This window comes from Suillus fuscotomentosus, assembly GCF_016647785.1.
Source record: "Suillus fuscotomentosus strain FC203 chromosome Unknown F5891scaffold_189, whole genome shotgun sequence".
NCBI classification, from domain to species: Eukaryota; Fungi; Basidiomycota; class Agaricomycetes; order Boletales; family Suillaceae; genus Suillus; species Suillus fuscotomentosus.
In genome coordinates, this window is record NW_024539701.1 from 2,287 (window position 1) to 74,355 (window position 72,069).

The following is a 72,069-nucleotide window of genomic DNA, read 5'->3' on the forward strand; positions in this document are numbered from 1 at the left end:
GGACAATATCTCTATTGTCGCCAAGAATTGAACCCACCACAGTCCAGAAGCGTAACACGCGATCATAAGAGCTATAGGATGCTATTAGATCGATCTCGGCATCGATGTGGGACCACTTACATGACATCAAAAAAATGATAGAAAGCGTGAGAGATATAGCCGGCCAGGCGATAAACAGGAGTGTACAGCACAGCCGAAAGCGTGTGGCCGTCAGGACCTACAAGTTTGTGAATACGCATAAGTGCAGTCAGGTCTGCTACAAACTTCGTTAGTCCATATCCGATCACAGGCTTCGTATATGTTGACCACAGCTAGACCAGTAAGCAGGCCACCGAGGGCATGCGCAAAAGATCCGAAGGCTAAAATATAGCAAGTGTGTATGGTGTACGGAAGAAATGATGCCAGAGGCGGCTGTGTTGAAAGAAAGACCGCCGAAGTAGTGAGTACCTGCAATCCAGTATTAGATTTCTTTCTTTGACCCTAAGAAGTACTACATGCCAAGCCCGCCTGCAATTTCATAAATCAGTACATGGTTAGGTCATATCGATGTTCCCTACCGCTATGTTGGTATTACTCAGTCTGTCAATAAAACTCTTCCTATGTTTCTCCCATTCATCATCGTTGATCTTGGACTTCCAGTGATGTTCGAGAGACGGTCTTGACATCGAGATCAGACAGAGTATACGAAATAATGTGGACAATATAGGATGTTTGTTAAAATCTGGAACCGCCCAAAAATCTGGTAGCGAAGGCTCAGGTGACCTATAAAACTTGATTAATCAATAATCCGAGAGCAGTGGGGTTACTGGCTGATTGGTTTCGTTCTCCATTCGACGCAGTGAGTAAGAACAGTCTTGCGGTCCTTAAGTTGAGGTTTCGTCCTCTTCGGTGAAAGCGGAGGCAGTCTTATATAGTTCGCTGTGAAAGATACCATAGGTAAGCATGTCGTGTTGGAGCTAGCCCACACGACCAAATATTACCAGGTGGGGGCGGCGATCTGCATGGACTGCATGATCACTAGTAGCACGGCATCGATTGGCTTGAGAAACATAAACATTATTCACGAACTTCGCGAACCACAGATTCTCGATAACCCTGAAGTATATCAAATTCATAGACAGGTGAGTCCTCAGAATCCATGACATCCAACTTGCATGATTTTGACATTATGTCAATTAGTCAAGAGCGTCGAATCCACATGACGTGCTTTCGTAGGAAAGTGCCAGAGTTAGGGAAACGACAACTGACAGAATTGGATAACAAGGGCCTCTAGACGAAATGGGTGGTGCCCGAGACTTGTAAGGGCAAGTAATGACGAAGTTTGAAACGCCTGTGCTGTACCCGGACAGGCTGGACGCGGCGTTCGCACTACATGATGGTAGCGTGTTGTTGTAGTATGTGGTGCACATTGCTTGATAGCACCCACAAAACAGCTCGTTCCCTGTTACAATGGAGTAATAATATCAATTGAAACCAAGCAAGAATGAACAACCCACCGGTGATTAACGGCGGCCAGTGGTATACCGCCTACTAGGTCAAACAATGCAAATTAGCTAGAACCAGCTGCCAGTCGTTAGAGGTGGTTGGATGTTGTTGTCCTTGATCCACAGAACTGTAATTAACTTACTTGCAAGTTTGAACAGCCAGCCTGACTCTTAAAGCACTAGTTCGGACGGACACCATTGAAGAGAACTACTAGACTAGTAGGTCGTTGTGACACGTATGATGATGTAACTCGGACAAATCTAGTGCCTTCGAAACCAACTCCGACGAGCTAAGTTCAAGTCCTTCCGACTTCTGATGCAGAATGCATTGCATTCGACTTGCCAGTGACTCAGGCTAGTGGAGACTATCGGGTTGGCCAATTTACTTATCAGCAACACTACTAATAGCCCGAGGGCCTTCGGGGTGTTGAAGGAATAACGAACTCAGGCTGGCACCTAGTATCACGCTGACCATACGTACAAGATAACAGTTGCAGCAGATTCCCGCTACACTCTCGGCAGTACGACCCCGGCGGGCCTGTGTCAGGTGCATCTTCCTGACCTTTTCCCAAAAGAGCAAGACCAAGGGCAACTTTGACCGCGGTACAATTGGTCTTCTCCAAAGGAGCTTTCCTCAGTAGTCATGTTGGCCGTATACAGTCTTTCTCCTACCAACGACACATACCTGGAAGATCAGAAGATTACCAGGTCAAGCCGCTGACCCTTGAGGTACATTTCATCAGACCGGTGAGCATCTAAATATCTGCTGAGCAGTATTCACCATCTAAATCCATCTCAGCTGCGCGAGCCGCAAGTCCAGGCTTCAGAGAATACGTACTGGGTCTTTCGTCAAGTTCCTTTTGATGGGCGACCACGGTAAGGCCGTCGAGCAACCTGTATGTCCAAAAATATCCTCTTCAGGCTTCTCTTACGAAGCGAGTAGCAAAGTTGTCAAATTGCAAGTGTTACACTACTCACTTACGCATCCTGCCATGACTACATATAAAAAGCGTTTCCCCGACCACGATCATGTTATCTCACCCCCCACTAACTGACATGATGTGGGTTGCATTGCTCATCCTTTCAGGCCTTGCCCGAGCAGCTATCCCTAATGCCATGCTTCGTGGCATGCAGTCTCTCCCCAAGCTCTCAGCACCTCAACGTTCTATCATTTCACCAAATGGCACAGCACTCGATATTACGACTGTTTATCACTTCGACCAGCTCATCGACCACGATAATCCAGGCCTCGGAACCTTCAAGCAACGATATTGGATGAACTGGGAGTGTTATGAACCTGGTATGTCGCGAGGATGATCAAGTGTGCTTCAAGTGATATTGACGTGTGCGCTCAAGGCGGTCCCATTATATTGATGACGCCTGGAGAAGTGGATGCAGATGGTTGGTTTTACTATAACCAATATGTTACCTTTCTCTCAAAATACTTTATTTCAGGATACGAAGGCTACACTACCAATGACACGCTCAATGGTCTCATCACCCAACAACAAAATGGTGCAGCCATCCTCATCGAGCACCGTTTCTTTGGTTATTCCAATCCATACGACAACCTTACGCCAAAATCCCTAGCTCTCCTCACCATCCAGCAGGCTATCGATGATCTCGTATATTTTGCCACCACGGCCGACCTTCCTATGCCTGGTGGTGATGCTGTGAAACCAGGTCAGGCTCCGTGGATATTGATCGGAGGGAGCTACTCGGGAGGCCTCACAAGTTGGACGATGGTCAAGTGAGAATTTGAAACAAAATTTGATGTTTCAGCGTAATGATTGACGTAAAGCAAACCGGGAATTTTCTGGGCTGCATATGCATCTTCTGCCGTCGTAGAAGCCATCACGTATGTTACATCACTGCGCATCTCCAATTAATCTGATTGCTTCTCGTTATAATTAACTGAATGCATCCGCATGCGACGTGTCCGTTCGTTGAAATTGGCCTTGGATCGCTGTTCTCTGACCCAAACAGCGACTTTTATGGTTATTTCACACCTATTCGCGAGTACATGCCACAGAACTGTTCATCTGATGTACAGGCAGTGGTTGCATATCTGGATGAGATGTTCACGGTTAATGACACCGCTGGAATTCAGACGCTCAAGGAAACATTTGGCCTCGGCGATGTTGTACACGTAGACGATTTCGCCAGTGCACGTGAGTCATTCTTGTCTTTTCAGTTTTACATATGTGGTTGTGTAGAACGAAGCATGGTTGGCATGCCTTCTGATCCATGCAACATCTGTAGTTTATATTGACCTCACCAGCGCGCACAGTTCCTCCTTTTCCATATGCTTACCTCCAATATTCCTTTTGTGACATTCTTTTTCTGCTGCCTTCTTGACTCGACTGACTCTGCTTGGGTCAACAGTCCTATACACCTTGTACGAGTGGCAATCTCTGCAGCCTGACGTTGGCCCAGGGGCAATGTTCTTCCAGTTCTGTGATGCACTCGAGGTTAAGAACGGTGTCAGTGCCGGACCTGAGGGATGGGGACTTGAAAACGCCATCTACTCTTGGGGAAACTTTTGGAATACTACATACTACGACGATGGTAGGCAGTCTTGTTGATTTCTGGTTGCCATGGCTAAACTCGATAGTGAAGTCTGTGGATCCGAGGATGCTGAGTGCGTATCCTTGGGACCTGGTCGTCCGGACTGGCTGACTGTGAAACTAGAACTTGTCTTGGGACGTATAACACGAGCCAGTCCTGGTGGACTGATGTTACCGTGAACAATCCAGGCAGGTCGTGGTTTTGGATGGTGTATGTATGCTCATTAGCTCGAAGATCCACTCTGACAATTATTCTAGGTGCAATCAAGTCGGATGGTACCAGGTTGGCCCCCCTGAAGGCCAGCCCGCAATTGTGAGCCGCATCCTGCAACCCATTTACGACGAGGTACGTATATTGATTGTATCCGAAACATGAACATTCTTCAACATAATCTTTCAGCGCCAATGCGTGAACATGTTTCCTGAAGCGTTTACCTATCCACCTCAGCCGACCACTACACAGACCGACACGATGTATGCCGGTTGGAACGTGAATGTTCCACGTCTCTTCTTCGCCAACGGCCTGCGCGATCCTTGGCGTGAAGCAACTGTCTCTGCTGATGGACTGAATAAGCCTAGCAATCCCAACATGCCGATCTATGAGGGCGATGGATTCCACTGCTCAGATCTAATCACGGAGAATGGTTATGTAGACCCGACCATTGCAGCCGTGCAGGAAGCAGCATTGATGTACATGAAGGAGTGGCTTGCTGAGTGGAAGCCTAATGCTTGATGATTTATATAGATATATTTCTGGGACCAACCCGGTTCATAATGACTCATGCTGTTTTATGTTTCAGACTTTCAGTGGAAGAATTTTAATGGTGCGTTCCGAGCCGCGGGAATTGGCGCCCGCCACATTCAGTCATATATGCCAGCGCCCCAAGAATCAGCTCGTAGACGTGGACACTGAATAGCTATAGGTTGGTCCCTCATTTCTATTTCCAATTTGGCCTTGAAATGTCGTGGAGGCTCTCGACCTGGAGAAGATGCCGATGATTGATTAAATTTGGGACCATCAACTTTCGACTACTTGGGATATTATTTTAGAAGGCGGCGCCTGGCCTGGGAAAGGTAAATTTCATGGTACAGCTTGGGCAGCTCAACTTCGACTGCGCTCGTTGCAGATTCTTCCTCTATTCTTCTACCTACCTGGTTCGTCGTCGCGATCTCTGTTATCCCAGGTTACATATCAAGTCCTTCACTCGGATCACATCGAAGCATCTGCTCGTGGTCCACGCAGTCGATATCAGATTGCCTGAGACCGCGATAACCGCTTAGGCCCCCTCCGACTATCAGCAACTGAAACGTTGTAGCCGATATTCCGACATTCGTGAACGTCAAAGTACAGATCCGGACTGTGAGCACACCAGTCTTGACATAAAAGCCTCGGATAACATGCCAAGCTTTTGGGCCTCTGAGACGGTACCCATTTGATGCCACGGCGCTCCGATAGGTTGATATTGACCCTCCCAGCTACATCTTCGGAGCGGTACGCGTTTAGCTCGTGTATATGACAGTCCTATTTCAAGTTAATCGACAGTACATACAAACTCACCTCATCTCATAGGATGGCACGTCTCAAACGGCAGGGTGCCCAGAATGGCAGACTGATGGGTCACGTCAGGGTATTCGTATACCCACAGATGCGACCGAGACACCAGACTAGATAGATAGAGCGTATCTCTCGAAAGGACAGAAATCGGAATAGATTAAAAATCTTCGGAGTGTGACAGCCTGAGTATACGCATGGAGGAGACGGAAAATTGCCCGCAAGTTTGAGGCGACATGAGTCAAATGCTCTTCGTAATGGCATCAAAGTTGCTTCCACAACCGTTCTGTGATACTAGGTCGCGCCACTGAGTATAGTAGAGCTCCAAAACTGCTCGAATGCGTTTCGCGAAGGAGAAGGCTAGTTAGGCTACACGTGAAAGTTTTTTTTCCAGTCAAGACAAAAATAAAGTGACCTGTATACCAGTCGGACGAGCAACAACTCGGTCCAAGGGAACTTAATCCTTGATCTGGGCAGAGTGGCACATCTAGCACAAGTCAATGACAGGGACATTTGGTGCCTTGGCACATGTTAGGCTGCCTCTTGAGTGCAAGGACAGCAGGTGACAAGCAGACATAACCAAGGATGCGCTCGTATGTTGATACGCAAAAACATGCAGCGAGCTGGATGATAATTCAACCATTTGGCAGTCACGAACTTGTGCTCACCCTGAGGCCTGAGACTGTCGCGTCGGTTAAATTGTCTCTACGGCGTAACTGTGGACCACGACCGAAGGAATAAGCCAAAACTGGAGAGCCAACGTTCTATGGGAAAGGCCTACGGCTCCCGAGCATCCGAGTGATATATATGTTTGAGAGACCGGTCGAACTGCAGGGGTGTGGTCAAAAATACTATGTGATTGCTGAATAAACAGAAATAGAGGCTGAGACAACAGAACGCGGACTCTAGGGAGTAGGGTAGGCCAACCAGCCGAAACGCTGTATAAACGATGAGTATATAAGGATTAGAAAATGCACACCGACCACCATCAATGACCAGCGATCTACACTATGAGGCGACATAGATATAATATACGCAAAACAAAGCATCATAAAGGACAAGAACAGGGGTGCTCGTAGAAAAGTGTTTTAAACAGATCATAGTACTGGGCAATACGCATAGCGAAGATATCAAAAAGCGACAAGACAAACCTAATATTGACATGGAAGACGTGCAAAGCATGAACTGGGGTAACCAAGATATGAAGAGATAGAGGAATAGATAGTTCACAAACGTGTTGAGCTGATGGATAAAAGTGCTCAACAACTAGTCCCAGACCGATCGTCGGTCAAACATATAGAAAGCAAAATGATCACAGGGGTGACCTGTCGTGAAGGTGATGCGAGTGGGGTTATGGACAAAACGGGACGAAATGATTTTGCAGAGCTAATGACAGCGATGACATTGAAGTCATTTTTGGAGGGACGATGGTCATAGGAGAGTCGGGTCATTCGCGAGGGGGCTGCTCGGGTGACACGGGCCAAACAGGTTCTCTATTTCTGTCCTTGTCGCCAGAACGAGTCAAAGGCACCGCGGTGGATGAGACTGTAGTCTGCTGTGCAGGCTGTTCAGGGGAGGGATGAGAATGTTGAGGAGAATGCTGTTGCTGCTGATGTTGCTGCTGGGAAATGTTCGCCATGTCGTCAAGACCTCGCTTGACACCAGCCATCAGAGCATCCGTTTTTGAGATCATATCCTCAAGCCGTTTCCGCTGCTCGTGCAGTTCAAGGTAATGTTGCCTCAACTCACTCGCGGTTGGAACACCTGGGGTCAAGACACCGTTCAAAACATCATGAGGCGGGGGCGAATGACCGAGGGGTCCGTAGTATCCATGACCCATGCCATGAGGCGGCGGTAAGACGTACCCTGTACCAGGAGCAGTAAGACCAGGGTTTAACGGTGAATGCGTCCTGCTTGGCGCATTGGAACCAGAGCGCATATAGCTAGATGGCGTTCCTCCGAAATCACGATTACTCAAGAGGCTAGGAGGACCGTAGCCGCCAAACCGTTCACCGAGAGCGGCATTGAGAGGAGGGAGATCGAATCCAGCATGTGGCGCTGCCATGAATGCGCCATGGCCCGATCCAGTGCGTGCAAGATGGTGAGCATGTGCGAAGCGTTCCATATCGGAACTGCGCGGTAACGAATGGGCACGATCACCGGTGACGCCACTCAGAGCCTCTGCAATCTGCTGTATGCTCGTGCCTTCTGCCCATGCGGAACCATGTGAGTCGCGGGACGCTTTCCGCGTAGTCCGCTCATTCTTCCGCCGACTAACAGGTTCTGGTTCCTCTTCTGCCTCCCCCATATCTTCATCGTCATCCTTTTCGCGCAAGCGGCCCTTCTCCCGATCGCTCTTTCCACGTCGTGCTCGCTTACGGCGAGGTTGAGGCTCTTCTATCTCACCATCACTCTCCTCGGTGTTCGCGTGTTGGCTACCAAGACGGCCGACTGAGACGAGTGCCTCGGCCGCAGCCTGATCTGACATGCGCCCCGACGACATCCCTGCGGCCGCTGGGACGCGTTTCCGTCGCTTGATGACAGTCTTTTTCATGGAGTTGGGACGATGTGTGCCATGAAGCTTGAAGTAAAGACCTGGACAGCAATCCAATGGTCAGCGCTGAAACCGACCAAACGATGATAAGGCAAAAAAAAAACAATGATGTGTCAAATCAAAATGGTCCGGCAGATGCCAAGAACATTCATCAACCAATCCAATATGGCAATACGCATCCCCACAAATCGTGAGAAGGAAGATAAACCAAAAGGATAAGTTGAATTCCCATTACGCGAATGATAAATTGGGCTGGCGGGCACCCTGATTCTAGAAACGAGGTATAGACACGCGCGACAATCGCGAGATGAACGTGCGTTCCGCAAGAAATTTTACGAAGTGAATGGAGTTTGCGGAGATAAAGCCAATGGGCGCGCCAGATACGAAGTATGGCAAGGGCATGTAAACTGAAACGAAAGCTGAAACGCACCACAAGCATTGCAGATATTGTTACCAACATCATCTCTTCTCCACAACGGGGTTGTACTCGTACCACAGTTGGCACAACTGAGCGCTCCGACAGTAGATTTGACCTTCTTCGCAGGCCCTGACGCTGGGCTTTCAGTATCGACACCGGGTGATGGTGCATCACCGGTGGGGGTGACACCTCGCGCGGGCGCGGACGGTGATGGTTCGTCTGCAGGAGCCGTCATCTCTAATCTTCCTGATATGGCGAGTGCGTTATTGAGTGTGGGACACCCTGCACAAGCACTAGATCCTCCAGTGCCATCACATCGTCCGTCACCTGGACACGTGCCTCCAATCGAAACATTGTGTGCACCTGAGGCAGATATAGACTTGGCGGGAGTCGAACTTTTCGAAGAGGGTTTTGCCTGAGGCTGCCCAGAGCTCTCAGTTTGAGATGATGATAATGCTTCCTGATTTTTCGACGATTGGGGTTGGCTAGGCGATGTCGCTGGTACAGCCAAAGATGCCTGATTTAGGTTGGACATATCTGTTTCCCCAGTTCCGTTTGGGGGTTGGCGAGCGGGAGCTGCAGCTGTCGCAGTGGGCGTTGGCGTGCGAGCCAGGGATGGGGGACGTGCGACTTTGCGTGATTTGAGGTAAAGGCCTACATGGAATAAAGAGCAAAAACCCAAGCGATGCGCACACGAGTTGCACACATTTCAATCAGCACACTGTTACTGCACTACCAAGCGGTAGGTAGGGAAAGAGACGTAGGAAATGACAATGGCCAATCAGCATGTTGACCGGCAGAAGCATGCACGGAACACGTTTCAGATGCAACGGAATGCTGCGAATGTGATATGGAGTGCACGGGGTGTGTTTTGGAAACGGACGCCCACGAACCCACCAACCACGGGTTGACACGTGACGGCGTAGGACGGGAAATGAAAGAGATGAGATGAAGAGAGATCACTCACCACAAGCATTGCAGATGGTTTTGCCCTCGGTGTCGCGTCGCCACAGGGGCGTGTCAACGACTCCGCAATTAGTGCAACCAGTACGTTGCTGTTGCTGTTGCGCCTGCTGCTGCGCCTGCTGCTGCTGCTGCTGCTGCTGCTGTTGGGGCGCGTTCGGTGTCGACGTTGGCTGGTCTTCTACGACAGGTTGGAGGCGCTCTTTTGACTGTAAAAGCTGCTCAAAAGTAAAGTCGCTTGGGTTTATCTTCTGCTGAAGGGAGCCGGCAAGGACCGGCGAGGTGGACAAAGAGTCGCGTTGTACTGCAGCGTGTTCTGAGGCTGTGCTGGGCGAGAACTGCTGCTGTATCCGGGAGAGGGTAGAAAGCGCAGGATGATGCATGTTCAACGCAGGGGGTTCCATTACGATTGGCGACATTTTTTTTTATCAGACAGTAGTAAGATAGACAATATGTTGACTGTAACACGTTGAAACGTCAGCTGTTGTGTCAAGACCGCGGAAGCATGAGATCTCACTGATGCAGTACAGGTCGATGATGAATGATGCGTGGTCGACGTGGACGACGGTGAGGAGAAGGGTATTGTTGTGAGCGAAACACGTAGGGGGGGAGAGAAATAAACGGACAGAGGAGAGTCGGGCACCGCAGTGTTTATGATTTTTGGTATTGGCGGGAACCGATAAACCCAAAAGATAACGACCAAAAACTAAATCCAGCCAATCAGATTACACCTGTTTCAAAGATAACAAACATATTTCCTAATCATCCCTGCCCCCTCTCCGCAACCCTGACTATGTTTTTTACTGAAATTTTTACCATTCATCCCCTCAGAGAAAGAAAAATATAGCAACAGGGCAGCAAGAGTTGCAAGTATTCTGTAGAATAATAAAATTTTATCGTTTGGGCGTCTATCATAAAAGATCAAATATTATTGCATTGTACGTATACTTTGTTCATGTTGACCTTGTGGCACCGATGCTCCCAGGGTCTTCCCTAATCTTATCTTAATTCCCATTCACTATTATTACCGTTTCCCAATTACAGATCATTCAAAGGAAGTACCTGGTCAATTTTCAGCGCCCGCGTCGTCACGATAGCCATGATTCTCACCTATTGCGTTGTCTCGCGCCATATACGCGAAGAGAAAAAAAACGTGGCGAAGCGTGTGGTCACGACACCGCCTACCCTATTATCACGACACCGGCGAAATTGTAGGTCGCGTCCGGACTGCTAAGAGTTACACTATGTGGCAGCATGCGTACGTCAAACGCATAAGTGTATACGTCAATTCCTAATAACCTTCCGGCGTTACAGATAAGATTCGCTGACTTTACAGAATTGAAAATTTACCTCCGTTCTGATCAAGAGTCCGCTCACCGGAAGAGCAGCGCTTCCTCGAGAATCTCGCCTTATCAGATAACGCGCATGCAACGTTTCGAACTATTCAAGTTCAGCACGCTGGCAAATAAAACATCCGTTACCTACAGCCTGAACCAAACCTTGTCTATGCATGGCCAATCACATCAGATGAAGCCTCAAATCAATCACGACGCATCCCTACGCCCAACACGAGGTTCCGCGCTTTCTCCAAATTCTTCCGCGGATTTCAAACGTAGCCTTCAGGGGGTTCCGGTGTCTTGGAATATCCTCGGCAACACTTGCCTTGTGTTCGCAAGCTCATCATCAGCCCTAGCACTAGGCTCTGGCAGCAGTTAATCTACTGGCTGCAGCTCTTGATAATTGACGCAAGATGAGTGGTGGAGGACGCAACATCGCGAGGCTAATTAGATCCATCATGCAAAGATGCATGCTGCACACCACCACAGATCTGGGACGGTGTCCTGGCTATGATCATGGAAAAATTAGTAAGGCGATGACGGGCTACAGATGTGCAGGCAGGACACAGCTATCCGATCGTGGCTGGTGCGCTCTAATCTGCTCACCTGTGAGGCTTTCGTGTTGCGTCGATTATGCTATGAGACAGTGTAAGTTTACGGAAACGGGGACTATCAAACTTCTCCTACCCTTTATCATTGAACTTTGGATGCAATGTTTTATCTCGACTCGTTTCAAACTTAGCTTGATCCTGGTGATTCGGATAGAGTCGAAGGCGGTGCATGAAGGTTCCGCAGTGCGACATACTCCATTCATCTTTGCAAATCGAAATTGTCCAATCGAGCGACGCAATCATTAGAACGCATGAACATTGCAGTTCGTCATAACGAACAAAGCCAGAATCTCTATGACCATATTTCCGAATGTCACAGCGTACACCACGCCCTCAGAAGCAGTCTCGAGATACCACCCCTGTCGGCGCTATGAGAACCCACGCATGAATAGCACCAGTCTGTCGAACCCTCCGCAGCAACGTCATACTACGATAACGGAACGGCAGCCGATAGTGTAGCGATAAGTGAGGGGCTAAGTGCGAAGCTGTTCTCGAAGCAAGGTGGATGCGTCATCACACCCTGAGCACGTGGATCGCGGGGTGATGCAGTGATCCTGATCTCGTCAGTGAAGGGAGGCTTCAATGAAGCAGCACAAATGATCAAACATACTTAATCACATCGCTCTGTGGCACAACTGCGTGAGGATATCGCCAGAAATCGGAACGTCGGAAATGGTTATGGTTCGTGGATTACATATTGATGGTGGCCCATCTGGAACCTTAGACGAATGATATTGCACCTGCCTAGCTTGGATGGACATCGATGAATTGGACCTTTATGGGTGATTATGGCGACGAATCGATTAACGCCAAGTGATGTCCAGACCACAGTGTTGAGGATGTTCAAAGTGGGGAATTGTAATACAGCCTGGTGGTTTCGATTTCTATGGTAAGTGACTGCGAGTATTTACATAACTAAATTCAACCGACCCCGCTGCAGAAGAGCGGGGTCAAAAAATGTCTCACGGTCCTACTTGCTCTAGTTGTCACAGGTCAATTCAGAGTAGTGCGGTAGCATTGTTTCAAGTTTCCGCGACTATATGACTACGAAGCACTTCGTTCGTCTCTTCACGCGCAATGCACTGCATTAGCATCGAGGAACGCATTTTAAAGAATATTCGCCTACATGCACGATAATTAGTTGAGATTTTCAATGGGAAAAAAATATTGAGCGCACTTGCTGCACCTTAATGATTAAGAAGAAGTAGTATCCACCGTTATAGAGCAAGAAGGACATCTGTGTCGCATTAATACCGTCGATGCTACCCGAGGATGCAGACAGTGACTATGATAGCCCTGAAAATTCCTGAATTTTGCTGTCTATACCCGAGTGCTGGACGTCGTATCTGCATATACATTTCTAGCGCCGGCGCTCGGGCCAATTTTGAAATTGCATGTGGATTGTGCACTGGCAGATATGTTGATCACTGCGAGTTGTGTACTGGTGAGGGCCGACAGAGCGCTCAGTCCTTTTGAGTTCAGCGTCGCCAAAGTCTTCGTAACCATGCGGCCGGTGAGCGCTGTTGGGATGAGAAAGTTCTGGACCGACGAGAAAGAACCCTAGGGCAATACCGACGTCTCATCGATACTGTGCCTGCATATCCCACCATCAGGTCGACAGGAAAATAATTCCCCACAATATGGAATTAATTATTAATTGAACATTTAATAGGCGAGTCGCTTGAACGGTGGGAGATAGATCGCTCGGATAAGATGGGGAGATGGGGGGATACGAGAGTACGCGGCAACCCTGTCTTGCACACCATAGTGAACAACTCTGAGGGAATGGTAATGCAGCCGACATGTTTTTGTGGAAGTAGATTTTACGTCCTACTGCGAATCATCGCGCTTGGCCACATGCATATGATCTGACCTCACGTATGAACGGTCATTTGTATGCGGCTTTAACAGGGTCGCCTGTGTGAATGCATTGCACAAGATACAGAGTGACAGCCGTGAGAGGATGAAGAGTGCGATCTTCTACTGCCGGTAGTGGGATGCGCCTAGGAGTAGCTTGACCTGTACAAAGTGATGATGCTACAGAGAGCTGCGAAAAGGTTGGGAAACCCAATGGACCGCTGATGTCTGTTGAACCATCGTTCCAGCTGGCTGTGGGGCAACTGCGCTTCGCTGGAGGAAACAACAGTGCACATCGTAAAGCCATGCAGCAGTGCCCTACTCGCAAGACATGCCACGAGGCTGAAGGCAAAGATGCGATGAACAAGTACCGATCGCCCGGGTGTATAGGGGTTGCAAGGCAATGCCAAATCTGAGGGGCAGCCATAATCTTGGGCTTGGACGTAAACTCGCAGAGTCGCAAGAGCTCAGATGATGTTGATGATAGATGGCCAGATCCTGCCAGTACTGGTTGAGATTGCATAGCAACAGACGAAAAAAAGGGTCCACTTACGCCAGAAGCCCCACCAGGCTCTGGATCACAGCCCATACGAACGGGACCCAGCTTGATGAATTTGATCAGTATTTGTATGATGCGGGCGCAGGGACAACAAACGCACGTGGACATGTAAAAGCCGCCTGCCTTGTATACACCTGCAAGTACGAAGCCAACCACAGCTGCTCCCATGACAGCACCGGTGAGACTAAGGAACAGAAACGCAAGAATAACGAGGAGGGCAAAAGCGAGTCGAGAACGGCGAACGTTAGGTCGTGGAGGCTTGATCCATTGTTCAGTTTGGTTGGAGTCGGGAGAGAAGGGAATGCGGGGAGAGGGTTCAAGCGGGAATGTCGTTATTGATCGACGCGAAGGCGGAAATGCGAAATTGAGGAAGGCATAAATGCCACAGATGGCATAGAAAGGAAGGTGAAAAATAAGCGTCCAATAAAGAGTGAAGCGAAAGATGTCTGTAGAGTTCCATAAGCTTTCTGCAGCAGGAAGTAACAGAAAACGGCCTACCGTCTGGATTGACGAGATAAGAACCACCTGGCTGCATGGGACGCAGGGGACCATAATCGACGGAGAGCTCGATAGCTGGGTTGTAGAGAGATGGCCAGCTCACGGAGGTGATGTTGAGTTCCATTGCCATGACGGACAATTCGAGTAAAAGCACATCAAGAAAGACAAGTTGAAGGTGAGTCTGCTGGTCAGCTGAGCCAACGTTAAGCTCATAGTAAAGTGCTTGTTTAGGAATGCCCGTAAACATCGGTAAACACGGAACACTAACTACTAAGGCTTGCAACGAACTCCCGGCTCCCAGTCAACCGAAATCCATGTTGTAGCTCGATGTTTCTAATTCAATGATGTCCACTATGCGTGCACAAACACTGCTGCTCCTGTGAAGATCGCCGGCACTATCTGCGTATCCTCATTTGTATGCATACACCTGTTACGGTCAGCGTTCAAATGAATTGCCTACGAAAGAATCCTTGACAATTTCAAGACCACGACAGACCCTGCTCTCAGACTCTTCGTCCAGCACACTTCCTTATTCTCAGTGCGGACAATAGTGAGCACCTTTGAACTTGGCCCTCGCCGGAAAAGACCCTGATATACATACTACAGGATCGATGGAGGGCTGCTTAGCTTGAGCGCGACATCACAATGACTGCATGACGCCCATCCCAGACTCAACGTCCACTCCATAATGTTAGGCTGACTAGTACTGACACCGTGTTAGTATTACGTAATGCATATCTTGCTCACCACTTATGCTGATTTCGCTCGTCATGCTTAGCCGTCTATTTGTTTTGTACCGAGGCATTGGAATCAAAAGCACATCCGGATATGCTATTCCCGATCGCCGACCCATTTCCTGAAGAACCACTGGCCTTATCTGGGGAAGAGGAGTTCGGATTCTTTACTGCCAGCCTTGGGACGCAACTCAACAATTCTCGCTGTAATATTCTGAGAAAGCTGAGGAGGAGCCCCTTGGTTTTCCTCTACTTGCTTGGCTTCAGATTCTCTGTAAGTCTAGTTGCCCATATTAAGTCATCCTTACTCATCGTTCAACGTTCATTCCCTCAGAGCGGCTAAGAAGCTAAGATATTGATCATACTGTACCACAAAAACTCTGGCTGTTCATGCTAAAAAAGGTCATCACAGCGGCCACCTGCTGTTGGAGGCCATGGAAACTATTGCTGAATCAATCAAGACACCTCTTCGAGACTACCGTTGCTCAAGTTGTGGAAACCTTGACTCTGTTGCATGCCACAAACATCATATACACAGGTAGGTATAGCAATTACGCTGACGCAACATATTGTCCTTTCTACTGAAGTAGACTTCAAGCCCAACAACGTGCTATTTGACGAGGGGAGCGCCATGATGGAGGAGAATTCCCCTCAGAAGATTCTTACGAGGTTCCGAAATAATTTGATGAGAGTGGTCAGTGCGTCCTTCCTTGTAGCGTCCACTCCATTACTATTGAACACGGTTTGATCATATCAGGAAAATTACTTGGTATCGACCGACTGTTTCCGAGGACTCGGGAGCGAGATGATCGAGTACGGTCTGTTCGAAGCAGAAGCGATTGCCGCTGCAGCTTTCATCCATGCGTGCTTGCACTTTGATCCAGAAGAACGATGTTCGGCCAGTGACTTGCTTGAACATCCATGACTGGATTCTGCATATAGTACGTATTAGTCTATCCTTATATCTTTGCTGCGTTTGCGTATCACGGGCGCTGGAGATCTTGAACGCTAGGAACACCTACAATGGAGTCACATGTTGAGAACACCCTCGAAACGATTGTTCAAGTGAATATATGGCTTCATTGAGCAGTCCAGCGTTGTTCGCAAATAGGGGGCTTCGCTTGCACCATAATGAAGACGACGACAGCCTGAGACGCAGTGAGTGACCTGAGGGCCAAGAGTTCAAAGACACCAGAGAGTAGTCGCTTAACCGTATGAAAAGGAATATTGCTCTGCACAAGTACAAAAGTAATACAGATACTGTGAAAGTACAAACGAAAACTACTCGAGAATTTCTGGCGCTACATCTCTATCGGAAACATAGAGCGTACTTAGTTTTCACTGAAGAGCTGAGTGTGGTTGAGGATTAGGATTCTTAGGTTGGGTAGCATTGCTGAAGACTAGTACTTACCAGCAAACCAAGCACTTAAGCCGGCTTTCGTATCCTCATCACTCTTGTCCATGGTAGATCGGTAAGATTCTACGGCTGCTCCAATTCTACCCGCCTTAAAGAGTGCATGGCACTGTTGCTGGTGCGCGTTCTGCCACAAGGACTTGAGGTCCCAACCAAAGAGCTGCAAAAACACACAAATGAGCGCACTGTTGTAGCGGGGCACTCTGGCGCGGCAGGTCGAGAGTGGCAGGAGTCCTAGCGCGGTAGCAGGAGTCCTGGCTCGTAGTCGGTAGTCCTCGCGCGTGTCGTAGTCTGTCCTCGATAGATAGAGCCGTAGCCTCCCGCTATAGAGGTTTGGCCTTGGTTCCCCTTGCAGTCCTCCCTGTTACACTGTTCAGTTGCATCATATCAACGCACCACGACAAATTCCTCGTATGTAGAATGAATAGCCGACTTATAAAAGAAAGCACTGGCGTTGATGGCGGCAGTAAAGTGGTCAACAGCTTCGTCGTAGAACTTCTGATTAAAGGCCGTGTTTCCTAGATTTAAGGCCGTGTTTCCTAGATGAACACGTAGATAGGCCTGATGCAGAAAGGTCAGTGCCAGCATACTACCTGAATCTCATCAAATAGGCGATGCTCACTTCCACAACACGACAAGCAAGAGTATCGACATTGGGAGAGATGGCTAGTTCTTCGACACGTAGCATTGCCTCTTTATGTTGACCCGCGTTGAACAATGCGATGGTCTGAAAGTCGCAATGAAGCACTGAGGACTATGTAAAAGTTCTTTTACCCGCCTTTATCAAGAACAGGAAATGAGTGGTCTTTAAATCTCCATTAGTGAATGCTGATGCGAGGTCAAATGCCGTGCTGGCCGCGGCCCCAAATTTCTTTTTCCCGAAGAGGGCAATGCCTTCGGAGATATGGCCTGCAAAAGAAGGCTGAATTCTGACGGACTATGTCACCATAAAAGTTAGCTTCATAAGGTGGCCGTGATGGGTCAAGGTATATTACATTAATTGCATCATGGAGCGCACGGTCCCAGTCAGATTTTCGTGCCATGACAAATGCGCGGTTGGCATAGGAGGTGTAATTATTGGCATCTGTGTCAATCTCTTGATCTAGCACTATTTTAGCGGCGCGCGTTCCACCAGCTATACACGCCTTTCGAGCGTCCGAGTTCATAGCAAGGACCTGCATCCAATCTGTTCATATCACAACATAAGAGATAAAGGTGGGAACATGCCTTGAAATCAGAATAGGCTTGGGCCGTAACCTGAAAGAAATATTTAGCTGACGAAGAGGCACGAAAATGATGCTAAATTACCTGGTGCATCACCCGCTCCTTGGAATCGTCCTTTGAACCATCCTTGGAATCGTCCTTTGAACCATCCTTCGGAACATCCTTTAGACGATCCTCTGGCAAAGCGCCCTCAAATACTGGCCACTCTGAGATTTTATCCTGGTCTCCGCTGACGATTCGCCTGTCATCAGCGGAAAAGGCGATGCACCACACCCCGCAAGGGTGTTTGAATGAGACGATGGTTCGTCGATCAGAGATACGCCACAGTCGGACACGGTTGTCCTCAGATGCGGAGGCAAGGAGAGTGCCGTTAGAATTTAGGGAAATGGCCCGGATACTCTTGAAGTGGCCCTTCCAGGGATCACCGACCTGCTTCCAGGTCGATGTGTCCCACTCGCGTATTGTCGGATCCTTGCTACTGCCCGCTGAAAAAAGCCGTGTACCATCGGGCATCCAGACGAGCGAATTATTGTATGATTTATTAATTGCAATGTGACCCTCGAAGTTTGCTACGCATTCCCTTCTGCCCGAATCGTAAATTTGGATATTGCTGTGCGTTGCAATTGCAAGAAGCTCGCCAGACGGCGAAAACCAGACGCAGCGGACACTAGGCTTGAGGACATCTCTAAAATGGCCGGTAATGAGCAAACCCTGATCAGCCCGATTTCTGACATCAGGCTGGTGAAAAGTGATTGGATTTCCTAGCAGCTCCCAAGTCTTTGTGCACCACAGTTTTATCATTCCATCTTCGGAACCGGTCGCTAACAGTGAGCCGCCAGGAGAGAAGGCTAGTGATGAGATCCCACCGGAGTGGGCTTTGATGGCTTGAGTGAGAGATTCCCCGATGTTTGAATCCCAAGCGATGAGCATCCCTTTGTCATCACCACTTGCTATCAATTGCCCATCTCGCGATACAGATAATGCATTCACGAAGCTGGATGAATGCCCCACCAATCTTTTCAACAGCACACCCTTCTTCATATCCCACAGACGAATGATATTCCACGAGGCCGTGACCATGCGTTGCCCGTCAGGGGAAACTGCGATTGCGTTTGTGCGACATTTATCATTTATATTTTGACCATTGATGACTATAGGTCCACCTTTATGATCTTCAAACAGTCGAAGGGGTGTGGGGTTTAGAATGAGCTGCGCCATTTCTATTAATATCGTGGGCGCGCCTTGCTACTAATGTGTTGGTACCTAGATTTCAAATTTCAATTGTAAGAAGTGGACAACCAGATACGTCTGCACCAACCGAACAGTGAGGAGCTACTATTCTGCGACTCGGAAATGATGATTGTGACATGTTACAACCAGAAACAAGAAAAGCTCTAACGCTGGGAAACCAGGCTCCAGTCCGAGCTAATCGGAGTCACCAACACATCGGGGTTATCGATATTTAGGTGATGTTTTTATGTTGTACCAAATGTCAAGAAAATATTTGAAACTTAAATCGACATAAAAATGGAGACATAACTTTAAATTTTGGCTGTGTTTTGGACGAAGTGCAAAATTTCAAGCATTGGCAAACATATTCCCACTGACTATATGCCAATAACAATAAGAAATTTAATCGGATTTTCTGCGTGTGCTCACATTTGAAGTTCAATTCTGACCTAAAACGTCGGATAAAATGTAAAGTTTGGGACATGACCATATGCCTGCTTATGTACGAAGTTTTGTCTGACAATTGAAACACCCTGAAAACTTAAAGTTTGTGCTGATGGCAAAATGTGTTGACAAAACTTGAAGTTTTGTCCGCAGACTAAATGAATCGCCCGATCATCGCCCACCCATCGTCCGAGAATTTGAATATACACTGTCATATCATCATTGAGATTAAGCGCCGACTAGGCAGTACAAGCGAAACTATCAAGACTGATGTTATATTCTGGCTCTGTCTGCTGGTTAACAAGAAACATCTGAATTGCGGAGCCATAGCCAACCGCAGTCTTCCTTACGGCGCAGAGGAATGAAACCTCACAGTGCAAATGCGAGTGAGGCACATTTTCATAACTAAGATATAATAACAGCAGTAGTACAGACTAGATAAAACTCATTAGTATAAATGAAGAGGGGTTCGGTTCAATAACTCTTACCGTCAATCACGAGATAGGGATAGAATTACTGTATGACAGTCAGAAACTGCCCACCGCGCAAAGTGGCCAACTACCCAGGACACCTTGACTTTTTCGAGACAACTCTGGAGGTTTGTTGAGTACAGTTTGGCCGGAAATTCGGAATACATCGAGAAGGGATCAATAGGACAATTATGGGGATCCAGCGGGAGATGTCACTGTACAGCGAACATCATTTCTCCTGTCAGCGTACCATAAATATATGTGATATTAGCAGGGACAAGGGTCAACGATCTATCTCTGCCGGGATAGAAAAAAACCTGGCTGTTTCCCAAGTGCGTAGATGCCCTGCTGTAGATAATACCATCATACTTGAGTGAGGCCTGTAATACTGCTTTTCGTCGTCTGATAAGAGTAAAGAGATCCTCAGGCACCGCACTGGTTATTGCTGAGTTGGGCGCCAGGACAACATCATCCATAGGATCTTCAGGAAGGGGATCTGTAGCACCATTTGGGGCATATACTCTGTCGAACAGGATCCTGCACTCTTGGATAGCAGGCGGACAGTCTGGTCGAGCGAGCCAACAGCGAAATTTAGTGGCCTTGATGTATGAACGAAGCATTGTGTTCTCAAGTTCCCCTGACAAGATATTAGTCTACTTTACTCGTTCCATACAATGAGGACCAACCAAATTTGTGGTTTACGGGAAGGCATTGGAGTATTCCAATCAGATGCTCGAAAGGAAAACTCCACCATGAGTGGGCGGGCCCAAATAAAAGTAGATAGTCATACAAGTGGAAAGACGCATGGTGATTTGGGCGGAGAGACGAGGTGGGATGGATCTGCTTCAACTTTCCGACATAACCAGAGATATACGAGCGATAGGCTGTTGCTCTTCTTGCAGTCATTGTCCGTCCGCATGCAAGATACACTGCAGAGACTAGTTCCATAGTGTGATCAAGAACAACTCTGAGGCGGACATCGAGTTCATCAGAGTGCGAAGTACCTGCTCCCCACAAGCTCACAAGGGCAATAGGAAGATAGACCATAATAAGTGATCGCCATTCATCAGCTTTAAGCGTCCCAGCAGATGCCTCTCCAAAATTACTGGGGACTGAACCAAGCCAAGTGGGGACAGATGTATCTCGAATAACGTCGCGAATGCGTCCAAGTACCTCTGCTGTCCCAAACTGAGGTTCATCCTGAGGAGCAGTTAGAGGCTTTCCACAACGCTTTGAATAAGCGTTAACGACGGTAAACATGATGATGATAACAAAGAACTTACCCAGTCGAGGAGAACATTCACATAATCTATCTTGAACGTTCTACCAACTTTCTTTGGCATGCAGCCCAAGGTATTGCAGACGAACTTCAACAATTGCGTATTCTTGTGTGACAGGGAGTCTTTCAGCTTGTCAAAACAAGTGTCTTGATCAGAAATAGTTATTTGAGAAACAAGGAGGGCTTGGATCACAGATATCTGCGTCATTTCCTTCGGCGTCATCGTCCTGGGAGGCACTTCGCCAAAATCATACGAAAATGCAGTAAGGGTAGAAGCCGATATGGTTGACTTCGATGTCAAACCAAGTAGATTACGAGTATGGTAAGGTACCAAGCCTTCCAATAGGCAGTGCATCAGATCAATAACAAGTTGTCGCGAAGGGTCCCAGTATGGTAGATGCCAAAGCTCGGAATAACGCACGCCATGAGCTTTGAACAGCGCTTCACGTTCTGCAGAGGTGGCAGCGTCTCTCCACTGCTCTGCATATGCTCGGAGTTTGTCTTTATCGCGAGGTTTCCAGTTCTCGAAGTCGACTCTTCCATATGTAGACTTGTGGTAGCAATCGCATGCACTACAGTAAAAATGACTACTGACTCCAGCCAGAGAAGCGACATGTTGAGCAGCAGGAAGGTCACAAACAACCAGGGCAATGGCGCTTCGAGTAACGCGACCGTCAGGGTAACAGGCGGTTTTGGAGAATTTGATACCACGCTCCCATGAGTCTGCCAAGTCGTTAATGAGTGGTCGGATGTAGTGGTTAAGATTTTCTAGTGATGGCTGCTTTGGACCCGGGATGATGCCCGCAACATACATATTCTCTGGCTTGTACCTAATATCCCCCGGTAGATTCAAGCACGCCATGGAGATGATTCCACAGGATGTGCTAGCTCCGCGTATATTCAGTCCTTCAGGATTGAAAAAGTCCACAAAAAGGGCGAAGGCATAACGCCCTTCCTCTCCTCTGTCGACAAACAGCAAGCCTGGCTCTGGGCCACTGAACTGGCGGAGGAATTGAGATTCAAACGGATTTTTGACAAAGGGCGGATGAGGAGAGTCGATGGAGTCCACGAGATCATCACACGCCTGATCCATCACAGCCTCGATGTCTCTACGCGAGAGGAGACCAGCAAGGTAATCTTTGAAGTCATAGTACAAGAAAGTCCTCTTGGGACTGGATTCTGCATCAGCACCGACAAGTAAATCCTCGCCACATTCAGTCTCGGGAGTAGGATGATGCGTGCAACTTTTAGGATATATTGGGGTGATCGAGCCTGGGGCATAAATCGGCGCGTAGGTACAATGGCAGCTGCAGACAGCATATGGGACAGTTTTCCCGGTAAGGTGGAATTTTGCCTCTGCACTTTCCGATGTTATTGGGATCTGCTTGAGGATGTTTTCATGGGAGGAGCTAAGACTGCCATCCGACTTCCGGAATGCAAGAAACAGTGTGATGGAAATAATCTTCATAATCAGATCGCAGCCACTCCTGCTCACACCCATGACAACTCTACATGCGACGCAAAGGAATAGCACGACTTGGCTGATTTCGTCTGAGCGATCCACTGGAACCTGGAGGGCGTCTGCTGTACGATAAGCAAAGAAGCTATGATCCACATGCTCGTTACTTACCGGTATTAATCTCGATGGGTACCAGCACATCGTCAGATGGCTTATGCCTGCTGAACTGGGCGGCCAAGTCATCAATCTGTGTGATGACTGCTTGCTTTCGCACCATTACGACTTTTGTCTGTCGACTGACACTTTCCACAGCTCTGCGAAGCAAAGATAGCTCACGGCCAACGTCATTGAGGTTACCAGGATCCAGTAGCAAGTGAAAGCCCCGCTGAACCTGGGACTCGATGTTGTTGAGGGCATCCAACACCCTCATGGCTCGCTGATCATGTTTCTTGTTGGATGCTTGCTCGCCGCCAGTACCCTTGTGGCTTGTCTTCAATGGTGATAAAGTCAACCGTTCAAGTTCATCCGCTAGAACACAAACAGAGGAGGGAGCGATAGAGGAGGGAGCGACACTGCTGTCAATGATGGTGCATGCGGGAGAATTGGAGGTGACAGCAGCGGGCTCAGCATGTTCTGCCTTCACACGCCGAACATGAGCAGCGATCAAGCGGTCTGCCATCAAAACTCCTTTTGGTGCGCCTGTTTTGTCCCATCCGCCCTTGATAATACACTCCTGACACATGCATCGTGTGAGCGATGGACGGGACACAGGCATATAGGTGAATCACGCTGACGACAGTATGTACCGTCGTCTATGGGTGATGGTCCAAGTACGCCTAGCAGAGTGAAGACCGGCTGTGCTGACCGTTTAAATAAAAGAACAAGGGCAAAGTGGGGGCAACTCACAACAACAAGGCGACAAAGTACAGCGTGCCTACGACAGTATGTACCGTCGTCTATGGTGATGGTCCAAGTAAGCCTAACGACAGTATGTACTGTCGTCTGTGATGGTCCAAGTGCAGAGTGAAGACCAGCTATCCTGACCGTTTAAATACGATAAAGAACAAGGGCGAAGTACTCACAACAACTTAGAACAAGGCGACGAAGTACAATGTGCCCACCTACATGGGCGCTGATCCAAATGCGGACATGACAGTACATACTGTCTTGCCAATCGATGAGGCCAATGGAGTCGTTGTGACGAGGTCGAAGTGGAACAGAGGCGAGACGACATGACAGTACATACTATCGTGAAGTCTGAATGGATAAAGGAGGAAGTACATACTCGATGCCAGAACAATAAACACAACACAACACTGTGACTAAAACTTATGTAATCAACACGTTCAAATGTTCAACGTTCAACTCTGTCCTTTTCACCTGCTCAACTCTGAATGCTCGGTAGTATGTACTGTCGAGTCTGAGTCAAGTCTTAGTCTTAGACCCACCCCTCACTACCCCAGCGGTCTGTACTGCGGGAGGTTTCCGGTTATTATCCTCTCCCGACTATATGTGGTTCATCTAAAATCCCGGTCAACACAATCATTAAGGGCAACGACAAGCAGCCCCTTTCAGGCGCCCAGTCATCCATCCTTCGGTTTATCCCGCTCACAAATACTCTGGATGTATTCACACTCATATGCTTCCTTTTATATTTGCTTATCTTTTTTTTTTTTTTTTTTGCTTTTTCCGCGAACATTGTCCCACTCACCATGCGTAAAACCTGTCAGATTTTCCTCGTATCTAGGATCAGTCTTATCGGGATGTGGGCTTTTGTAGTACTCAAAGACTTGACCAAACTAGTACATTAACCCCTTTGTGACGACTTGAGTTATCTTGCGTCACAGTTAGTCACTCGTTTGTGATCAGTCTATATATATATATGATAATATACTGGACGTTTCTGCTTCTTCCGCTTCTTCCTTATGCCCCACTATCGGTCAGTCGACAGCGGGTTAAAACTGGCATCACTGCCAGTAGGCCCCTCTACGAATTATGCCGACGTCTCCTCTATGGACAAACTGACAACTTCTGAACTCAATCGCTTGATCACCCACGAATCACAGAACAAAACTGATGGCAACGATATAGGGCATTTGTTGCCCTTTATCTTCAAGTCCTTTGAAACTCCTTTACCCACTGCAGATACCCTCAGACATACAGACACATCACTACTCTACGACCCTACCATATCTGCATGGCCTTTAGCCCTTCCTGTGGAAGGCCAGAGCATCGAGCAGACATTCCCTTTGTTCCTTAACTCCCTCAACAAAGCACTTGCCAAATCCTTCTCGTCAGGCACTGGACACACTCTCCCTCCACTATGGTATGGTTCGCACACTACCAAGCCTATTGGAGATGACGCTGTTCAGCACAAACCCGATCTCTGCTTATCAAACGAGGTGGAGCTGCAATGGAGCAACATACTTGTAGTTGCTGAGCTGACCTCCAGCCAATATTCTCCTGCGGAGCGTGCCGGGAAGACGCTTGATACGAAAGCATGGCTCATCTTCAGAGAACAGCTGTGGCGGTGCTTCGTGCTCTGTCTCTCCTTCTGCAATGAGTATCGTGAACTTCGCGTACACGTATATGACCACTCAGGCGGGATTGTGACCCAACCGGTCAATATACATCAAGAACCTGATAAATTCAGGTACATCATGGCGTGCATCGTTTACGGCACTCGTGACTGCATAGGATTCGATTCCACAATGTCCATCAACCCAACGCAATCTAGGTCTGCAGCACTGTGGGACCGGAATGTGAAGAATCTTTCACGACGAAAGAAAACAGTCAAAAACCGCTCTGACTCCCACGTGCAACTCGAACCACACTCTATGGACCCGTACATTAAATATCTCTCACCCTCCTCCGCTACCGAACCACCGCAGACCGAAACTGAGTCACCATTACCCTCCTCGTCACCTAACAACAACGTGATAGGAAAGATGAAAGTCAATGAACACGAATATGACTTATTGAGGGTCCTCTTCTCCGGTCAAGGACTTGTGGGTCGCGGAACTGTGTGTTACCTGGCTAGGAGGGATGGTGAAGAGTATATCATCAAGGATCACTGGGTGAAGAGCTATGGTGAACGCACGCAAGAAAGTATGGATATTGTCATGAACGAAGTGGATATGCTAGAAGCGATGAAGAATGTCCCAGGTGTTCCCAAGCTTGTGGAGTTCTGGCTTGTAAAGGTAACGCCGAATCAGCCTGACGATACGCAAATATATCGCCAGAAAATACACAACAGTACAATGGGGATGTATTGCACACACGTCCATCTCATCCTGAAACCCAAGGCGCGTCGTTTACAAGAGTTTCGAAGCAGGAAGGAACTCGTTCGGACATTACGTGACATTGCACTGAGTGAGTTTACTATGGAGCGCGCGCGATCTTGGACTAATCCCTGTTATAACCAGTTCAGAGGTGTGCATACGAAGAACACCATATTTTGCACAGAGACTGTAGTCTGAACAATGCCATGATAGAAGACATTGAAGGTGGCGGCAGTCGAGGGGTGTTAATAGATTGGGAATTTGCGGTGCGCATCACGAAGGACAATAAGTATCCCACCGGAGGAACAGTAAGTGACATGCACTTATTCAATATTCGGATATTGACATACATGTCAGGGCACGATTCCCTTCATGTCAATTCTTGCCCTGAGCAAGGTAGCCCAGATTCAATACACGCAAAGTCAGACGGAAGGAACTCAACTTAAGACGGCCTCGAGCTCCAAACCCATTCAAATAGGAACAGTCGAACACACCTACCTTGATGACCTCGAATCCCTGTTCTACGTCTTCGCCTGGGTCTGCATCATGTTTAAAGGACCTGCTGGTGCAGTGCGCCACCTCAATGAGGTTGCAGATCACCCTGGCGGAAAAGTGACACCTTGGTTGCCGCATGAATGGAATGGCTCGCCTTTAGATGCAAATGCATGCGCCTACAAAAAGTTCTTCTTTGTCCAACACACGACGGGGAAAGCACGCTTACATGAACAATTCGCTCCCTATTTCCAGGATCTCGTCACCCTTGCAGAGGAGTGGTATGAACTTGTTAAAAAAGGGGAGACGGACACATACTTCAACGACATAATTGCCTTGCTAAGCAAGCACGTCGATACCCTGGCAGACGATGAAAAGGACCCTCAATTTGTACGAGATCAAATTGAGTTACAGGAGTCGTTGAAGGGACTGACCGATAAATTGAAGCACATTTCAGAGGAGGAGGAAGACGCATAGGACCTTTATCAATATTATTAATGTTATTGTCACCCCTCCATTGTTTCCGTAGAACACAATATCGATACCCGGTTGACTCGAGTTATGACTCAAGTTACGACTCAGTAGTACATACCGCTGAGCCTTGAGAATCTGAGACAGCCCTACACGAAAGGTAGCAGTAGCATTGGATGTGAGTGAAAAGGCATGTACTCAGCAGTACATACCGCTGAGCCTTGCACTGTAGATACTCAGCCAGCGGCGGAACAGGCGGGTTGGGTGTTGACATATGTTTGTTTGTTTGAGTTTAGAGTTTACGTCGGGCGCCCACCTCTAACTTCAATTAGTCCCAGACTCCTACTATCCCTATTCTTTCATCATCTACTTTTAACCGTCCCATCTCTGACATGACGGTATGTACCATCATGTCATTGTGTCGTCCTTTTGTTGCCCGTCCCCACTCCAGCTTCAATTTGAGTTTAGATTTTATGTCGGGCGCCCACTTATAACTTTAATCGGACCTTTCCCTGTTCTTTCGTCGTCTGCCTCCAACCGTCACATCTCTGACATGACGGTATGTACCGTCATGTCGTGTCATTGTGTCGTCCTTTCATTACCCGTCCCCACTGGTCCCATCTCTCCGTGTCGTACTTTGGAAATCGGCCCATCCCATCCCATCCCATCGTTCTTGACTTCAATCAGTTCTTTATTTCGTCCATTTGTATACATAACACCTACACTACACATACACTACAGACATACACTACACTACCGCAACCTGCATCCATTTAAATCTTTTGTCCGAGATCGATAACTTCTCAACTTGACGTTTGTTCAGGCCCATGAGCCATTCTTCTTTATACAAGGATTTAGGCAATCCATCGACCGGTAACCTGGAAGTTGTCGGATTTCCGGCTGCGCGTATCCTTTTCATTGGCTTTGAGCCTTGGGGAGCGAATATGTCATCATCCACAAGTCTCTGGTGGTCAACAATATCCAATTCGCGTTCTATCGCACGGCGCCATACCATGTTTTTGACGCGAAGGACCGTTTCGATATCATTCTCCAAATCGCTCTCCTCTGAACTCATGCTGCATTCTCCCAGCGTCTTCACTAGTTTCTGAAGCCACTGCCACGCTAGGAGATCTTCTTCTTTGTCATCAGTCTTCAGCATGACGAGATGGTCAAGAACTGTCGCTTGATGGAGATATTTCTGAAAAAGTATCAGTGCTAGAACTGTCTGGATACTGCGAGCATACATTTCTGCGACGTGTCGTTTGACGAGTCACCTTCAATATTTCGTCCTTCTTCGCGATTAATCTCACCTCCACCTCTACAGGAGTCTCCAGCACACCCTTTTCCGTGACCTTAGGCTGGGCACCTGTCCAGACTGTACGCAGTCGCCTGTAGCGATCTTGAAGAATTTCCCTGAAATATGCCTCTGACCTGCTGACTGGCCACCTCTCTTCATCGCCCCTTCTCCGTAATTCTCCAAGTAGCAGATCAATGATTTTTCTGTTCCAGGGGGTTTTGAACCCGTTCTTGGTATCAAATGCGAGATTTTTTGGATCAGGACCGGGGCCATCTTCATATTCGTATGAATACACATCCTCACGACTAGCTGCCTCATGAGCTATGAAATCGGCATCTTGAGAAATATTGAAGGCATCTTTGAAGAGACGCCGCACTTCTCCCTACTTCACCGTAAGTGTGGGAGTTTCTATATGATATTGGGCTCACCAGAATGAAGTCTCTCTCGTAGCTTGATTTGCTTGTTCTCTCTCGCCGGATTTCTTCATCCTCCTCCTTCCTCCTCCGGGGACTCCGCTTTTTGATACCCGAAAATTCTTTGTCGACGAGAACACATCTCAGTGCAGCCTCGACACCTCTTGCGATTGCATCCTCCATGCTAACGTTGGCACAAGGCGATGGATTGTGCTGCTCATGCGGTGGTACATCTTCCTCGGATGGATCACGAGGGACTTCCTTGGTGTCCACCTACTGTCGTCAACTTTTATATCATCTGACAGCATCAGGCGCTTACCTCCGCTACTACTGACACAAGGCGAGCCCTGCACAATACTCCGCGAGTTTTCTTTATCCTTCTAATCGCATCAAGGCATAGGGTACCTGACGACGGTTTTGCGGGCGATGCGGATGGCTGTCGTGTGTTTCTCCGCAACGGGGGACTACTATCCATTTCTATATCATCGTCCCATGCCCTATGACGCCTGGCAAATCGTTGTTCCATCCTGGCAAGCTCGCTCTCTTTTTCCGTCTAGAAGTGCATTCAAGCAAATATTAGTATATTACCTGTGAGGTTACGAAACAACATTCTCACTCTCAATTTTTCTACTTCGTGCTGTAGTCTCCTTTCCATCTCGGTCAAGATGGCACTGTCGTGTTTTCGACACTACCTTATCGTCATGAAACACATTTTTTGTGAAGTCGTGGTGTAGCTCACCTCTTCATCTTTCTTTTTCCTCAATTCTTCCTCGCATCTGGCCAGTTCTTCGCAGAGCTCTGCTTCTCGCTGCTTTGAATGTTGTGTAAATCGCTCGTGAGTTTCTTCCAGGATTTTATGCATGCCAGTGTCTATGGCCTTGCGATTCGCCTGGCTGAGTGTTTCACGACTTTCTCTGATGTACTTTTCAAGTTCCTCCTGCTGCTGGACGCAATTCTCTTGCTGCCGAATGTGGTTCTCCTGCCATGCCACCATGCCACTATGTCAATGTGCATCATCTGTCGAACACCACGAAGGAATTACCTCAAGTTCTTTGCGGACCTTTTCCAGTTGCTCTTCCCGCTCTCTTAGAGCTGCCTCCCACCTACTTTTTATATCATCTTGCTACGGCCACTAGTCATATATTGGTGATTGGCAGCGAGATACTATGGACCTTCTGCATCTCGCGCCTCATAGTGTTAATTTGCTCCTCCTGATTGTATACGGTTTCGCGCAGTTTCTCTGAGTAGTCGACTTCTTTAATGCGACGCTTGTATGTTGCCTGTATAGAGACTGAGCTAGCTATTAACTTCTCTGTATCTGGACGTACAATATCGACGACGACCTGCTTTTGTTGTGCATGCAGCCTTTCCCTTTTGTCGATACGACCTGTCCTTGTAGCGGGCTGGCTCGTTGAGGTCCCTTTGAGGTCCATCCGTGTCATCTCCCCGCTTGGAGGTACTGTATTCCCCTGGCTCGTTGAGGTCTCTTCAAGGTCCATCCAGTTCATATCTCCGCTTGGAGGTACTGTATCACGGGGCTGACTTGTGTCATCTTCCATGGTGTCGTCAAATAAGCCTACATCATTGGACGTTTGAACATCTTCCGGAATATGGTGCATCATGGCAATAGCAATAGTGATTTAGGTTTGGACGTAGATAAATTTTATATGCAGCCTTATCGCGCTTTCGGTCCAACAATGGCCGGGTTGGCTTTCAATAAATTTAAGTTCAAAAAGTCACAAGACGACTGAACTAATTGTTTGTCCTGGTTAATCTCCTGGTTAATCTCTGGGTTGTAAAGACAAACAATAACTATCGTGTGCGGTGTGCTCGGTTCAAATGTTGTGCTCGGCTCAATGGTGAACTGATATAAGATCCTACTTTCATCGCCCACTTTCATCGCCCACTTTTATTGCCCACTTCCTCACGTTATTTTAGCGCTGGTCGCCTTATCACTTATTTCTTCATTCTTTTGCTGAAATGGTCAACACTTGCAAGTATATCTTCCCCACGTCATTTGTAAGTCACCTCACCTCACTCCTGGTCCTCGCTGACACTTGTGCAAGACTCCAGAGCTTCATCTGCGGTGTAGACTGTATTCTGCATCAGGGAGTAAACCTCACCAGGCCAATATGTTGACGCGATGCTCCAATCGCTCTCGCAGTGCCCAATGCTTTCCCGTTGTTGAAGGCCTCTTGAATTATGCTGCCGTGCAGCCTTACGTGCATAACTGTTTCGTTACCCTACACGAAGGGAGACACACATATCAGTTTTGTGTTTTCTTCAGGCGACACCGTCATCTGGGAGTCAATCCCCTTCTTAGCAGCGTAGAACACATATTCCAAGGTGACGCAGTTGTGATGAGGATTGGTGTTGGCGGTGACTCTGTTGTGAATATGCGAGGCAGAGATAATGCACTTGCTGACTTCGTCATGCACCAGTGAGTATCAGTATATGCTCATCCCTTGAGCTTCATTGATTTTAGGATCTATCAGATTTACACAATGCATTAAACATCATCTTCGAGCAAGGCTCCCACGTACTCTCACATTTGTGAAGCCCCTAAGTACTCGGGTCAACCGTCGGCTGCTTTTCAGGCTTCATGAGGCGGAGGCGGCAGTTTGATACTTGGAAGTAATTGTATGATGAGTTGTATTAAATTATTAGGTTCGCCCACAAGCAACAAATCATACAATAGGCAATACATACTGTCGGGGATGGTTTACCAATGATCGGTGGACCGTGGGCCATAGTAAACATACGGTCGTGCTGAGAGGTGATAAATAAGTCAAGGGTCTTTCGTTTGGACAAAGAAACCAACCGAGTGAGTTAGGAAAAGAAGGACCTGAGAGATTCCGAGTCGGATGCAACATGTGAGCGCGTGCGACAGTACAAACCGTCACACCAGGAGAAGATGTGCAAAGGCCGACGTACTTGGCGACGATTTAGATAAACAACATTGAGCGCAACAGTACAAACCGTCGCGCCAGGAGAAGATGTGCAAGGTAAACGTTCAAGTTAGACTCACGGTCAAACAACATTAAACTCAAATGTTAACTCAGACACAAACAATTGTAAACACCCGACCCGACTTTGCTCTCAGTCCAAGCTAGTATGCTAGTGTATGTATGTCATTGTCTGTAAAGCTCAGCGGTATGTACTGCTCAGTCGTGACGACACATCCATATCTTTCTACTCAATTCCAACGAAACAAAACACGATATAATGCATTTAATTTCAAGTAACACGTTGTATAGGGTATAGGTTGAATCACATATACTGCAGATGCATTAACTTCGTAAAAAAGACGTGGAATTCGCTTATTTCTTGTTCCTGCTCTTGCCAGCGGCCATCCCCACTTCCATCTTCCTGGCACGTCCCGATGTGTATTTAAGGCGCATCATAATCATGTCATTCACCGGCCAGCAGCGGCTGTAGTTGTCTAGGTCTGGAAAAGCATCAACAGCCTAATAGAGAGCATAGATAGCATTAGGTCGTGGATGGATGGCTGTCATGAAATGTCAACTGACTTTATCGCGCACACATTTCAGGAGCGCAGGGCTTTGGGAGGAAGCACACTTTGTGGTATCGAGATGTTCCTCGATGAGGTGATGCATACATTTCTTAAGGCGTTGGTTCAGCACACGGCATACCCCCTGAGAACATGTCACTAACCTTGAACTTCGTGTATGCCTTTGGGCTCCAGTTTAAAGACTCCTGGAGCGTGTATCCTCCACGCCCTGGACGACCAGGTTCACCAGGGGGCTTAGGTATCTTTGAGTCTTCTGATGGACTGGCGGACGAAGTAGACGAGCCACTATCCGATACTGAATCGATGGAGTCGGAATCTGAAGGTATGGGCGATTGGGAAGGAAAACGCTCAGGTGAGGCTCTCTTCGGGTACGGCGAGGAAAAACAAATGGTATTCTTGGATGGTAGCACTGCAAGTTTAGATACAGGCTTGCCCTCGAGGGCATGAACAATAGGCAGAATAATGGTGCTAGCTTTGGGAGGGAGAATCTCGTTGCAGATGAGTATAGTTGGGTGATGAGTATTTCTAAATAATTCAAGCTGATCCATGAGCATGGGAGGAAACGGTGGTGGAGCACCAGGCTCTTGGTCGTAAAAAGGACAGACAGGTTTTGTTGCGTTAGGCATGACGGTGCTGAGTGTGATGGGGATGATGGGGATGAGGCTGGCGATGTGAGCGGGCACGAACGAAACCTCTAGCGAAATTTATGGGTATGAAATCACTCTGACTGCCGTATTAGGTTGAAACAATAAGCTATTACGGATCAACAAATGCGTTGTCCAGGACAGCGACAACAAAAGACGTAATAGAAAGTACGATGAATTGTAATAGATTGTAATATAAGATGGGCCCTAGGTCGCTCATGAAAAGGCAGAACACAAAAGTCAGGAGGATGATCACCATGGGACCATGAACAAAAGTTTGTTAAAACAAATAGGGACCTAATACAAATAGGCTGTGAGTGAGCTGATGAGCTGGCAGTAACAATCAGATTACGCGCGACAATGTCTTTCTCCCGGTTACTCTTCACAAAATCGACACAACACTTCCAACATCGAGCCTACCTTTCTACCTATGGCGGTTCCATCCATGCACTCGCAATATCTAATGATGGCCAAGCACTTGCATGCGGCAGTAAATCAGTTGCGCTTTAATGTTGGCAGGGTGCTAACAAACAAGTAGGCACGGAGGGTGTTAAACTCTGGGATACTAAATCTCGAAAAGAACTCACATGCTCGACCCATAACCACGAATTGCGGGGCACAGTCAGCTGCACTGTCTGGATCACCACAAGATTAGCAGAAACACTTTGTTATGGAACGGTGTAGAAACAACAATACTGCTAGGAACAAAAGATGCTCCTAACTGTATCTAAAAATGTCGTAGGTCGAGTGTTGCCTAGTCTGCTATGCTTGAGGTGGCAAGCGCGTTCGACCCTTAAGGGAAGTGAGTGCAGCAAAGATCTAGAGGTATGCGCCGAAGCGAAGCGCGAGAAAGCGCAGGTGCGCACAAGGTACGAAGGCGTGGGAACGCGCGCGCGCGTGCGGAAATAATGCAATATAAGAGAAGAGTGAGAGATGTAAAGGAATAGAGTTCTATTGCGACTTTCTAGGTAGTAAGTACTAGGTAAAGTGAGAGGTGAAAGTTCAGTAAAGTAATAGTATGTACTGCTGGCGCTTATATAGCGCGCCTAAGCGCAGTCATGCGGAGCCGAAGCGCTACCGAGTAGGTATGTAAAAATATATATATGTGAGAGTCCATGATAAAAATAAAGATGGAATAATATGCAATGAGAGAAATAGAAATATATGCACTAGAGAACATGGTGGACAGTGGATGGATGCATCTGGATGGCTGGCGCTAAAGGGTGCGCAAGCGCGGGAAAGCGCGCGCGCGTATACATTGCGAAGCGCGGGAAAGCTGCGCCTCATATAGGAATCGCTGTGGACAGTACACAGAGTGGTGCTGCGAGTTGGTGCTGTATACTCCCTAGTGGAAACTGCCATATCACGCCATGAGAGGCATGATTCTCTACAACGGGATTAGGTTACGTGGTGTTTTTGCGGCGTAGCCCCATAGATGTAAGAGAATCTTGATCTCTGTTGGGCCTTCGCCTGACATCAACATCAACAGATGCATTTTCAGGAGACATGTGCTAGAAGACTGGGATCGGGTTTTGAGATCACTTGCTTGTCATGGGATTCGACATCCCCCGAAGCAGGTGCGCGGATTGCAATTGGAACGAGGGACAAAATAGTCCAGGTCCTTGTTCTCAATGCAAATTCGCAACTACAAGCCGTGTTTTCAGTGCGACTAGATAACACGGTACCAAAGTCTGTCGCATTTGCAGACGACGGGAGTGTCTATGCCTTTGGATTGTATGATGGTAACTTTATCAAGTTAAATGGCAATGACGGCACGGTAGTGAAGGAGTATAGCTGTAAATCAGTGATGTCAGTCTACAGTTCACGGCCGATATTCACATCACTAACAATCTCTTAGCGGTGACCTGCACCAAACCGGTTCAGTGCATGGACAACCAATACTCTCTCATGAGTCAAATACCCTGAAATACCACTATGAAACCCTTTTCCCTTTTATCTGAAGTTGGACTGAGGCTAAGGGAATATTTTTTGCTTTTCTTTTTATTTTTTCAAGTTTATATGCCAGCAGCCTGAATATTTTAGTACATTTAATTCTGTGATGAGTTTTGCTTAGTCAGCCATGGTGATGACCCAGACAAAATCCCACACATGTCAGGTGACTGTGAAAAATATTTCCCACATATGTTGTCCTGGAAAAACATTAGTAAACCCCTAAATACTAGGCTCGCGTCATTCTCACCCTTCAAACAAAGCAAAGCAAAGACAGCCACGCACAGGATTCATATCATGTGACACTTCTTACTCTCCTTCTGGATTTGTCATCAGGGGTTGGACAGGTCACATGACTTAGCAAATACCCAATGACTCACTATGACTCCCTCTGAATATATGACTCACTATGACTCACTCTAGATACTTACTATGACTCACTATGACTCACCTTGCACATATGACTCATTATGACTCTTGATGACTCTTGAATACACTAGTAGCACAGCCACATTTATTGTGTATATAATGACCTCAGTTTTTGAAATAAAAAAAGCAGATACCAGCAGGTAGTAGGGTGTTTCTCAGCCCAACTAACACTAAGTTGTGAAGTAAGGTGTGATAAGTGTCAGTACCAGTGTCAAGAACTGTTTCAAGACTGAGAGGAACACTCTCAAGAGACAGTAATACTGCAAGCTCATCATACTGAACGACCCGCTGTGAGCTCACTGTGTGCAACAACCAGCAAGCAAGGTACAGCCACACTTTTATTCTGATTTCTATTATTCTTTTTCTTTTCCTTTTACTTTCACTAACCTTTGGTGTTCTTTGTCCAAAAATACTGATCCAAAATATTCGTGTTGTCTCTACGTCCACCTAAGACTCAGGAGTAGCATAGTGGGGAGACTTTAGGAATTGATAGTGAAGCTTGACCTCACTCATCTGAGTAGCGATACTGAGCCAAGATATTCTGTGCCTGCTAGGCTTTAGCCGTTGAAGAGGGGACTTGGTAGTAAACCCAAGGACGTCCGTTCCTGAGTCTGTTTGAATACTCAAAGAAGAGTTCCTTGACAGCAGGTTCAATATTGAGCTAAGAGTTCTACAATAAAGCATTTGACTAGTCTTGACCTTTGATTCTACCTGTTTTGTGCTGAGGGGGTTTATCATTGTAATTCTGCACCATTTCTTTGGAGTATACTTGGTACGAGGCACTGTTGTTGAAAGGGAACTTGAGGAAGAATCCCATATATTCTTTTGGTCATTGCCATACTGTCGGGCTGACCATTGTTTGTTTGTTTTCCTGTCAAGTCCAAAGATTGGATTGACCATCGTATTACTGATCTTGCAGAAGTATCCTTAGCTGAACATACTTTGGGTAGTATACAACTAGCCACCCACGAACGACCACGTTATCAGTCATTGGTATTTGTCTGAATCGCTGACCGTGGAGGTATTTGTTTTATAGGTGTTTATCTATAGATCATCTATCTAAGAAGACAGCGGTCATGCAGCAGTCCATCAGAAGAGGGGCGTGTTCATAGTGGACAACGCAGCAGACGGTTTTACACTATACCGACTTGACGGCAATGAAGAGCCAGTTCGAACATTCATAACTGCTACTCCGAGTGTGTCAGTACCAAAGCAGGTGGCATTCGGAGCAGAAGGAAGGTTGGTCGTGGGAGGAAGCGACAATGGATCGGTGTATGTGTTCGAAAGGAAATCAGGCAAGCTACTCGACACTCTTCACCACTCTAATGCAGGTCTGGTGCAGACAATCGCTGTAAGTGTTGATTTTTTTTTGGCGGAGGATGAGTTATTGATGATTTGGAAGACCCGTGATCTTGACGGGCGCTGTACAGTTGCAAGCGCATCACCAGCACTAGGTCGCGGTAAGGCTGTAATCAACTTATGGGTCCACAACTACAGCATAGGAAAGGCAACTCTTACCTCTCAAGATTCACGGTCATCATTACATATGCTGAAGCGTATATTTATGCTTTTGATTCACTTCGGCGCCTTGGCGGTCATCATCTGCTTTGTGATAGCCAACTACTCTGTAAGTCGATGCTTAACTCGGCAACAATTAACTGACATACCCATAGGACACGGTGGCGACATGGTCAATAGACCTCGCCCAGCATATGAGCCAGATGCAGATGCAGATGTTAACTTTTTCGGCCAACAATGCTCCCCAAAGTGCGGTATTCAAAGAAGCGCTAGAAACCCAAGAGGAACTGGGAAAAAAGAGCGACATCTTGATGCTACATGAAATAGCGGGAAAGCTGATGGAAGTCATTCGAGAAGCAGAAGCAAAGAGAGACACAGGTGACAATCTTTATCATGCAGCGGAACACGACATCACCCCCAAAGTTAAAAGGGTCTTTCATCAGGCAGTGAAGGTGGGGCAGGATGGCCCCATCAAAGGAATTCGGAGAGGAGAGGACGACATCAGGAGAACTCGAAGACGACAGGATAATTCAGGGAAGGGGTTCATTCTCATTGAGTAAATTGCTAGACATTGCTATCCCGTAAACCCAACGATGACTGAAGAAAATCCCTTGACCGACGAAGTGGCGTATTGGGTGGGGTAACGCGCAAAAATAACGAGAGGTACGCTCTGTCAGGTTTGAGGAAGTTCGCCGCGCTGAATTGGGGGTTGTCGCTGGCACATCAGTAGCATCATGGCAGAGAGAATCTCGGCTCGGCTGTCTGTCTGTCTTTCTGGAGAGTTGAGTATGAAGCTCAGTCTAAATCAGAAGCCACTCACGGCAACATAGCTAGATTAGGTCGCAGAGGGTTTCTCCTGTTAATAAGCACATCAACAGAAGAGCAGAGGGTTTCTCCTGTTAAAAAGCACATCAACAGAAGAGCAGACGGTAGGCTAAGACTCAGCAGTACATACCGCTGAGCTTAGGAGACCGCTGGGTGGTGCAACAAATTGAGTGAGGAGAAGAATACTAGATGGTAGGCTAAGACTCAGCAGTACATACCACTGAGCTTAGGAGACCGCTGGGTGGTGTGACAAGTTGAGCGAGGAGAAGAGTAGACGGTAGAGGTTAAGACTCAGCGGTACATACCGCTGAGCTTAGGACACTTGGAAGTTTGAAGGACCGATTCACTTTGGGCAAGTGAGAATTTGTTTGACTTTGTTTGTTTGACTTTGTTTTCCCCACAAATCCAAGGTCGGTTCTTACCACATCCTGCGTAACGATTTGTACTCTCGTCTTCCTCTCCTCTAGGTCCTGGCGCGACGGTTTGTACTGTCGCGTTCAAGTCTACGTCGCATACTTATCTCCAGGTCCTTCTTGCTTAGCACGACGTATCCTTACTCCCTGCTTCTTCGATTTCTTCCTGGCGCGATGGTTTGTACTGTCGCATTCGAGTCTACACCGCACACATATCTCCAGGTCCTTCTTGCCTAGCACGACGTATCCTTACTCCCTGCTTTTTCGATTTCTGTTAATTTTCCTGCTCATGCAACGCCCTGCTCACTCTCATCCACAACTCCCGTGCTCCTGATGGCCCCTGACCTCCGTGTCTTCATACATGAAGGCCGAACTTTCACATCCTTCGATGCATCTTCGCTTCCTGCTGTGATTCCCCCTATCCCTCGACCCTGGAACCCAGTACTGGAGTCTGATTCATCTTCTGATAATATCAGAGATGCCTTGACTACTCAGTGGGCATACGAAACGCGCCCGTGGTATCCTATTATCCCCCAAAATCCTGTTTTTGACGGTGCCATTTTTGGGTGCCTCAATCACTCATACTACTCTGTGCCCATCGAGATGACACACGACGGTCGCTATATCTTACGCAAGGATGTTAGAGAAGAATGGCAGACTCTGGAGCAGAAGTTAAGTTGGTGTCAGGGACGTCTAGCAACAAACATGCATTTTCCTTGGTACGGCCAACCTCCACGAGCTCCAAGAGATCACGGGTACTTGAGGTCTCATGTCGATATGAACCTAGCAAAGAAGGTTGCTCTGAGGTCACGCGATGCGTTCATAGGTATGGAGCTCCGTCTGTCATGGCGCATTGCGGCTTATGATTGATATTCTCAGGTCTCGCAACTTTCTGCACATACTTCATCATGGCTCGTCGATATAGACCCCACGATGGACCCTCCTCATGGACCTCTCTCCTCACAACAGACCCTCAATGTCCTATACCGTCTGCATGGGTGGTCGAACTTTCTCGCACATTTGTCGGGGATCTGACGGATGCCATACCGCGCACTGGAATGATCATCAATAGTGCCTACGGTCTGAGCTGGGACGCAGATGTAACCATGTATGAACACTTCAAAGTCCCAATCTGGGTATACTGGCCCCCCAATACCGTGCACCATAAGGCCTGGCACAAATATCTACCCTCAACAACAGATATCGCTGCAGCAACAACTCGGAATCCGTGGGGCATTGAGTCAGGATGGGGGACTCAATCTGATGATAACACGTGGGGGGTTCAGTCCGACAATAATCCGTCTAAGGAGTTCTCATGGGGAACTGACCCGTGGGGCACTCAGTCGAACGATCCAGCACCAGTACTCAATGTTCAATCACAGCCCGACCTCTCCCATTTTCCGCTTCCAAAAAAAAATAGTGGTCAGAAGCGTGGTGAAGATTTCAAGGTGTTCTTTGCCCGCCGGGCCATGCGGAACAAGGAGAGGGAGATGAAGGAAACACCCTCTCAACGGCAGGCACGCCTAAGTCGCGAACGTTCAGCGTTGAATCATCACATACCCGGGAGGTCCAGCACAATCCAGGTGTTTGAATGGCAGCCCGACGACGACAACGGTGACGATGGATTCCTATTGCACCATCCCGTCACGAAGGCTGGCGTAGTGGAAATCTGGGGAGATTACAGCAAGGAAACTAGGATCTTTGATCCCTTCTCTAATCAGTGGGACTTGTGTTGCGCCCTCAACCCAACTAGCATCCCTGACGGTGACGACCGGGAAGATGATGACGACATCATGCCTCCCCTCCCTCTAACCGCTCGATCTGAACTTCCACCTCCTACCCCTTCCAGTTTCTTGCAGGATATATACAAATTCTTCGGTAATGAGGTTTCGCTTGCATCGAGACACGCGAGTATTGAAGGACTCGTCCCTGTCTTGCATTACCATTTTGGATATCGACCTATGGCAGCTATCTTACCTCCTCTGAATGGACCCATATCCAAACAGCTGGAAAGATGGATTAAGAAAATGCAATGGGAACATACTCGAAAGCTGGTCGGTGATTTGATAACAGAAATGGGTTCAATCGCAGAGCCGCAACGCCGAAGCATTATGAACTTCATCGCACTTTTGGTAAACTTAAAGCAATCTGACTTGGGCAACCTAATGCTGCCTGATGTATGGGATTTAGGACCCAATCCATCTTTATGGATCTCACATGCCCATATCCGAGTTTCTTACGCCGAGCTGTCACAATGCCGGTTCTTCATAATCAAGCCCTGCCAGTCTTCAAACCATGTTAGTTGGACATTGGCTATTCCTGACCCCATTACCGCTGTGATGTGCCTGCGACGTGACTGGGGTTCAGACTTACAGAAGATCACACTTGCTCTCCTTCAAAGAGGCATGTCATTTAAGACCCTGCAGCGCATGGCTGTCGCGCCCGACTTCCGGCGCCCCCTTGCTGAGCTTCATACCTACACCTTGGGACACCGACCATCTCCCTTCCGTGCGATATACGCGGATTACGTCGTGTACGAGCAGCTACATCACGAGTTTATGAACCGGCCTCGAGCAAGGGCTGCTTTTCTGCATGGGGGACTGATATGGCGGTTGGCATTGCACAGCCTTGGTTTCGACCATCTCCCTTCTGTCCTTGATGGTATCTCGCCCGAAGCTGTCCCATTCGGTCTCCTATTGTGTAGCAATAATCACACGTACTACGATGATGGGCTGTCGGAAGAAGAAATTGATTTTATGTGTGGGACATACTATGTGCACCAGGGTAAGCTTTCTTTATACAAATCGAATGTCATGCTAATATTTGTGCTATCCAGCTCAGGGCACGGATATAGTAACATCCTGGTGGCCTCGGCCGCATGCTTGGAATGTGTCGGGCTTAAACGTCGGTTTTTTGTCAGCTCGTTGCGAAGATTGGTTCCAAACCCGTCTAGGCAACATTCGAGAAGGAGTTTCTCGCGAGCGACTTTCATGCACCAATGACGCCAATGGTCCGATGACTTCCACTCAATGGAAGCGTTCTCTCAAATTTAACCCTGGCACAGTCAAGATGATGCAGAACATTTCTGCAGCGTGTTATGATTTCATGGCGAGGGTGCCTGGTAAGATTTATTGAACTGAACCCCTCCTCATTCACACTAACGAGGTTTATCTAGTTTGGAATGAGACGTAGTCTGTACTGTTGTGTATCAAGTGTTTACATATCTTGGTTATGAAAATCTACTACTCCCTATCCTTGGCATCTACTGTGGAGAATTCGTCTTGTCGTTCTGTTTTGCTTATACTGCCTAGTTGGCGCTTAATCTCAATGATAATAATATGACAGTCCTAGGTTCAGTACTGATCAACTCGTTGCGCCCGCCCGCCCGATTCCTCTGCAACGTGGTTTCCATTCTCGCTGTAGTCGGTTTCCTCCTTCACCTTTCGAGCAAACATCGCGGCGGGATTCTTACCCGCAGAACTAGAAACCAATTACTTGTATATTCAAATTCTCGGATGATGGGTGGGCGATGATCGGGTGATTCATTTAGTCTGCGGACAAAACTTCAAGTTTTGTCAACACATTTTGCCATCAGCACAAACTTTAAGTTTTCAGGGCGTTTCAATTGTCAGACAAAACTTCGTACATAAGCAGGCATATGGTCATGTCCCAAACTTTACATTTTATCCGATGTTTTAGGTCAGAATTGAACTTCAAATGTGAGCACACGCAGAAAATCCGATTAAATTTCTTATTGTTATTGGCATATAGTCAGTGGGAATATGTTTGCCAATGCTTGAAATTTTGCACTTCGTCCAAAACACAGCCAAAATTTAAAGTTATGTCTCCATTTTTATGTCGATTTAAGTTTCAAATATTTTCTTGACATTTGGTACAACATAAAAACATCACCTAAATATCGATAACCCCGATGTGCAAGTAGACTGGTAAATCTGGGTTTGAATTCGGATAGTGCGCGCTTTGGAGTCGTCACATGACCAACAACCCTTTTCGGGGCTTAGATGTTGCTTAGATAAGTCTGTTAAGTTGTTCGATCATACATCGTGTTCTAACGTTTCCCATCGACTCCGGCAGCGATCGACCAGGTCTCTTCCGCTGGCCGCTGCAGGGCAGCGTCACGTTGCACTCGGACAGCCCTATTTATGATTTGAATTCATACTTCAGCTTCTTCTGAGATAGTACTGGTCCTACTAAGCTCTGTTCTCAAGGGAAAGATGTCTCAAGGACTTGGATGGCCCAGGGATGGCGGGGACCTCTCGATGCTCATCGACACTGATATCAACCGGTCCGTAGACTCTGGATTCGTCGACCTCACTGCGGAAGCTCCTGCAGAAACCTCCCGTTCAAGTACCAGAGGCAGCCGAATGTCTACACACGAACGCATCAGCAGTGCCCTGAAAATACTGCGGGATGGTCGGATATCTATTCTGGACTTACTTGTGAAGATAATGGACCCGTCTCAGACGCCATGATGTGCAAGCCCTGCTGTGTAGATGTTATGTGCCTCGTCGATATGAACTCGTTTGATTCTTTTGACGAATGCTCCATCTTGGTGAATGAGCCGTGCAAAACGTGGTAGATGACCACTGAACATCGACAGTTGTTCTGGTGAAACAATCAAATGCTCGTACTTCCCAGCACGAATTGACTGTATATTGATAGTAAATGAGTTCAAATGTCCCCCATACATAGAAACTAGTAACAGTATGTGAGTCAACTTCACCTGCCAAAGTGATGTGTCGTTCGGGGTGTCTTCATTAATTGATATTGTAGATATACCATATTTCATGCATTCATTGACCTGCCACAGGCTCGTTCTCGCACATAATGAGTCAATATCAATTCAAATCTCACCTGTGTGATCTGGAGACGTTTCAAAGGTGAAATTGTCACACTGATAGTGTCCGGACGAAGTAGATTAGGAATGATGAGACACAAGGTCTTTCCACAGCCTGTACCAGCTGTAATTATGCTGTCGCGGCCGTTCAACGTTGCGAGAACAGCTTCTAGCTGAAATTGTCGGGGAACAATGGTTGTAGCTGTGAGGATGTACACAAGCAGGCAAGCGCGCAACACGTCCGTCTTATCTTTGCTACTGAGGGTTTCGATGTAGCTGGTAGGGAGCCGTTCTTGTATCAGCAAGCGAGCAAATGAATCTAGTCCTTCCAGTGATGCTTCCCGCACAGCTTGGATGATTGAGTTCATGTCCATTGTAGAGTAAATAGATACATTAACGACACGACCGTGTTTGCCTCGCGTCAATATTCAAACATTAATTTCAATATCTCAAATATCCTCGACAAAATTTTAGTTTTCGGATTGCTACAGGTCATGTGACGACTCCAAAGCGCGCACTATCCGAATTCAAACCCAGATTTACCAGTCCGTCTATCGACGGCTTGCCTCATTAGACGGGCTGGTCACCAGTCTAGTCACCAAGGCCCAATCGAAGCACAAAGTTGTCCCAGGAGCTCTCTTGATCGGCACTTTTGTATATAAACGTTCCTAAACAAGGTTATCGTGCGCGTGCTGCGTACTGATCAGAATGTTGGTCCTCGCGAATCTCGTCGGTGAAAAGCGTAGTAAGTGGCGCACCGGTTTCAGTTGAAGCCCACTCGGATAGACTATTATAGGATTGACTTGGAGTTTTGTGTGTACGACAGAAGAAAGCGAGAAAGCGATGAGGACAAGGAAGAGATTGGATTGCCTGTGACGGTGAACGGCAGAACAGGTGCCGTGCTAGTCATTATGGAAGGCAATGCATTAGTCATAGTTTGTTCCCGGACCTTGAAGCTTCAGGTTGGAGGCTGACTTGTGCCAGACATTGACCGTGACGTTGCTTCTGCGAATCGCTACTAAATATCGACGGTCTCTTCTCTTCCATCCCAGACAAAACAATGAAGCCTATGCAGAGTTCAGGTATATATAAGCCGAAAGGACTCATCTCATATGATCCCGGGCCTTCACTCCCATCACACAACCCTGCTCTGTAGACCATGTTGACACTCGCCAACGTCACTTGGCTCGACATACAACTATGCCTTGCTTACGCTGGAGTATATTTTCTAATGTGGGTCTTCAACAAGAAGAATCCTGCACCATATCCGCCTGGTCCCCCGGGGTGGCCTCTCATCGGGAACATCTTAGACATGCCTCACATCAAGCCCTGGCTCACCTTCGCTACGTGGGGCAAGAGATATGGTGAGTACCTACCGTTTCACCGATATCACGCATTTCAAGGTCTTGTCTGCAGGTAATATCTTGCACATCCAAGTTATGGGTCAACACATTGTGGTACTGAACTCCGTCAAGGCTGCAATAGACATGCTGAACAAGAAGAGCACACTGTACTCTGACCGTCCTATTCTTCCTGTTGGCGGTGAACTTGTTGGCTGGAAACACAGCCTGGTCCTTCTCCCTGATGGTGACCGCTTTCGCCGGTACCGCAGGAACATTCACCGCGTGATTGGCAGCCGAGCTGCAGTAGGCAAATACAGCCAGATCGAAGAGGTCGAGACTCGCCGATTTCTTAAGCGTGTGCTCACAAAACCAGGCCAACTACAGGCACACATCCGACAGTATGTATTATTTGTCTCTGCATCAACGTGATCTTGATTTTTATAGCACCGCTGGTGCCATCATCCTGCGCATCTCTTATGGTTATGAAGTGGCGAAGAACGACGATCCTTTCGTTGACCTTGCGGATCGCGCTTTAGATTCATTCTCGCGTTCCACTGCTCCTGGTGCTTTTGTGGCTGATTTTATGCCATTCTGTAAGCTATAGTATCCAGATGTTTGCTTCTATTTCCCTCACCTTTTGTAGTGGTCAAAGCCCCCGAATGGTTCCCTGGTGCCGGCTTCAAGCGCCTAGTCCCTGAATGGCGTAAGACCGTCGAAGAGATGGTTTTTACACCGTACAATTTCGTCAAGGATCAGATGGTGATCAACATCTGTGGTTTTGCGATCATGTGTAGAATTCTAATTTTTACAGGCAGCTGGAATTGCCCCGGAGTCTTTTACTTCGAATCTGTTAGAAAAATGTACGTTGTCCGTAGAAGACGAGAATGCTGTGAAGTGGTCTGCCGTGTCTCTATATGGCGGCGGTGCCGACACGGTCAGTCCCTCCCCATCTATTGCTAATCAGAGTATTACCCTGCTTTCCTCAGACTATTTCTGCGATCTACTCGTTCTTCCTGGCCATGACACTATTCCATGATGTACAGAAGAAGGCTCAGGCTGAAATAGATGCTGTCATCGGTCCCGATCGTCTTCCCTCCTTCACCGACAGAGGCTCTCTCCCCTATACTGAGGCACTTGCTAAAGAAGTACTACGATGGAATGTTGTCGCCCCTACCGGTCCGTGTATTTTGTTTATCACATTCTTTCGTTACCGAACGGTATCTCAATAACAGCTTTACCCCACTGTGTCACTGAGGATGACATTCATGACGGGTATTTCATTCCAAAAGGTTCCTTTGTAATACCTAACGTTTGGTTGGTACACCCATTCTCTGCATTTGATATTTTAACAGAATGTAATGTAATGACAGGTTCATGCTCAACGACCCACAAACATATACTAGTCCCTTGCAATTCAACCCTGAACGCTTTTTGTCTAATGATGGAGAGAAGCCTGAGACTGACCCCCGGAAAATCTGCTTTGGTTTTGGGAGACGGTGAGCATAGAGTTGGTTACCTGTGAAATACTAACTTTGTGCTTCGCAGTATCTGTCCAGGTACGCTCAACTCACAGAAAACGCCGATAAATTTTCTGATGTTTCTTTTCTTTGATGTGTAGGTATCCACCTCGCTGAAGCCTCCGTCTGGATCTCCGTTGCGATGTCACTGGCCGTATTCGACATTTCCAAAGTCGTTGAGAACGGTGTTGAGATCACCCCTGAGGTTGATCCCTCATCCGGCACAATCAGGTATGTTACATATCTTATCGTGTCTGGCGTCGGTCTGAATAGACACGATTTCAGTCATCCGAAGCCCTTCAAGTGTTCTATTAAGCCCCACTCTGCGAAAGCCATCGAGCTTATTGAACAGGATGCTAACTACTAAGCGTGCGAAGATGAAAGCATACATGAAGGTGTGCCACATCGCATTATGGTACATGTCTATGTGTATCGCTTTATTTTGTTATGAAGGATGATTTACTATCGCGCACGTCCGATCGGCCACTGAACAGACATGCATTACAAAGTAGCACCCCGCACGGACGGCAACTGTCGGAAAATGTGTAGCCAATAACCAAACTGGACTCGGACTGACTAAAGTTGACCCATCCTGGTGAACTTGGCGATTCGATTTGTCCTGAGAAGGGTCTGGTCTGCTCCGTTGACAACACATAAGCTGCTCCGAAGGTGGGATGTCATACAGGTTATCCTGGCGTATGGCACGGGTCCTGCCAAAGCTCTCGTGCGTTTCACGCGATGAAAGGGGGTGTAGGGAGGATGCTTGAGCCTTGAGCGCTCATATCTCTTGGCGCTGACTACAATACATTAGTGCGCAACGCGCTTCTGGATGATGAACCAGTCTGTGAGACGGAGGATCTCGAGATAGAAAACGGGTGCGTCAATAGTGGAGAAGGCCACAACCACGGAATCCCATCGATGGCTAGCACACAGCGCAGATAGGAGGCTTGGTCCCTGCCTACAAAAGTTTCAGAATGGAAAGAAGAAAAAGAAATACTGACCCATTACAAGGGGTGAGAATGCAGAAAGATCCATTAGCGCACGCAAGCTACATATACTCTAGACCAGTCCGTCTAGAGTCTACACACACGGAGTGGAAGAAGGGCAAAAGTTGAGGCCTGGTCGAACCAGAGTGTCAAACCAAGACCGAACTGTGAGAACACTATTTCGTGGGAATTTGGGACACAAACGCGAAACTTCTATGTATAGCTAGGCGCGCGCGTAGTCTCCAGCCGCCTTGTCTGAGAAGGGAATAATGTGTGACACATTCCCTCCTCAGACAACTTGAAGGCGGCTTCACGAGACCAGCGCACGCAACTTGTTACAGGCCATTAGCAAAACCTCTCCCAGAATGGCGGAAAGCCCAGGGCAGTCCGTCATTAACACGTCCGTTCGAGCGTTCGAAGATCACAAAAGCAATGTTCTCGCAATCGCGGTCTTCCCTGATGGAAGTCGTATGGTGACGGGCTCGAAAGACAAGACCCTTCGTCTGTGGAACTTGAAAAATGGCCTGATGTTGAAAAATATGCAGGGGAATCGTGACTGCGTGTGGGCAGTGGTGATATCACGAGACGGGCAAGTCATCATAAGTGGGGATGACAAGGGAGAGCTCATCGTTTGGAACGGCGTCACTGGTGAATCTCTCACCGCCATTAAAGCCCACTCTTGGTCAATCTTCTCGATGCATTTTTCTCCCAATAGCAAAGTACTGGCAACTGGCTCACGGGACCAAACCACAAAGCTTTGGTGCGCAAAAACGTGGAAGTTGCAAGGAAACCCAATCCCCTGTCGTGCGGCAGTCTATTGCGTTCGGTATTCGCCAGATGGCGAACTTCTTGCCATCGCGACATTTAGTGATATCCAAATATGGAATCCGCGCACGAGGGATTGTATCGCAAACTTTCACGCGGCGATCAGTCCAGCAAACAATATCTCACTCGTGTGGACGCCCAATGGCAGACAGCTTCTCTCGGCGGGTTCTGCTTCTGATCCCACCATACGTTGTTGGGATTCATTGACCTGGAATCAGGTTGATGATCCTTGGAGCGGGCACACCAAATTCATCAACGCCATTACCCTAAATTCTGCTGGTACGCTCGTTGCCTCTGCATCTCATGACACCTATGTGCGTCTCTGGCGCCTCTCGGATCGACGAACCATTTCCGCATTCAAGCACTCCGGTGCAGTGTGCTGTGTCACCTTCTCCGCAGATGGAAAGCATCTCTTGAGTGGGGGTCATAATCAAAAAGTCTTAGAGTGGGCAATACCCGAAGACACTTTGCCGGTGTATGCTCATATGGAACATTCATTGAATATTGTAAGACCCCCTTATTTTTGTCCCTTCGGCAGCTCAATTTGTGCAAGGACACCCCAGGTGGTCAGTGGAACAACAAGGTAAGTTTGCATTGACTTACCGTCCCTTTGTCCTATCCTCTAATTTTCATGTAAAGCCTCAAGCTTTAGAACCCAAGGTATGTCTTTCATCCTTGACTGTGATCACACAACGTGACCATGTTCCACGCAGATCCTCTCCATGAATACGACAATACGCAATGCGTGCTTAATCGGAGACTTGCATATTGCTGAAGCGCTGCTAACAAAGGAGATCGACGCCGACGGTAGCAAGTATAACTCCTATGCCAATCGCTCCGTCGTTATGGCGCGAAAACTTGATTGGGATTGTGCTCTTGTTGATGCATGCAAGGTGAAATACCACAACCCTCCACTTCTCCAGATAGGCTAATTTTCATGGTGACACAGTCCGTAAACATTCAGCCCTCGTTGTCGGGTTTGATCTCGAAGGGTATTGCACTCTGCGGGAAAATGCAATTTGAGGACGCGATGAAAGCATTTGACCTCGCATTCAGGTTCACGAACGAAAATTCAAAGACTGTTCATTTACTTCTATTGATCAAGGCAAGTTTAGTTTCACTCACATACTACCTCTTTCATCCCGAATTCCAGGTCATCGCACTCTTCAATGCAAATCAACGAGTGGATAGAATGCAGCGCCTTCAAGAACTTCCCATCACTTGTCCTAACGTAGATGATATTGCGTATGGCGTCGTGAAAGTGAGCATCTTACATTTAACAAAATGCAAGGTTCTTGCATCGATTGACAGTATTTGTTCTTGATTCGTACTTGAGGCTTATCTTCTTGTCCAACTGGGTACCAATGCCTTGGATGGTGGGTATCACAACGAAGCTGCTGACCATTTCGCCGATGCTGTTAATGCCATTGGCTTCTCGTCTGAATCAGCCATTCATTCTACGTATGAGGACTTCGCTGTGGTACGTTGATATGATGCAACCGAATGTGCTCTACATGCCAAACTACGTGCTTTATACAGCTCTTCGGATGGGACCTGAAGTCCTTGTGGCAAACTGCACACCAAAAATGGTGCGAGGCACTTCTTTGCGCGGGTAGACTTATCGAAGCTGTTAGATCATTTCGATGTATGATGGATGAGAGCGATGAAACTACGAAGGTCGCTTGCCTTGATTGGTCCATTGGCAAGTTTTCCGCAATGTCATACAGGTTACAATCCTTACCCACATTTAACTCAGCTTTTAAGCAAAATTGCAGTGCGCGCTATGCTGCCAATTTAGATGCTGCTCTCGTTGCGAGCGGTGATGCCGTCCTTGCTGCAAATGGAGACGCAGCCCTCGCTGCAGACGAATATGACAGGGCTATTGAACTATACTCAGCGGCGATCGACCTAGATTCTGCAACTGATACCATTTATGCGAATCGCAGTATGGCGAAGTCGAAAAAAATGCTATGGGAAGGTGCCATTGTTGATGCGCAAGCAGTGCGATTTCATTAACCATTTTATCGCCAATGCTCATTTTGGCGATACTTAGGCTATTGAACTCAATCCTTCATCTTATCGTGGATACGAGGTGAAACATATGGCGCTTTGTGGCGCACAACGCTACGATGAAGCAATCGAAGCCTTCCAAAACATGCTCTCCAAGTTGGAACATTCCCCCGACATACAAATACAAAGTGAGTGCTGAACATGTGACCCATACGACAGGATACTTAGCTGTTTATCCAGAGCTGCGCCAGCAGTATGTCGATCGATCTGACGTGGAAGTTACTATTCGGGAGATTACTGAATCTCAACTTGAGAACGCCCCGCTTCGTCTAATTAACACCTCCACTGGGCGCTTGTGTGATCGAAAGGCGCAGATAAGCGCCTTTGAAACGAGCACACAGTACAAGGAGCTTGTATCGTCAACTACGAAGCACGCAGACCTTCAAAGAAAGCGCATCAAAGACGTGGTGGCGCCGTACTTCCACTATACCACGCTATCACATAGGTGGGAAAGAGAGGAGCTGCTGCTGCGGGACATCCAGGAGGAAGACGTGTACAGGTTGGATCCAGTCGATAGCGTCGTCAAGTTGCAGTCATTCTGCAAAACTTCTCGTGATGCGGGATATCTCTGGGCGTGGAGTGTTACATGCTGCATCGACAAAACTAACAATGTAGAGGTGCAAGAATCAGTCAACTCCATGTTTACCTGGTATCACCACTCAGCTCTCACGATTGTCTACCTTTCGGATGTTCCGCCTTCGTCCAAGTCTGGCGCATTGGCGAAGAGTGAGTGGAACAGGCGCGGATGGACATTTCAGGAACTCGTGGCTCCCAAAGTCGTGCTCTTTTACCAGAAGGACTGGACCCTTTATCTGAACGACCGCTCCCCCAACCACAAAGACTCTGTTGCTATCATGAAGGAGTTGCAAGATGCGACAGGTATAGATTCACGCACCCTCGTCGCATTCCGTCCAGGGATGAGCGGCGTCCGAGAGAAACTCCGATGGGCGTCGATGCGTGTCACCACGTTACAGGAAGATATTGCATACTCATTATTCGGCATCTTCGGCATTCACCTACCCGTAAACTACGGTGAGAAGCAGAACGCTCTCGGGAGGCTCTTGCAGGAGGTTGTAGCTCAGTCGGGCGACATCACTGCCCTGGACTGGGCCGGACGATCATCCGGGTTCAATAGTTGTCTACCAGCTGAAATTGCCTCGTATACAGCTCCGTCACGCACTCTACCATCTTTGTCTGAAGATCAGTTTCAGGAGACTATTCTCTCGCTGCGGAATACCGTGTCTGTAGATTGGGCTTCAAGATTGTACAGCGCGCTTGACAACTTGAGCGCGCCCCGTTTCTCTCAACGTCGGCTTCATCTGCCCTGTATCACATTCCTTGTCACAGAATCCAGACGGAGACAGGATCAAGGCGAGAAGACGTATTTCACGTATGAAGTCAAGGCACACGGACTTCATCATCTGTTGATCACCACGGAAGATAAGTTGGTCCAATTTTCACCAGCGAAGCCCATCCGCCAGACATTCTTGTTGGTCTATCCGTGGAATCGGCGCCTCCTCAAGTTGCCTGACTTCGCAGAACCGTCTGATTTTTGGGATAGTACGCAGAGCGAGGAAGGTTTCCAAGACGATATGCGGAGCAAGGAAGATTTCTCGGACGATACGCAGAGTGAGGAAGGTTTTTGGTCCGCGCCTCAGTCTCCGTCGCACGATTTACCCGTCAAGCTTCCTGGAAACTGTTGGGCTGAATCAGAGTCTCATTTGCAAGCGTTGCAATTGATTGTTCGTCTTGGACAACCTTTTGGCGCGTTTCTACTAGCGCAGCAGCGTGGCGGAGAATACAAGAGAATCGCGTCAGATCATGAGATCATTGCACAAGTCGAAGACGTGGCTTCCATCAACGAGATGATGGACATCAGGACACTAGAGATACTGTAGTGGGAATTTTTTGATACAGGTGCCTGACCGTTCGCGTTGGTCAAAACCCTCCTCCTAATTGTGGGAGTCAGGGAGTGTGCATCTCAGTGCGTTCAAGATCCTGTATTGTTGTATTACCTCTAATTTGTTCGTCTAATGTTAGACAGTGTCATATGTAACCTCACCACATCAAGCCTCGACCTTCGCTTGTCAAGTTCGATCCACCCTCTACTTGTATTGATGTATCTTTTGTAGACTGTTAGCCAAAAACTCCGATATCATCTACTCTGGCTGACCACTGTCCATGGAGGATGTATTCTACATTGTTTGAATGCTGGCGAGGGTACACCCCAAATGGACCTTCGTGACTTGGAATCTGATCCAGATCTATGATCTTTGATTCACATCGGGGTGAACGATATTTAAAAGAGGTTTATATGTTGTACAAAATGTGAAGACAATATTTAATATTTAAACTAACATAAAGATGGGTGCACGACTTCAAATTTTGGTGGTGTTTTGTGTGTAATCCAAAATATCAAATATTCACAACCATATTCCCACAGACAATATGTCAACAAACATAAGAAATATAGTCAGATTTTTCATGTCTGCTTCAACTTAAAGTTCAATTTCCATGTAAAACTTTGGAGAAAACTTGAAGTTTTACAGATGACATGACATTAAAACTCGATTTAAATGTCAAGCTTTGGCAAAACTTCAAGTTTTCTCCAAAGTTTTATGTAAGAAGCAAACTTTAAATTGAAGCAGACATGGAAAATCTGATTATATTTGTTATATTTGTTGACATATTGTCTGTGGGAATATGGTTGTGAATATTTGATATTTTGGATGACACACAAAACACCACCAAAATTTGAAGTCGTGCACCCATCTTTATGTTAGTTTAAATATCAAATATTGTTTTCACATTTTGTACAACATATAAACCTCTTTTAAATATCGTTCACCCCGATGTGATTGCTATTTGAGGCGGCGCTTACAAAAATTTGGCAGGGGATGGTAATATTTGAATTAGATCGCATTAAAATCTGGTATGCAACGACAGTGGGGACCCATCGCTATTCGCGAACTTCGGTGCTATTCTATTTTGAAATACAAGGCACTAGGGCTGCTGAAGCATGGTTGACCCGTTTCGCTTGGTATAAAGTATAAATGCAGACTTCATAAGAATGACGTGAATAAGAATGCTTAGCGTTAGCAATACATAGAGGAGACACACCTCGGGGAGATCGACTACAGCCATAGGTCCCAGTAACGGAGCACAATCTGTCAATTCGAGCGGCTTTCCCACTGGGGACAACGAGGAGATTAAAGTAATTCCTTATTGTAAATACGCCTAAACGCACCCATTTGTTCTGCCATGGCGTAGGCTTGTAGATATAACGGTCCACTGATTGTAAATATTTGATTCTTTCTGCAAGGGATGTCGTCAGCTCAGTAACTAAGAGGTCGCACAGGAACAGACGGGAGTGTGCCCAAATCAACGATAGGCAGACGTTCACCGTCCTCCTCGATTAAGCATAGAGCAAGCCTGGTATCCTCGTACTCATTCTTTATTATGAAATCGTCATTAGCAAATGCAGGTGTAGCCTGGTGCAACACATCGGAGGCGACCGTGACTCGTCGGTCGCCGTGCTTATCCCCAAAATCGGTTGAGACATATACTTGTTCTGCAGTGATGCCCGTGTTACTATCATGGAGGTTCTTTTCAGTATAAAGCGGAGGATGGAAAGCTAACTTCCAATGCAACCCGCCTTCCTTCTGCGCTAACTTGAGTACGATCTCGCCACCTTTCTTAAGGAAGTAACATGAGAACGAGCAATCGGATGATACAAATTTCGCCCTACCGTAAGTGTTTCACTAAGCTGGGGGATCAGGATGCCATTTTCCTTTTCCTTGACTGTGCAAACGGCAATCCTTGACATTTTCATCAGTCACATGGAATAAGGTAATAGTGATACCCCATTACTCTGAGTGTATAGCGACTGAACGGTATGTAGTGCCTGTCACAGCAGTATTTGAGTACTCAAGTCATTGGAAAAGATATTATTTCACTATTGGCTGGGAACGTAAGGATCTGGAACAACGACACGTGTCAACCACTTGTCTTGACTCTTTATCATGCTAAGTTACGGTGGTGGCTGCGTACCTTCCAAGGTATCGGACTAAAGCTGTTACTCATCACGCTCTCCCCATCTCCAGGCGACGGAACAAGTGTGATGACGACCTGCATGAAAATCAGAAGATATTAGTAGATAACATGCAAATGGAGCGTACATCTGTGTTTCGGGCCAGTTTTGTGTTACGTGCTGACACCAACGTACGAACACTGAATTCGGTTTTGCTTACAGTAGTGATCTGCGGATAGTACATGCAGGATATCTGGACTGTGGCCTCGACGAAGCTTTCGCTTATCTTGATCTGATCAAGACGCACTGCAGGGGAAGCAGGTCTATCATACCATCATGTGACAGTGCTGTAAGTAATTACGTTCCAGTTCGAATTGATCCATGTACAAGTGGGCTAGACCGACCAGTACTATGCAGGTCACCAGTCTGAGAGTGCGCGCGAGCAAGCTCTAACTATAGCTCATTGCGTAATGTTTTTCAAAGTCCGGTACCTGATAAGTACCAGTCCGCATGATTTTGCCTACTTTGTCTGCAATGTTCTCAAAGATCCAGTTGGTCTGATTGCTTCATTTTACCAAAGGCGTGTAAAATCCGACATCACTGACGAGTCAGCAAGCCGGCGCGTCCTACTAGTATGTAGATTCAAGAGCATATTCAAGTCTGTTCAATGACCGCAGCCAGTAGATAAACCGCCTTGGAACATTTGATACTTTTATGTTTATCCTATCTTTGAAAAAAAGAAATACAAATGTGTTGAATGATCGTATACAAAATATGGTAACCAAGTCATCCAAAAATATGCAATTACCGTCTTCCAAGCCCACTCAGGCCCCATGCAACCTTCGACTGCACACAATCAAATCCGCCCAATATCCTTAGCACCAGATCGCGGACGGAGGCCCCACTGAACGGCATCCACCAAGCATATGGATCGTACGTAAGGCCTGTGAGATTCGAAAGTGTCTTGGTAAATCCGATGGTTTCTAGTGCTCGTGCGTGACGAGCGTCCGCGATTTCCTGAAAAATGGCATCATCCCCATCGGGAATATGCTTTGTGATAGCCTCTGTAAGGAAGTTCGCGTCCCTCATGCCCAGGTTCATGCCCTGACCGCCAGCAGGGGAATGTATATGGGCTCCATCGCCAACTAGAAAGATAGCGGCTCCAAAACGCGTGAAGATACGATCGGCGATGGCGGAATGGCTTCTGTGACGTGTTGACCAGACCGGCTGATCGACTTTGACAGGTCTCGGGTTAAGGGACGGATCTGATGTTATGCACGCTGGCCCGTATGTGTCAATCAACTTCTGGATGTACTCTTTTGGTGGAGCACGGGGGCTCTCCGTTCTTTCCAGGTACGGCACAACCTACGCGAAAGATTGATTTCGTAGTGGGCTTTTCGTCTCCCTTGAGCTCGGCATTGAAGCTGTTGCCGAACGGTGCAAAAAAAAAGAAATTGCCTGAAAAAACTGTGCCGCTGAGGTAGCCCTCGAGGGTGAATGGATCGACAGGTTCAGGCTCGAATGTGACATCTCCAGAGACCATTTGAACCAATGCGTTTTCGGCTGCATTTGGGCCTTCTGAGTCAGAGAACCCCATACCGGCGATGGTACGGATCTGGAAATGGTCATCAGACATTCCACCAAGCCAGACTGGCGGTCACTGAGGTCTCACAATTGAGCGGGACCCATCTGCGCCGATAGTGTATCTAGCTCTGATAACTTGACCGTCTTCAAAGGACACGTCGGTGACGCGAGAGTCCTTCTCGTTCAGTTTCATTCCTACTACCCTGTGCGGACGTTGCACTTGAACACCAAGGCTCTGCAACTTCTGCCCAAGTACAAGCTTCGTTACATTTTGAGGGATATAGAGCGCGTAAGGGTGGGCGGAATGTTTCTTTAAAGAGTCAAATTTGGCCTCAAAGATTTGCGAACTACGGGATGTGATTTTGAAGCCCTTTCCTCTGATGGCTAAAGCTTAAGATCATGAGAACATCAGTGGGCGTTCTTATGAATGCACAAATAACTTACCTCGACGGTTGCAGAGTGTATGGTGACCGCCCTCGATGCTCTCAATCCTTCGGCTACGGCATCCACGACAACGAAGTCATGGCACCCGTGGTGGGCGAGAGAAAGAGCAGCTGTGACACCCGCGGGGCCTGCACCGACAACAAGCACGGTCATGTTCTCAGGAAGAGACATTGCTTGCTTGCAAGAGTATATAATGTCAAAGTGACTAGACGGTAGATTGGCTCCAGGTGGCTCTTGCACCTGTTATTTAAGGCCACCGATACACAGGTCATCTTCACTCGTTATGAATGATGATTCGCTGTCCTGTACACCTTATCGGCCGCTAAATGGGACGGACAATGCATTATAAAGTATCCCGAACGGATTACAACTGTTGGAAGACGTGTGATCAATGACAAAACTGGACTCAGTGTGATTGAAGTTGTCTTGAGTCTTGACGACTCGATTTGTCTTGAGAAGGGTCTGATCTGGTCCATTTACAACGCATGCGTTACCCCGCAGATGAAACGTTTATCCTGGGGTATGGCATGGGTCCTGCCAAGGTTCTCGTCGGTTTCGCGCGATGAAACAGCGTGAAGCGATGCTTAAGCGGTTAATCTTGAGGTTTGAGCTCTTGATGTTGACTACAATGCCATTAGTACTAACGCGTCCGTATCAGCCCATTACTCGTTTAAAACATAAAACCACGTCACAAGGACGGTTCCCGTCGGTCCCGAGGGTATCTTCAAGGTCTGACTACGACCATGGCCAGGTGACTGTAGTGACTCAAGAATTTACGCGGAATAGCGAAATTCCTGTGCCAAACCTTGCAAAACAGACTTGATTCACGCCAAAATTAATAATAGCACTGCATCATGCGAGACGGTACCGAGAGAACGCTGAACTAGATGTGAGTCGTCACCAAGTTTTTAATACCCAGGACAACATGGGCCCATCAAGAATAGACCTACGACTCAAGCAACATCCTCATGGCCTCAAATGCACTAGCAACCCAGTTCAAAGCCCATCTAGACGACTTTCAGATCTCCCTGGAGCCCAGCGCGCTCAACTACCTCACATCCATGCTCACCGTCATGTCCATGTCCGATAAAGCCAAGGACATACGAGACGCCACGGAGATGTTTCTCGACGAGGCTGAGGTGGACCCTGAGAAGATCAACCAGTTTTATGCTACCCTTGGCAAGGGAGATGTGAAGACATCCTCAGGGTTTGCGTTCAGCTTTCACTTTCTCGTTTTGAGTCTGATGTGATAGTATCGATGAAGGACTTCGATGTCAGTATCAGCGTCTGGCCCTTCAACGGATGATTCTCCACCTCTAGACCAACCGAAACCTATGTCATCTATCGAGGCCCGTCGCATGAAACGCGCGCAAAAGAAGGCTGCTGCTGCGTCTGCCTCCCCATCACAACCCACAGAAGCAGAGCCCAAAATTGTAGCAACTGCCCAGCAGAGCCGATTTCACCGCGAGACCCTCGAGACATCGTCTAAAGACATTGACATGCATACCGTCAACATCAGCGTCAATAACCTCGATCTCCTCGTCGATGCGCATCTGCGGCTCAAGGATGGCGTGCGATATGGTCTCGTGGGGCAGAATGGGGTCGGAAAGACGAGTCAGTACTCTCTTTTGTGGTACAAAAACATGCTTATATGTGGACAACACAGTGTTGATGAGATGCATGGCGGATAATATCCTTGCCATGCCAAGCAATCTCAATATCCTTCACATCGCGCAGCTTGAGACCTTTGATGAGAACACCACTGTGTTGAATGAAGTACTTGAAGCAGACAAAGAATGCACGAAGGTTTTGCGTGAATATGAAGGTAAATTACTTCTTCATACAGTTTGCGCAAGCTAAAACCCGCTTTATAGTCTTGCACGCAATGCTCGGAGATACACCTCAGTCCACCTCGTCAAACACCGCCCAGCTAAATGTTGCGCTTCACAGCATTCTCATTTCTCGAATGGAGGCTCGCGTGATCACCGCACAACAACTCGCACAGAAACGCTCTGGCACACGCGGACATGACGCCCGTCAGGCGCAGCTCGCGATAGAAATTGAGTTCACTGCACTGAAAGCTCAGGATCCACAAGTCTACATCTCATCTGACATGGCGACGGAACTCATTACCGACGTCTTCGATAAATTCGCGCTGATCAATTTCGATGCGCGGAAAGCAAAGGCGAGAAAGATCCTGCGAGGGCTTGGATTTGGGGAGGCTCAAATCGATGCCAGGGTACAGACCTTGAGCGGTGGATGGCGGATGCAGATTGCGCTTGCAAAAGCGCTATTTGTTGGCCCAGACATCCTCCTACTCGACGAACCAAGTGAGTCATTTTATATGACATAATGTTCACTTACTCATGGTTCCAGCGAACCACCTTGATTTGCCTGCGATCCTCTGGCTGCAAGAATATCTGATCAATGAAACAGCGGGACTGACGCTTGTCATTGTATCGCACGACCGGGCGTTCTTGAATGCCGTGACGACGGAAACGATTATTCTGCGGGACAAGATGTTGAAATATCACGCGGGGTCATTTGCAGATTACGAAAGTACAAGCGAGGAGCAGCGAGTACGGAAGCAGGCTCTGATGGATACGCAGGCGAAGAAGCGAGCGAAGCTCGTAGCAAGCATCCAGCACAATGTACAGCAGGCTCGTGCGACAGGGGATGACAAGCGGCTCGGGCAAGTAGCAAGCCGGAAGAAGAAGCTTGAACGCCTTGGAATGGAGAAGACGGAGGACGGGAAGCGGTTCAAGGTGTCTTATTGGGCCGGATACCACACGTCAGCGCGCGCGGAGATTGAGATTGAGAAGGCCTTGAAGACGGCGTCGATTAAGATTCCGGATCCTCCTCCGTTGCGGTACCACGGATCTGTGTTCACTGTAAAGAATGCATCGTTCCGCTATCCAAATTCGAGCAAGGATGTACTGACGAACGTCAGCTTGGATGTCGGGCCCCATGCTCGCATAGCGTTGCTTGGCCCAAATGGGTGCGGGAAGACAACGCTGCTAAACATGATGGTGGGCGTGACGCAGCCGACAACAGGAGAAGTATACCGACACCCTTCGCTCCGCATCGGCTACTTCTCGCAACACGTGGTCGATCAGCTCACACTCACCCGTACACCCATTGAAGAGATGCGCTCCCGGCATCCTGAGCTTTCAGAACAAGAATGTCGGGCGCACTTTGGCACTGTCGGCGTGAGTGGAAATACTGTTCTGCGGAAAATCGCAAACCTCAGTGGAGGACAGCGGAACCGCATTGCGTTTGCGATCATTCTGTATGATGCACCTCATGTGCTTGTGATTGATGAAATCACGAATCATTTGGATATGGGCACTGTGGATAGGCTGGTGGAGGCGTTGGAGGGTTTCGAGGGAGCTTTGGTGTTGGTGAGCCATGACGTATGGTTCATGAAGCAACTGATGGAGGGAGAGGACGATGATGACGAGGATGAAAGTGATGTGAAGGAGGAAAGGGCATTTTATGTTGTTCGGAATGGTGCTGTGAAGCGCTGGGAGAAAGATATGGATGGATATGTAGAGGCGGTTATGAAGAAAGTCAGAAAAGGTGATAAGTATTAGTGGGTGTATGCACTGGGTTACAATTCCGACGTGAAACTCTGATTCCTTGCTGATTCGCATACCGCAGGTGTACTTTTACACTATTTCACCTCGTTCTGCCCAGTCCTGCCCCTATAATGTTCTCCTTCTGTTAAGCAAACGTACTGGTTCAAAAACACGAATATGAGACAAGCAGGCATGATAATGAGAGCACAGCGAAACATACTGTTCGCGCGAGCAGGCTTCTGCAGCATTTCTACATAATTTCAATCAGTCTCAGCTTTCCGACAACGACGTGACACACCAATATTCAACACATCTGTAAAATCCTGTTTCTCAATCGCCTCCCTCAAATCCTCTTGCAGTCTTAAATTCTCGCACAGCGCTTGCATCGCTTCTTCCACGCGTGCATACCTCTGATCAAGGAGATCCGGGCACGCCGTTATGATAGCTGCGAGCAGGACGGTTGTGGCATAGATTGAGAACATGGGCGAAAAATGGATGGCTTGGGTGTTTTTGACGACATCGAGCTCAAGGAGGCGCGCGTTGATTGCTTTTAATGCATCTTCGCTCAGCTCGAGTTTAATACGGGGAAGACTGGGTTGGTTGGGAGGACGTGCTGACATTTGGTGGTGGAGTTCAAGTTGTCGCCCCTATCCTTGTTATTTGATTACCGGCGGCCTGTTGTGTCGTGATGACGTCCAACCTGCTTTAGGGATAACCGGAACCTTCAAGCGACCTAGTTCGAAGATTCCTTGTCTTTGAGCCATGTTATGTTACAAGCGTAATCATCTGTTTTGCATGCGATGGTGTACGGGGGGGTTGCAATTGCAGTTGGTGCTGCGGATGTTCGGACTTCATTTCTGAACCGACCAAGGCTCCGAGTTGGAACAGTACTTGATTGCCGGCTTTTTGATTGATTTCGCACCGTTTCACCCGATCGATTTTGGTGATACAAGGGCTAGCGCTGAACGGTGGTATATCTAGCACGAACGCTATCGTCATACATCACTGACATTCTCACTCGCTCACCCATCCCTCGAACATGACCTACGTCTCAAATGATCGCAGTTACTGGCCGAATATCAATTTGGATAATTTCGTCAGCTATTGGACAGGTTTGTCGCATCAAGATATCCGGATCTAAAGTTGACTTGCGGTTTCGCAGTTGCCGCGGGCGTCGTGGTGGTATACGATTGGGGTGGGCAGGACAGTATTCAAAAATCGCTGATGTTCTCATGATATTTCCAGTCTTAACACTCGGACAAGAGGTACGTCGATGTTATCGCTGGAGCAGCCAACTCGCTAAGAATGTCATAGATTGAACTCATCTGGGTGAGTGACAACTTGAAGAGTCCCGTATCAGAAGAAAACAAGAGCATGCGATGAATTCGCTACAGAAACAACGCTGGTCTCTCATGACCGTGCTGTATTTGATTGTTCGTACCTCATGTTTTGCTTTAGCTTGGTGGCAACTTGTGCTGACTCAAAAATGTTCTAGACACGCTATATCGGAATACCGTATTCTGTGTATGTGTCGAGATCAACCAATTTGAATTGACACCGTGCTAATAGCTCATCTAGTGTCATTATTCTAGGTATGTCTCATATGCGCTATGTTCAATTCTTCTGACCGGCGGCACACAGGATTTGCGCCATTTGTCTCGCTGACAGATGCAGTAAGTATTCCGCAACCATCTCATTCCCATCCAATCAATACACTTATCTGTAGGGGTGAGTGAGATTCCAACCATTGAACTCGGCTCAACATGATGAGTCAATAGGTGTAAGTTCGAGTGTCTGATACTGGTGTTCGCTAATCGGGTGTTTCAGGCAGTATTATTGGCTATACACTAATTGGCACAAGTTCAGTTGTAACTGCCATGTTGGGCGGTGAGTTATCCAGCCGCGACACTTCTGTGATATTGACTCGACTGAAACCTGATGCAAGTCATTATGATTGCTCGCTTACATGCAATGTATCAGGGATCTAGAACGATGCTCATCTTCTTTGTTATTACCTTTCTGGCTGTTACCATCGCCTGCGGAGTAATCTTGGCAATAGACCTCAAGTACGTTGTAGGGGGTAAGGCTTCGCTTGCTGACTTGAAGAACACAGCTCATTGGACAAATAACAGAGGAATTGATACTCTCCGGCAGGTATATGTGTAGTTATGTATATGAAGGGGACGCCCAGTTTCTGCTTTCAATGCTTTGGATGCTCAACACTGTTTGGGAGGTCCTCGCACTGTGTCTTTCAGTTTGGGTTGCTGTAAAACACTTCCGTGAGCTGCGACGACTCGGCCCATCGACAGGATCGACCATCGGGGACTGTTTCAGAGTGCTGATACGATCTCACGTGCTTTATTTTGCAAGGTGAGCTTGTAATGCGAATGTGGTCATATCTTTCTGCTCAAGTTTTGCACATGTTAGCTTTGTTGGCGTCTCTTACCTTCAGCTTGTTGAACTCTCTCCAGAAATTTTGGTGTGCCGACCTGCGTCGATATCCGCGTGTAACCACTGCTCATCATTTCTGCAGAGTTCATATTCTATCGAAGCTCGAGTAGTACTCGATGGTTCTCTTCAAATTTTATTGGTCGTGCAGATGTTTGTGCTAGGACCACGACTCATCCTGGGCGTTCGAAAATACCACGCCAAACTTGTGGCAGGCTCCGACACAGAAATCAGCATGAATTCAATTGTCTTCCAAGAGCATGTACATGTATCAACTAGCAGTACTGTGTAGGGAAATACTTGCCAAGTGGTCTGCAGGGAGGAGAAATTTAGCCGAGGATCCGTCGTGGTATTTATTTAATTAACATGTTGTGTTTCGAAGTATCTTTGAAAGGTCTAGGCAAAGCTATTTCTTGTTGTATTACTACTGGATCGAAGTACCTGCGTTTGAACCAAGTGGTAAGCTGAACTTGTTCGGATTGACTGGCAACTAGCAACCTGGAGCTTAATGGCCCAACATCTGAAATCAGACTCTTTCCAGTGAATCGGATCAACGAGATACACCGTTATTGTTGCTGCGACTCGGTTAACAGCGAGCCGGTTCCGACTTTATCCAGTTTTGGTGCCGGTTCAGTTAGTCAATAAATTAGGATGAGTAATATCAAGTACTAGTACATCACGTATACAAGACGATTAGAGATCCTGCCAGCACGCAAGCGCATAACTAAATAAAGGAGCTTCATGTAAAGTTCATGGATATAGAAAGGATAGGGGAATAAGAGAAAAGATGTACCATCATACTGATCTTCATACACCGTCCACTATCATTCCATCTCTGCTTGGTATAGCATTGTCGGGGCTCTGCCTCTCCCATATGCGATCGGGCTTCCGTCGTTGCGGCTCTCCCTCGCATAAGTCTCTCGGTGCACTACGCGCTGTTTCGTATGTTTCTCCATCGAGTTGGAGCTCACTCAATGACGTTCGAGCGCTCGCCTCGCCCAACCGGAGACCCATTCCAAGGGCATCAGAAGAGGAATAAGCAGCGGGCGTGGCTGGTGTAGAATAACTGGCCGCAGGCGTAGAGGGTATAGAAGAAAATGGTGTCGAGGAAGTGGATGAAAGACCTGGAATAGAGGTCTGCCTTTGGTGTTGTGCGAATAGTGATGAGGCAGGATCAAAGGGATCTGAATCATCATGAGATTGCTGGCGCTGTAAGCCAACAACGCGCAGACGCTCGACCCATCTGAAAATACATCAGTTAACAAGGGCGTTATGTGAAAGAACTTGACATACGCATCAGCACGGTCCAGACTGTCCTTAACGACGCCGGTAACACCGCGCATCATGTCTAGACTTTCTGTAGCAAGTGCCAGAACACGCTGCGCAGCCTGTGTGGCAGCACTGGTCGTCGGACGTAAGCCTACACGTACAGAGCCCATAGGGGATGATGCTCGAGAGGATGTAGGTGTACATGCTTGAGAGCGGTCAGGGCCACCAGCACTGCGTTCCTTATGTCTGGTGGTCCGTGCACGTCTCATAGATCCAGCACCGCCAGCAGCAGCGCCAACTGCTGAACTAGCACCTGGGGCACCGTCTGCAATACCAGGAGCTGAATTAACACTGGCAGTTGCCCAGCGCTGAGGTAGATGCAAGATGAAGCCCCTGACACGTGACCGAGCGGGCTCCGGGAGAGCACTGCCGGCATATTTGCTTACAATATCAACCACTTGGCGAATGGTTTGCACAATATCACGACGAACGTCGGTTAGCGTCCGCATATGCGTAGGCGAGATAAGAATATCGGTGCCAGATGACGAGTCCGATGGATGTAAGGATTCGATGAAATCCCTGAGAATGAGGATCTGGGCATCAATATGCAGTGTGGCGTACTGGTGGGAAATCACATGCGTATGAGATCTGGAGGAAAAACGAAGGACAAACCTGGAGCCATTGAAGACAGTATTTGAGACGCCGCATACTTTCTTCGCTTACGGCAGCACTGATGCCTCCTGCCTCTAGGAGGACAGCTTGCCAGCGGCTCCTCTGCACCACTGCTTGCTGACCTTGAAGGTCAGCAGGTGTGGTAATTTGATTTTGTGGGGGTGGTGTTTTGTTATCGTTCGAATATGTATGGACAGGGGATGGACTACGGGCTATAATGACAGATGAGATGATATGATAGAAGAATGTAACGATGCAATTACATGGTTGTGGGTCCGTGCTTTGGTGTGCTTGCCGTGAGCTGATAAAATCCCGACTAGTCTGCTCTTCCCCTAGTATTCGCTCTCTAGATGTCTCATCGACTTGCATCCGTTCGAGGTCAGTATTTGACGATGGACCATATCTACCGAGCTGCGAAAATGAATGGAGATAAGCTAATTTTGAGCACAAAAAAGATTGTACTGACTTTGTCGAGTTGCCTACAGGCAAACTCGTCCAATTGATTGACATCAACGGGTAGCCTATCGATTACAGGACGGGATATGGTCTTAACTGATGACTCCATCATCTCAGCACCATACTAAAGGATGACTGGGGTCAATAAAGACGCGTATAGGTTTCGGGAAGCTCACCTTGACAACGCGAGAACTGGCTTTACCATGTTCATATGCTCGCAGAGCAGTGTTGAAAAGTGGAAAATTTGATACTCTGGCTACAAAATCTGGAGAGGTCGTATCCGGCGGCAGAGAAGGGGATGGGGTCGATAGCGCGCTCGAAGCTGATGCGGGAATTTGGGCTTATGTGTGCCATCTATATCATCGTTGTCGAGTGCGTGAAGTCTACTCACCATTGCTATTGCTTCCAGAAGCTCTGGCTCCATTCCTCATATCGCCCAGCGCGCTCACGGCTATGCGCACGCTCTCGTCTTCATCTGCAAATGTCATGTGTTTGCTAACAGTTGAAGACGGCGGTGAAGACTTTTCACACATCGCAGAACGATGTTGACGATGGAATAAGTAATTGTCAGAAAAAGCGAGATGCTAGAGAAGAGACACTCGCAATTGCACGTGCAGACCAAGATTATCACAATAATTGGGGTACACGTTTTCACGTGTTAATCATCTGACCAAATACTACCGCGGCTTGTCAACGTCAGTGGCGTGGCTGCCACTCTTCATGCACCTGACTATGCCAAGTTACATCTCTACATTCCTCTCATGAGATAGCACTGCTGTTGGACGTCTGAACTCATATGTCGATCAATACTTTAATTCGTCCACTAAGAGGGGCATCAGTGCACCTAAGTGTTGAACTAAACACGTGCGATTTTTTTCACATGTTAAAACGTGTTTTTATCTATAAGACTTGCGGTACTGAAGGATGTCATTTGGTGAGCCTTCTCTTGGTCGTGTCTATTTGTTTCCGTGGATGGTACAATGACTCTGACTCTTATAAAGTTCCGGAAATTTCATCTTAGAGTGAACAAGACTCTATGACAAATTCGATGTGTACCCCAAAGTCCTCCAAATGTCTCACCTCAGATCACTCTATTGATTTTAGATCTCAGCGGCACCGAATGGCTCCAGACTATGTCAGCCACCGCCATTCAATTGTTCCAAACTGGTAGGCTCGGCGAACATGGACTCCCATTCAATTGATTTCCAGACCGAGTACTTATACTCGTTTCCAGTTATTTGGCTGGTACACAATACCCTTGACTCCTCCTTATATCTCGTTCAGCACGACATCCGTCATGGCTGAATTTGCTGGGATGTTCCGTGAAGATATCTCCAGTCCTGACGGCAACCCCGACCTGTGGATGGCTGACACTTCATTTGCGTCTTATGCCCCTGACAATTATTCCACCATGTATGACGCCGATGGACTCGGATACCACTCGGATTTCAATACTATGTCTCCCAGTATCGGAAGCAGTTCTACAAGCTCTCCTGCATCTGACTGCTTCGAACTCCAGCCCTCGGTCGAGCCCGCATACGGGCTTGGTATCTCTCAGTGGTTCAGCAGTGACGAAGAAGGACAGTTTGATGCCCTAGGCCTCGTGCGTGCAGAACGCCCTTCACCGCAGGTTCTCGTGGAACAAGCACCTCTTCGTACCGTGTGTATGTCGGACGTTGTCATTCCCAACGGATTATCACTATCTCCGCCATCCCTCCCGCCGCCCCAACCCAGCTCGGACCATCTGCCTTCCATGCCTTCTCCTCCCATTCGTGCTCCTCATTGGCAGCGCCAGGGCAACCAGCTATTCGAAGAAGACTCTGATGCCGAAAGCGAGGGAGACTTATATTACCCCTCTGACGCATCCGACTCTCCCGTCTGCCGCTCAGCTGATCCAGCTTCGCACCTATTCCAGTCTTTGCCAGAGCCGCCTCATCGTCGCAGACGCCAGGACGTCAGTCTTCCTATCCCCGTTCCCAATCTGACAAAGAAGTCCCGCGGACGCAAGGTTCCAGTCTCTTCAGGGGGTGGTCCCGTCTATGCACGCAGCAAAGATAGGTCGAAGAAGGGCACCAGGACATATACCTGCCACGTCGATGGCTGCAGCAAGTGTTTCGTCAGAAGCGAGCATCTCAAAAGGCACATCCGGTCTATTCACACGAACGATAAACGTGAGGGAGACGTTCCTGCATATCCTGCATGCCAGAGTGACTGATTTTTTAACTGACATAGCGTGGGTCTGCCCGATTGGGGGGTGCGAAAGGGAGTTCAGCCGCCGTGACAATCTGAACCAGCACATGCGCATCCACAAAAGTCCCTAAGATGGTCACTTCCTCTCATTACGTCCAGATGTACGATAGCGCAAAGTGTGGAGAGGCATTTTTTTTTCGTAAACGTTGATTTCATCCCATCCTTTGTATATGTATCTACGACTTCATATCCTGGTCTCTACAATTCACGATAGTCACGATCTACACTCCAACCCGTATTTTTATTGTTATCTATATCATTTCATGGAAGAATGCGCATGTATCAATGAAATTCGTGAAGAAATCGCACCAGTCTTGGTAGCAGAACGTGATGACAGTAAGACTGGCCCATTGTCCACAGCACTCGAGCAATCCGTGCTGCTGGTGCATATGACATAGCATGAGTACATCTGAGAAGGCGACACGATTATCGTATGAGCCGAGTATGAAGATTGCCAACCGTTATAAATAGCACAATCGGTACCAATTACAAGAATCCAGCTTGGACGGCTAGAGGGAGAATGAAAACGTAAATGCGACCCCGAGGCTGGGCTAGGTCCGAGAATTATAAGCACGAACTGCAGAGGTTTGTATGTCGTTCCATGTGAATATAGTCACCAATGTATGTAAATGGCTGGGAATAATGGTAGTCCGAATGGCGAAAAAGAAATTAGGAATGGGCCGGAAAGCAAATGAGCTGCTATAACTACGGGGATCAAGAGAGACCACGAGTAAACGGGTGCACGAACTCTTTTATACCGCTATTCACCAGAGCTATGACTCGTTCAATGCGCGAAGCTGAGCAGTCACAAATCCAGCTACTTCAGCGCTCGATGGGCGGGAGTGAGCGGGGGCCCAGCATCGTTGAAGAAATTCTTTGTAGCATTCTTCAAGTTTGGGAACTTCGGGGTCATCCTGCATCGGTAGCTGGTTCTCGGACTTTGCTACGACCACATGGCAGTTCCGGATCCACCAGTAGGGCAGTTTCCCCACCAGTATCTTGGTGCGCTAGTCAAAACTACACACGTGATGGCAGACTATGAACTCACTTGAAGCATAATACAACCAAAGGCATAGACATCAGCTGACATTGTGGGTAGTTGGGATTTGGCCCCGCAGATCAACTGAGGATCGGTCCATCTTGGCTCTTGAACAACTGAATAATGTGCAACAAGCAAGTCCGCAAGGTCGTAATTGGCTAGACAAGCCCTGCCACTCTCATCAATCAACACGTTGAACTGATAAGACGTTAGTATAGCGTGTCCCTCCAACATACAATGGCAGCACCCACGCCAGTTAAATGTCCGTGTACGATATTTTGGGAGTGGACTATTTGAATAAACTAAGTAGCTGCCACTGGAAGAAAGTAGGGAACGAACTGTAACAGAGTCCACTTATAATATCATCCACCTGTGGTAACACCACCATCAGAATGCGCAAGATGGCTGTTACAAAAACACGAACAAGGGAGAACTTGAGCAATGTCGAAAGAAACGGGTATTGATCGTCCAAGTATTGGGTTAGAGTTCCAAGGCTCATCCATGCAGTAATTAAAGCCGGAAAGACACCGAAACTGGAGGTCAGGCCAAAGAAGCGAACGACATTTCTTTGCTCAAGTTTCAGCTACTTTTTATACCGCCTAAGTAGTTTTGTTCGCAACTCAGGTTGTGCGGGGTCGAGGTGTATCACCTGAACAGCGACCTACAGGCCGAAGAAGTCAATGGCAAATGACAGCGGTGCACATGTGACGTACCTGCACTTTCTCCGAACCAGCGAGATGATGGTCACAGTGCCAGATGTCACGAAAACCTCCAGTTGCTACTGCAAAATCATGAAATCGAATAATCTGGTTAACAAGATCACCCTCAAAAGCCTGAGGTTTAGCCTTTTTAAGATGTGTGGACGTGTTGGCACTATTCAGCGAGCTATGTTGATAAGTGTCAATGTTCTGACGGATGATAGGGTGTTTGTTCCTGTACAATAACCATTAGCCCGTGGTTTACAGAGATAAAACCACGGACGAATTCTCAACATCAAAATCTTGGTTCCTGGTTCCGTCGTGAGCGAACGCATCGGAGATTGTATATTCGCTCAGAATTGGAACGTCTTTATTACTGCTTGGCTCAGTATTTCTGGGTATGGCTGCAGGGCGAGTTATAGCGCCGTCCAAAAGTCGGGGAGCTCCACGATTTCTGGGACGAATTACTAGACTGACGATTCGCGTGGTAATCCGGCGAATCATGGATCCTACGGCACTACGAAGGGTTGAATCATGGCTGCGCCAGACTAGAATGCCAAATCATTATATTATCAGCTACAAAGGCGATCTATCTTGCCATGTGTTTGAGTGGTCTTCAGAAAGTTGTCAATTTGGAAGGCAGATGGACGGGAGGATGGATGAGCTGAGTTGCGAGGACTTGGCGACCAACACCTCCGAATGAAAGCCCAGTGCTTTTGAGATACACTCGGGGGTCGTTTTGGAATTTTGCCATCGGTGAGTTTTTTGATGATAAGGTGCTCGGCCACTACTTCTGACCATGGAAGTTCGCCAGAGAGTACCTTTATAGGCACGCATTAACTTTAGATATTCGTCCTATGAACCGAAGCTTACCTGCAGCATAATACTGCCAAAGGAATATATGTCACTTTCAAAGGTAGAATGCTGACCAGCGCCAATGATGAGTTCCGGAGCAGCCCAACGGATAGCTCCAGGGCATCCAATATATACAGCACGTTGTACTAAGCCTTCACATACGGTGGACAGACCAAAGTCAGTGAGGCACGCTTTCCCCCGGCTATCGATCAACACATTATTCTGTTTGAGGTCGTGAGCACGGTAAGCACAGCGTGACAAGAACTCAGCTTACGCCTGAAAGGTTACCGCGCACCACCTCAGATGTGTGTACTATCACAATAAGAAGCAGCAAATGAGTTTTTTATACGGCATGCGAGCAAGCATATCCATACAGTAAAGCACGCCAGCTGCAATATCTTGGAGCTTGGGATAAATAATAAGTATTTATACGGGTCATCTTTACTGGCACAATACTTACAAGCCCCAATTGTTGTCTGTGGTTAAATGCATCGTGCTGACTAGAAAGAAAAGTAGTGAGCGTCCCGTTTGGAAACCAAACGGACACCATGGAAATGGATGTGGCCGGATCGCCAAATCCCGATGTGACCCCAAAGAGACGAGCTATATTTTCATGGTTCAATTGTCCCCATATGATTAAATCATGATGTACCTGTGAGACGATTAAAAGGTTTGAAGCTATCGTCACGAATATACTAACGATTTCCTTTCTTCTCTCACGAGGCACGTGTATAGTCTTTACTGCGACCTGCCTTGGGAATCAGGATTGAATTTCACATGCGTTCACCGACATGTCTCGTACCTCAAGTTCCGTGGATAAGTCGGAGCGCCAAACACATTGGCGCACGTTGCCAAATGCTCCGGGCTGCGGATATGAACCGTTGGGAGTGATAATGTGGTCTGTGAGGTTAGGCAAGGTGAAGAGCAGATCGGAACTTTAGAAAAATGAATGAGCCGACATTGCTGATCCACTAGATTGAACACGCGGCCCCGGTTGGCGACTCACCTCATGATTACGGAAGGAGGTAGGGAAAACTTGAGACACGGTCAATGTCAGTTTTGCAGTTTTAGCAATGCTGTGGAAGATATGCATCAGCCTATCTTTTGTAGGGATTCTGGAGAGTACTATTAGTTGAAGGCGAACCACTAACAGTCAAAGTACATACGAACTGAAACTACAGCAGCCGCTGTGTAGCACCGGGCCAGTTATTTGGGGAAAGGAAACTAGCGCTTGGTGGGCCGAAAATACTTGAATCGAACACATGGTTAGACTCATGACCAGTCCGTCTATGAGGCAAATGCTGTAGATTTGAACACATGGTGTACCACATCACGACGGTGTCCGTTGATGAACACAGCATGCCAACTTGCCCTTAGTAAGGCCTAGGCCCTGAGGCTGTGTCAATCAGGTAATGCCGGTCATTACCGTAACCGTGGCTGAGCACGACCAAACGGGTTACGGGTCATTATGCATTATGCAGGACTTCAGACTACTAGTAGTGGGTCGAGAGACCACACATGCATGTCCAGCAGTTACCTTGATTCAACTTTTGGAACGACCATCCGAGTCGTCCTGGACAAGGGGTGAGTCGTGACTGTCGTGGAAACACAGAATTCTGATCGAGCCTGACGAGAACTAGTAGGCTATGGGACTCCGCGATGTTGAAGATGCCTTCAACCGTTATATTTTCGATGAAGTGCCTGTCCGCCTGCTATACTTGCCGCAGATGAAGCTCCTCGAGAGAGACTCATTGAAGCGTCTTTATCAACCTCATATCGACCACATTACAGAAGCTGATCTGAATCACCCAATCGACAGAAGTGCAGCGATCGGAGGGAAGATCAGAGAACAATTGAAATATGGCATCCTTTCGCACCGCTGGCTTTCACTAGAACCAAGCTTTCAAGACATAATGAGCGGCAAAACACTGGATGGGCCAGGCTGGGACAAGTTGAGAGAGTTCTGCCGGGTCGCCAACAAAGTTTATGGAGTGGAGCTCGTCTGGTCAGACACTTGCTGCATTGACAAGACCAGCAGCTCTGAGCTGGACGAATCTCTCCGGTGTATGTTTAGGTGGTATCGCAATGCACACATCTGCATCACCTACCTTGCCGAAACGACCTCCGTAGATCAATTTCATAACGACGAGTGGTTCACTCGAGGATGGACCTTACAAGAGCTACTCGCTCCTAGGAAAATAAGATTCTTCCGCAAAGATTGGATACCGCTAACAAACTACACAATCGACAAGGATCGCCCTGCTGCCGATCAGCCGATCTTGGACATCATCACCGAAGTCACCAGTATCTCATCACAAGATCTGCAAGCCTTTGTCCCTGGTCCTTTCCAGGTCGACACAAGAATGGTATGGGCAGCAGACAGAAAAACGACTAGAAGCGAAGACGTAGCTTATTCCCTCATGGGAATTTTCGATGTCAGCATTCCGATCGCATATGGGGAAGGCGCCCAACGTGCGTTTTTCAGGCTCGTTGAAGCAATCATGCAGGTATCAAACGAACCAGGAGTCCTGAATTGGGCCGGAAAACCCGCACAGATACACAGACTGTCCACTGCATTCCCCTCTGCTCCAGCCTGCTACTTAGGACATCCTCACTACGATAGAAGCCTTGCAACAGATGAAAAACGCGAGTTCGCTTTGACAAACAGGGGTTTGCGTATACAGCTCCTCGTCATACCGATCGACCTTGTCACTAGATTAATCCCCCCAGCGACATCCATCCAAGATCGCGCAACGTTTCGTTGCAATGCATTCAAAATAAATGGCTTGACAATTGACGGCCCTTCTTTTCCTGTCCTTGAGAGGACTGGGACAAATCGGTACGCCTACTCTTTGGGTATCATCAACTATGCCATGATCCAAGGGGAAAGCAAGAATCCTGTCCTTCCGAAATCGTGCATTGCTTACCTATTGATACGATTGAAGGGGACACGGTCATTTGCAAAAATAGTTCTTTCTGTTTGCAACGATTGGAAGAAGGTTGAAACCAAGACGTTCATCACATTTGATCTTCCACAAGACTATACTGTTGCGAAGCGGAACTTGTTGATGACAGTATGGATATGACAATTCTACAATTATATACCGTAATGACAGTAGAACTTACAATGTTAGACGTCCATCCTCGTGGCCATAGTCATAGCAGTTGGGTGTGGGTGTGGCATTTATGTAATACAGATGTAGCTGCTAACACCGTGTGCGAATTTAT

The 72,069-nt window shown here is 47.7% G+C and overlaps 7 protein-coding genes across 7 annotated transcripts; 4 read left to right on the forward strand and 3 right to left on the reverse strand.

Annotated features, from left to right (window-relative positions):
* Positions 1-24,579: 24,579 nt before the first annotated feature.
* On the forward strand, positions 24,580-26,904 carry F5891DRAFT_1199463 (uncharacterized protein; the record flags this gene model as incomplete). The annotated part of the gene is made up of 3 exons (XM_041368766.1): positions 24,580-26,026; positions 26,080-26,243; positions 26,293-26,904. 3 exons carry the CDS (start codon positions 24,580-24,582, stop codon positions 26,902-26,904), a joined length of 2,223 nt encoding a protein of 740 aa, XP_041217007.1.
* Positions 26,905-27,838: 934 nt separating this feature from the next.
* F5891DRAFT_926776 (uncharacterized protein) lies at positions 27,839-28,499 on the reverse strand (the record flags this gene model as incomplete). Its single annotated transcript, XM_041373887.1, has 2 exons — positions 27,839-28,048; positions 28,143-28,499. Coding segments are annotated over 2 exons (567 nt in total), but the record flags the coding sequence as incomplete, so codon positions are not given.
* A 2,169-nt stretch (positions 28,500-30,668) lies between these two features.
* Positions 30,669-31,052, forward strand: F5891DRAFT_966489 (uncharacterized protein; the record flags this gene model as incomplete). Its single annotated transcript, XM_041376234.1, has 1 exon — positions 30,669-31,052. A coding segment is annotated over one exon (384 nt), but the record flags the coding sequence as incomplete, so codon positions are not given.
* Positions 31,053-31,928: 876 nt separating this feature from the next.
* On the reverse strand, positions 31,929-32,766 carry F5891DRAFT_1199465 (uncharacterized protein; the record flags this gene model as incomplete). The annotated part of the gene is made up of 3 exons (XM_041368767.1): positions 31,929-32,075; positions 32,139-32,231; positions 32,284-32,766. 3 exons carry the CDS (start codon positions 32,764-32,766, stop codon positions 31,929-31,931), a joined length of 723 nt encoding a protein of 240 aa, XP_041217010.1.
* Positions 32,767-34,261: 1,495 nt separating this feature from the next.
* On the forward strand, positions 34,262-36,514 carry F5891DRAFT_922107 (uncharacterized protein; the record flags this gene model as incomplete). The annotated part of the gene is made up of 2 exons (XM_041373802.1): positions 34,262-34,593; positions 36,235-36,514. Coding segments are annotated over 2 exons (612 nt in total), but the record flags the coding sequence as incomplete, so codon positions are not given.
* A 1,738-nt stretch (positions 36,515-38,252) lies between these two features.
* On the forward strand, positions 38,253-41,111 carry F5891DRAFT_1199467 (uncharacterized protein; the record flags this gene model as incomplete). Its single annotated transcript, XM_041368768.1, has 4 exons — positions 38,253-38,745; positions 38,799-40,703; positions 40,756-41,040; positions 41,095-41,111. 4 exons carry the CDS (start codon positions 38,253-38,255, stop codon positions 41,109-41,111), a joined length of 2,700 nt encoding a protein of 899 aa, XP_041217012.1.
* Positions 41,112-41,997: 886 nt separating this feature from the next.
* On the reverse strand, positions 41,998-43,145 carry F5891DRAFT_1155269 (P-loop containing nucleoside triphosphate hydrolase protein; the record flags this gene model as incomplete). The annotated part of the gene is made up of 3 exons (XM_041365210.1): positions 41,998-42,588; positions 42,664-42,741; positions 42,795-43,145. 3 exons carry the CDS (start codon positions 43,143-43,145, stop codon positions 42,400-42,402), a joined length of 618 nt encoding a protein of 205 aa, XP_041217013.1. The 3' UTR covers positions 41,998-42,399.
* Between the last annotated feature and the right edge of the window lie 28,924 nt (positions 43,146-72,069).